Genomic DNA, 51,700 nt, shown 5'->3' on the forward strand with positions numbered 1-51,700 from the left:
CAATATGATATGATAAGGGAGCTTAGGACCAACTGCGGCGACTGCCTCATAAGTGTGCTCCTTTATGGTGAGGATCACTCGCACCTGGGAGAAGTTTTCTGTAGATCCATGAATGCAGAGTAACTAACTCTGGGCCTGATTCAGACCATCGCAAGTGGGTCGATGGTGGCCTAGTGCGCACTCGCGGCATGCGCGAGCCTCGGAGAGAGCGCAAAAAGCACTCGCTCCGTGGTTCACTACAAAAGGGGCGGCTGTCGATGTTGATCGACAGCTCACCCCGTTTTGTAGGCGTGGCCGGGGGGTGGCTTCACAAACGGAGGCATTCCCAAGCGAATGCCTGCCGTTTGTGGGCAGCCCCACTGACATCACCAGTGATGTCAGTGAGAGAGCTTCCGGCTCTATTAGAGCCAGAAGCTCTCTGGGGCTTGCGGCCACAAGACCCTACTGCAAGGGTCTCGTTGCAAGCCCGATGGTCAAGACCATCGCGACCATCATCCTGGCCGCTCGCAATAGCTGTGGGTGGTCACACAGCTATGTGAGTGGCCAGGAGGCCGCAACTAAAAAAACCAGTGCCCACCATGATTCATTGCGAGCGCCTCTGAATCAGGCCCTCTGGCACCTATTCCACTGGCTTGGGCAGGACAGCCTTTGAGATCAGGGTTAGCTCACTCCCTGAGTCTATAATAGTTGGGAGTTCTCGGCCATTCAGTAACAGTTTCCCAAATTAACAGGGATCTGGAATCCAGGGGTATCATCATACAAATAGCAGGGTACATAGTGCCCATACAAGCAACCACACACTGCATAGACTCTGGGACAGTCCCGCCTTACATGACCTGACACTCAGCACTCATAGCAAACCACCCTGGCATCTTGAGCAGTGTTTTTATAGGCGTCGGTGTCACAGGCCAATGGGGTGCCATCTTAATGGATTGCCCATTCCCTGGTTTCTTTTCTGGCATATTTATCATATTTTCTGCAGCTTTATATCACTCCAACACTGTAATTCCTTTAAATTTTGAGGATAAGCATGTATGGCCCAACGCTGCATATTCCACCCAGGGCTGTCTTAACAGCAGTGTGGGCCCCTACCCACCCATTCATGGGAAAAATATGTAGTGCCCCTTATACAGTAACCCCAGTAGTGGTCCTCCCTGTGCAGTGCCCTTGTGCCCCCAGTAGTAGTCCCCCCTATGCAGTGCCCCTTATATAGTGCCCCCAGTAGTAGTCCCTCCCCCATGCAGTGCCCCTAATAGTGGTACCCCTTATGCTATGCCCTTTAAATAGTGGCCCCGGTTGTAGTCTCCCCCTATGCAGTACCTCCCAGTATTGTCTTTTATATAGAGCCCCCAATAGTGGTCCCCCCATGCAGTGCCCCTAGTAGTAGTCCTCTCCCCTTTTAGTGCCCCTAGTAGTAGTCCTCCCTTGTAGTGCCACTAGTAGTAGTCCCCACCTTGTAATGCCCCCAGGGGAGATCCCCCACCTATATAGTGCCCCCAGTAGTGGTCCCCCGATGCAGTGCCCCTAGTAGTTGTCCTCCCCCTTGTAGTGCCCCAGTAGTAGTCCCCTCCTTGTAATGCCCCTAGTAGTAGTCCCCCCCCTTGTAGTGCCCCCAGTAGTGGTCCACCCCCATGTGGTGACCCCCCCGCCCCCCAGTAGACACACACTATAATAAAAATAAAACACTTACCTGAAGGAGCTTTCCCAGAAGGAGTGAGACCTGACTTGGCTAGAATGGCACTTTTGACTAAGTCCTAATTCTCCGCATCAGCAGAGGACAAATCAGCATAGGCTTTCTGAGCCTCACTAGAGATATGGGGGCAAATCTATCAGCCCAAGTATCTGCTGGCCATTTTGAGGGCTGTGCCACCCTCTCAAATATCAGTAAATACGCCTCTGGGTCATCGGAGGCAGACATTTTCTTTAAATCCCCTATAGTAGCTGTTGTGCCCATTGATTGGGTCACTAATTATAACATTTGTTCCTTTGTCTTTTGGTGAGAGGCCAACAAATTTACTGTAGTGCGAAAAACTTCCTCCATTTTTACAGTGCCTCCCTGCCAAAAAAGTTTCAGATAAATCCCCCCTGGCCATAAAACAAACACACTCAAAGATGACGTTTAATGTGTGTAGTTCCATGATACAGTAATGCCCCTTATAACACATTGTGCCACACCGTAATGCCCTTACACATTTGGCCACAAAATAATGGCACGCATTACAGTGATACTCAGTAAAGCCCTTATAACAAATTATGCCACACAAGTGACCCTTATGTAGTTGTGCCCCTTATGCAATGCCCCCCTGTAGCAGTGTCCCTTATGCAATGCCCCCCTGTAGCATTGCCCTTTATGCAGTTCCCCCTGTAGCAGTGTCCCTTATGCAATGCCCATTATGCAGGCCCCCTGTAATAGTGCCCATTATGCAGAACCCCCTGTAGCAGTGCTCATAATTCAGGCTCCCTGTAGCAGTGCCCATTATGTTATGGCCCCTGTAGCAGTGCCCATTATGCAGGCCCCCCCTGTAGCAGTGTCCCTTATGCAATGCCCATTATGCAGGCCCCCTGTAATAGTGCTCATTATTCAGGCTCCCTGTAGAAGTGCCCATTATGCAGGCTCCCCTGTAGAAGTGCCCATTATGCAGGCCCCCCTGTAGAAGTGCCCATATGCCGTGTCCCCTGTAGCTGAGCCCATATGCCATGCCCCTTGTAGTTGAGCCCCCACCCACACCCGGGCCGTGTACCTCAGTCAGGGGATTCATGCTGCTCCTCTTCGGCTGAGTGCTTCTTCTCCTCACTGTGTGCCTGACTGCCTGTGATGCGGCGGCAGAGCTGGCCTAACAGACATTAGAGGTCCAGTAGGACATCTAGCATTTGTCTCCTCCTAGGCAGCGGACAGTTTTTGGAGAGATGTTTTCAGCATATTTCATGAGGACGGCAAGTCTGCATGGAATCTGCAACCCACAAGCGTCCGCGCCCCCAAGCCACCGCGAGGTCTGTAGTTACGCCACTGGCCAGTTGTACCCGTTTGCAGTTATGTTTCCCACCGAAGTCAGTAATCCTTAGGGACTTAAAACTATTAGCACTGTGCACACTCGACTTGTCACAATTTCTATTAATATTATATGTTTTAGTGCTCAAGGGTGGTACTGTCTATGACAATTTATCTGCAGCAAAGAAAGAGTGCTTGGCCCCTGTAAACATTACTCATTTCATTGATTATATCCAGTTTAGGGACTTAGCCTGCCTGCAACCTATGCTCTAACAAAAGCGAGGAGATCCTTCACAAACCACACACTACCACTTTTGGAGAGATGTACTCCATCAGTCTTGTACAGCGACACCACCCTGGCATCTAAATGATTGTGACAAATCACAGAGCCTGTCCTCTGGTATATTTTCAATTCCTTATTGGGATATTATTATGTGACTGTATTTCTCTCAATGAGCTTTTCAGATATAGGAAAGAAGCCTCCTATACTGTAGCTTTTATCTATTCTATAAGTGCCCCTTGTAGTTGTTTCCACCCTGTTACTATATGTGTATCAGTGTCTACACGTTGTCATGAATACAAGACAATGAATGGTGTGTTAAACATTAAGTGAAAAATATGGGTATATAAGTGACTGGGGCTAAGACTGCTAACTATACTACTCGCAAGCAGCCATCATAAACAGAGATGAAAATTAAGCAGTGATATTAACCAGATGAGGGGAATAATATAAAAATAGTACCAGGATCCATTAATTGTGCATAGGATTCGGAAACTGAATTTAATAGAGGTGGCTATTATATAAACCACCAGAACCCATTGGTTAAACCCTGTAGACATTGATACAAATATAGTCACAGGGTGGACACATTGTTAACAGAGGCAAATTTTTCCTATATCTGAAAAGCTCATTGAGAGGAGTACAGTCACATAATAATATCCCAATAAGGAATTGTAAATATACCAGAGGATATCTGTGGATACCGTTCAACTATCACTCAAATACACATAAATAAATCACTTGTTATGACCAACAACAGAGGAAAATAATTTTTTATCACATTTTCAGTATATCTATACACACATTTCTCTAGATCCTAATTTTACCTAAATATTTGGCCTTACGTTTTTGGACAATATATTTTTTAAAAAATAACAAAGAAGTGATTTTATTGCTTTTCCAGAGAAGTACAGAGTATAAATTGATTGACCTTGTAGTGTACCACAGTAAAAGATTGTCCTTTTTTCTCTTGTGTTTGTTAAATAAATAATTACAAGATTGTTAGGTAGCACCTCCACCAATTGATTTTGAAAAAAGATATATCTTAAATATTTGAACACACTGAGTGAAGAGCAGGTATTATACTGCTTATTCTCTGGTTTTGAGATTTATACATAGACAATTTATCAGTTCGGGACCACACCAGTATTTGTTTTGTTGAAATCACAGAGCCTCCGAAAGTCATAAATGAATCTGCCAACTTTCCTGTTCACTTGGCATCTCAACTGTTGCATAGTCTTCATAGACCTAACCCGCTATCATCTCCTACAAACAATGTCTGACCACACCAGCCAGACACACGGTAGACAAGCATGTAGCTCAGCTTACATATAAGTTAATGGCAGCAACCAGATTCCAACAACTTTCTTTGCCAATGTCGTTGATACCAAGGTGGATTTCCACCATGCCTGGGTAACCACACAAAGCCTCAGTTCTAAGTCATTTAGCTCCCAACTGTGTCCACAACATATCCCTTTCTGAACAACAAACCATACTTAAATTGCTAGAAGTCACAATCTCTCTTATTTGAAGAGCAGAATGTGTATGTCACAATTTATTAACAGCCGCCACTGGGAGTGTCAATCAGAAAAGTGGGGGCTACGCGGGCTTTGCACAGATAAGAGAGCAGCTCTCCCTAAACAGCTTGTTCACTCATTGGGGAGCAGATGGAAGTGCACCAGGATACTCTTTTGGGTGAAATCCCCCACCCCATCACAAGTGCTAAGAACTTTCTTGTAAGTTGTTTTAGGGAATCTGAATTATTTCTTTTATTTTTAGAAACTATTTGCATATATAATCTGTGTGTCATTTTATTAATATTTTTGTAACTAAGCCTTGAAACTATATTTTGGATTAAACACATTTAATCTAGCATATTCTCCGTGATACTTATTGAATTTGTGAGCCCCATTCTACATACCTGTGTGTAAAGGTGATATATTAATAATCTGGCCGGAGATCACAGAACTCCAGAGACAAGTCTGCGTGGTGGCAGAAGAATAGTGTATTTTGGCAAGTGACCGAGGTGTGCCGGTGTCACAACCAGCTGATCCAGATTGTTGGATCTGAGTCAGCTTGGGATCATGACATCGGAGCTTGATTAATTCTGTCCCCATTCTAGTGGATGGGGACAGCAGGCAATTTCAGGAGAGAAAGGTCAGCAGGAGATATCTGTGACATCTCCTGCATTACCTTTTTGATGAATGGCCCAAAAACTTAGGGTCTCATTCAGACCCGCTCGCAAGCGGGTTGATGTTGAGGCCCTGCGCACGCAAAATTCTCTCGGTCTAGGGCTCACTACAAAAGGGGTGGCTGTCAATGGTGATCGACAGCTCGCCCTGTTTTGTAGGCGGGGTGGCTGGCCAAACGGAGGCGTTCCCGAAGGAACACCTGCCGTTTGGGGGGCGGCCCCACAGACATTACTCGTGATGTCAGTGGGGAGCTTCTGGCTCTATTAGAGCCGAAAGATCACTGGGGCTTGAAGCAAAAGAGACCCTACCACAAGGGTCTCGTCGCAAGCCTCAATGGTCTTGACCATCAACCTGGCCGCTCGCTAAAGCTGTGGGTGGCCACCCACAGCTTAGCGAACGGCCAGGAGGCCGGATCTTTACAGAGAAGTGGCCGTCCTCATTCAGAGCAAGCAGCTCTGATTGAGGTCCTTAATTTCTACACTAGTCAGGTTATCCAGCACGTTTCAGTGACCTGACAAACTCGTTCAACCTACTTCTAACTCAGCAAGTACTTTGCAAAAATTTCATTTCCATACAGTACACTCTTTAGCATGACAAGATAAATACTCCTGTCAAGAGTTGTCACAGTGGCGGCAACATTTTCCAAATGTTAACAATTGATGATTTTCTTACAGCCTTATCAGTCTTGCCACTTATACCTGCCAGTTCCTATAGGGAATTATTCCTTAAAGTATACAATAGAAGGTACAGTATATTAGCCTGCATCTGGGATTTTTTTGATGGTTTCATCCTCCTCATAGATGTCCTCGATGCCAGGAGGATAATGCAGACCTTTATCACTATATGTGGGATTGTCCAGTGGTTATAGCCTTTGGTTTCTTGTCCGACACACTGCTCTCAAGCACCTAGTTACTTACCCTTTAACACAGCATGGGCGATTTTGGCATATTACCATGGGGCCAGAGGATTTCTAGTGGCTGACAAAAACACCTGCTTGCCCTGACTGGTGCTGCTAAAAAGACCACACTGCAAGTTTGGCTTCAACCAGGTACAGTATGCCTCCATTTTCATTATTCAAAGAAAAAGCATTTCATTTATTCTGTATGGACTGGTTGGAATCTTCACTGTCCCAGGAGTCCAGAGTGAGTAGATTGTTTGAGATAGCTATTCTCCCATTACAAACACCACATCTATCTCAATGCTTCTCACTTCAGGCTATGAACTATGGATTGTAGACAATAATCCTTCTGTAGTGGGGGGTATGTATTTAGTCCACACAGCTATTTACTTATGTTCTTTTTAACATATATTAGTTATTCTCTAATTTGTGACATTAATCTGTATTCTTATTCAAGAATTAGACATTGTTGCTAGTTTGATTTCTTGTGTATTTCGATTCAGTTTAGATACTTTTTTTCTGAAAATACTATGATGAAAGCCCTACATATGTATTCATAGAATGTCAAGAATTAAAATTGTGTACTTTAAGTGTGTAAAAAAAACAAAAACATTTGGACAACCTAAAAAATAAAGATATGGGGTATTAAGTGATAGTGATCAATGGCACAGGGTCTGTGCTGAGGACACAAGAGGGATTGGTGCGGAGTCTTCAGTAGTAGCAGATCTGAGAAGTTATGTAAATTATGCAGGTATCTTTTCAAATGATATACCAGCTACTGATTCGCTACATATATCTGAAGACGCAGCATCGGATCAACAACAGGAACATCACATGGACAATCGGGAATCTAAGCAACCTTAAGGTTGCTAGAATGTCAGCAGCAACCAAGTTGCTGAGGCCAGTGAATCTACGTCAGAAGATGCAATCACTGACTTAACCGTGGCCCAAAAACTGCGCAGACACTCCATCTTCTTAAACATATCTTCCCCCCATTTCAAACTGCAAGTAATACCAAAACCATTGCAGCACATGCATACAAAAGAAAACATTGGTCATGTGCGACCAAATCGAAAGAGCATCCACCTCCAACTAAGCCCCAGTCTTAAACTATCATACACTGAGCAATAATTGTTTCAAGAGTTATGAACAATTATTATTCAGTGTATGCACATGGACAATAGTTCAACATTGAAAATAGAAAACTTGTTTGTTGCAAATATGTCCAGTCATTCTGCCAATATAATTTATTGCATTTAACATTGTGCCTATACATCTTTCAGTATATGAAGGCACTGCTAAATCTTTAAAAACAATAATCCTGCCATACACTTTGGTCAGAACACGTGCTTACTTGTTTAGAGTATGGCCAACTTAAAGGGAGACATCCACTACAAGATCTGAAAACGACTGCACGATTACGACATTGTAATCGTGCAGTCGTTTGTCAGTCTGTGATGTGCCTTCACTAAACGAACAGTCAATCACATGCAAACTAGAGATGAACGGTTCATTTACAATGCAACATAAAATCATACATTTAGAACAAATAGAACTACAAAGATGTGGACACAATTAAGGGTTACATACTAAATAATGCTTAGTAATAGTACAGCAGACTGTTGCACTCTTCCACATAATAAGCAAGGATGAAAATCATACAGACGTCCATCAAATAAAAGCATATATTTAGTGATTTTGTAGATAATCCTCAATAAACTAGTTTTTGGAGGATTTCTGCATTAATAATCTCATGAAAAAAAAAAGCAGCCCCCATAGGTTCGCTAGAGACTGCAAAATTGCCATATCACAGCCTGGCCCCCCTAAAACTAATGCCAGCCTTAGCCATTGTAACCTATACTGTATATACATCAGCACATATATTTTCTCTCTTATAATTACCGTCTGTGCATGTGTTTTCCAATGACTGTGCATGCACAGTTAGCAAGTCAGGTCAGAAGAACACGGAAGTAAAGAGCAAGGGCTAGTCATCGCCAAACTTTCATGGATTTGATTGCATTGATCAGGGGAACAGAAGACACCCCGAGCATAACAGTTGTCAATTTAGCCTCAGCGGAGACTGGGGGTAGAATCCTTTGCTGAACCCACAAAGGGCAATCAGATAAATTATCTGGATCAATCACGACATAATGCCTGTTGGTGAGCCCCATTTGGAATTCGGAAGGACTTCTACAGCTTTTCTGCCCTTAGAGTAAAACACAACTTGCTATGCTTATGCTGAAACCATTTTTCTTAGCGTCACATGTGATTTGTCCTCTCTATGGTGGCACTTGGTTAGAAAATTTGAATAAACACATTTTGGATGCTAGATAAAAAGGCCAACATGCAGGTTATGAAAATGTGTGACAAATATGGCAGTTATGTTGAAGATTAAAAACTGTTCTGCTTTAAAACTTTAAACTTTTGCATCCACTACAAGATCTGGAAACGACTGCACGATTACGACATTGTAATCGTGCAGTCGTTTGTCAGTCGTGTAATGTGCCTGCACTGAACGAGCAGACGCTCAGTGCAGGGTCATCCATCATCTGGAAACATGCTGAGCCTGACGATATCGTCAGGTTGACCAGCATGTTTGCACGATGATAGATGTCTGAAAGATGTCTAAAAGACCAAAATGTTCAAACGATGATCAAACAATTTTATAGTTATCGTTCAACTTTATCGTCTAGTCCAGTGTTGGCTAACCTTGACACTCCAGCTGTTATGGAACTACATAACCCAGCATGCACTGCTACAGTTTTGCTATTAGGGCATGCTAAAACTGTGGCAGGGCATGCTGGGATATATAGTTCCACAACAGCGGGAGTGTCACTGGTCTAGTGGATACCCCCCTTAAGACTTGCAATAGTATACATTTTAAATAAGGTCGAAAACGGGAAGCACTCACTGGCACCTGTATGAAGAGTCTTAGTTATTTGCCGACACCATCTATTTTATAAAACACACTTTTTCCAGTATTTTAAGTAATAGAGATGTAACACCCCAATAAACTTTTTTTCACAATTGATAAAAAAAAACACTTTATGGTTGGTTCTGCCTTTGGTTTAACAAAATAAAAATGGACAGACCTGTTGGGATATTGTCTATACCGCAGGTTCTCAAACTCGGTCCTCAGGACCGCAAACAGTGCATGTTTTCCAGGTCTCCTCACAGAATCACAAGTGAAATAATTATCTCCACCTGTGGATCTTTTAAAAATGTGTCAGTGAGTAATTATTACACCTGTGCACCTGCTGGGTGACCTGCAAACTGTGTGGGGTCCTGAGGACAGAGTTTGAGAACTACTGGTCAATACTGAAGGGCACACTACCACAGAGTTTGCCAATCTCCACCATTACAGTCCAGGTTTTAAAGGATATAGTTTCTTGAGCCCAATGACTAAATCCAATAATTAAATTGCCTGAGGCACTAATTACGTAATCTGTGCTCAAGCATGGATACTCTTAAAACCTGGACTGTAATGGAGTTCGGGTAGGAGGAATAGTTTTATTCTGCTACCAGTTTTTTTTATCCTATATGTTTGGTATATCATTGTATTTATGAATGCTGTTTTTATAACTTTTAATTGCTTAAACATTAAAAAAAAAAAAATAAGATTTTATGAATAAAACATCATGAGTTCTGAAGGTGCTTCAGCATCCCCAACATGTGTGCTGCCCACTATAATGTCTATGCAAAGTATTTTTAAATCATATGATGGATGTAATGTGAGTACCCCCAATGATTTTAAAAAGTTGGCTCCCATGCTAGTGGTAATAAACCAGGTGACATTACAAAAACAGTGACAGATAGTTGTCAGTGTCTGGAGATCCCCTCCATGCTGTGGTGTCCAAGGAGGACGCTACTTGCTCCAGAGTTCTTGCTCACTTCATTAGAAGAATAAAATCCTTTGGTTATCTTAAGTGTAAAGAGCATCACTGGATGTCAGCAGTAGCAGTTTCAGGGAGATCCCTCAGTAATCAGGAGCAGTGAAGTGGGGGAAACCCCCCCCCCCAAAAAAAAAAAAAAAAAAACTTTAGAAATGGACAATGTAAAAGTCAGCATAACTTACTAACTCTTAATCACCAATATTTTCAAAATGTTTACAAAAATTCTGCTATTTAGCACCATAACTTAATCATGGTTGGTCATACAGTTTTGTAATTTCTGACAATTCATTTACAAGCGCCACAATGACCAGCCTAATGTGGGTTTTTATTATACAAGGCAAATCCCATATATTTGTTGTCCATCTGTAAAAATGGGAAGCTGCACTGTTCTTGCACTTGTTTGGAATTTGTTTAGGGGGAATATACTGCCATTTTTAAATTAATTCTTTTTATAGTTCAACAACAAATATATAAAATACCAGACTAGCTTAGGTCTGGCAGAGGATGGGTCTAAGACCTTTGTGGTGTGGGAATTGCCGTGCACTGCAAGGAAACGTCATGAGAATGTGCCTTCACTGCATGTTCTGCACAATTAGGGGCCTGTACGCTAACCCAATTACATTAAGGCAGTTACAAATGTAGATGTTATGGAATTCTAGAACCACCAGATGCCCATGCATCAGCTGCACCCTCACCTACAACAGCAGAGTAAAAACCATGAAATTCCTTTCGGAGTGCCCCTGGAATACAAGTTAAACACAGCAGGTAGGTCACGTGCTGCCTTTACAGCACCTGTGGATAAAGATAAGTCATACTTAGAGTCTGGATAAAATACTCAGGTTTCCTTGAATTTCCTTCACCATTTCAAGTCCAGCTTTATATAACACACGGCAAGATGGATTCATGTTTACGTTGAATTTTGACTGTACCATCTGCATGTCGTATCAGGATGTTCTTCCAGTGAATTGTCCACAAGCCTGTGCACAATACAGGCAGAGTGTATTGATCTTAGAGGAGTGGGACTCTGGATGTGTGTAGCAACCATAAAGAGGGCAACAGCAAAGATGCTCTTTTGCATACCAATGTTGTAATATAGTGGAGTTACTGTCACCTTAGACCAGTATGGCTATTATACTGTGACCTCACTTAAGGCATTTCACCCACAAGTTTTGTGCACCATTCTTGGAACTCGACTGTTGAACAGCTGGCTTCCTAGTATCTTCGATACATAACCCTTACACCAATCATTCCAGTCTCATTTATAATCTTATTTCTTCCCTATTCTGGCATTTGGTGAAAACTACTAAAGTTATCTTGTACAGTTGCAAGGGTGCACAAATGTCCTGTTATTCACAGGAATAAGTGTACAAAGCAGAGACATGTGCATGGGGTGGGAAGTTATTTTAACCAATTGTGTGTGGGTATTTATATATTAGAGGCCATCTAACCTGCGTCCATATTTAAAGATTTGAGGACAAGATTTGTGCCAAGAGGCACAGAGTTACAACAATTTAGAAGCCAGTTACATACAGATTGTAAGCTTCAAACATTAGAGCTAAACTTCTAAAGACACCTTTAGATGTGGAAACAAAGACCACTCAAGCAGCAAATATAATTTCTCTCTTTATTTAGAGGTTTATGCTTTCAAACTACATTTTACAAGCTGGTGAACACTGGTAACTTATTCTCCCACAGCACTAACACCACACATTCCCAAGACAGTATAAATATGGTTGAGCTAACATTAATACAGATCACTTTTTTTTTTATCAATTACACAATAAAACAAAAAATAGTCAAGTATCCAAATATTAAGTTACACAGCTCAAAATGCATACAAAATGACATTAAAGTTTGCCCTTGCAAAAGAATCTCAGGAAGGGAATTAAATTAAACCACAAAGCAATTATTGGAGAACTGTTCAAATGTACAGTAAGGACCTTTCAGAAACGTTAAGAATCCAGCTACATTAAAGCATTTACATTTTAAAAACCATCTATGGAAGAAAATGGCATATTCTACACTTCCTGCACAAGACAAAAGGCAACATTTTACTAGAAATAAAATTACACTATAAGGTCCTCCATATCACTGTGCACCACAAGGTGCTGACATAAGTTCAAACAGTAAGGCTTTGTCTGGAGACTTTTACAATGTGGTGTGCTTCTATAGAACATAAAGGTTGAGAATATGTTAAAAAGATTTATGGCATGAAGCCTACTCAACATCTGCATTATTGGCAATGTATGAAAAGAAAAAACTAAAAAACAAATCCCTTACACACCAAACGTGTGTGCAGGACCTGATTTTTACAGCCATTGTGGGAGAAGATGTAAACATACAGTGAGCAGCCAGCATATATTCAGCCAACATTCATCTGTTAACCTTTTTTTTATTTTTTATTTTTAAGTCAGTTTCTAGAGCTGACAGGAATTGCACTGTAAAATAAACTGTGCTGTGTATTTTGGCATTGTGTACTCTTCACTAATACAGGTCTTCAGAAAACAGATGACATTTCTTTAGTGTGTGGATTAGACTGAATCAGGGGCAAGGAGGCACAAAAACAAATACGCATATAATTCAAGCTCAATTACATGATTATTAATCTACGTGACAGCAGTTTCAAAGCTGCCAGGGCAGTGACCTACACAAGTTCCAAAGCATCACTTAACCCCTCAACATTAACTAGGTGCTGAAATTGGATCCTGTTTAGGTCTACATCTCATTCTGAGGTTTTACTGTATGCAACAGTTGTTCCGATGACCATTGGAATCTTTAAAACGTAATCGCATCTTAGGACGATACTTCTCCAGGTAGAGAAGCTGCTTGCTATTAAAAGCTCCACGACGTTTCCTGTTAAGAATACATACTATTAAACAGGCACATAATAGTTACACCGCACAATGTCTCAAATATTCATATGCCATATAAAGCCATGCTTAAAATAGCAGTATTTAGGACAAACAAAACAGGACAGCATTTTTTTGTTATTCATTACAGAACACCATCTAGTATTAAAAGCATTATAACCAGTGCGTGGGGGAGTTGGGTTACCCATCTCTTTACATATGTTCTTTAAAACAAAGATGTTTGTACATGGGGATGGGGATGTAGTATCAAGGGGCGAGTCAAATGCAGCACGATTTGAATAGTGCGGGAAGGAGTTCCTGGAGCTATTCAATTGACCACATTCTAAATTCCCGACTAGAGGATTAGTGCTCGCAGTCTGAGGTGCAAGCAGAAATCAGACTAAACTGACCATTTTGCAATTATTCTGGCTTAGCATCACGGGCGGCACTAAGTCAGAGAGAGCTGGTTACTGCGACTATACATCCGGCTTAAGGCACAGTAACCAGCATCTCCCGCTTCTGCTCTAGGGGAGGTTTCTGTCCTCCCTGAGCTCGCCTTAGGACACCTGCACGATTGGCACTGCACGATGGGCCAATTGAATAGCTCCAGGAACACCTTCCTGGCACTATTCAAATCACCACTGAATTGAATTGCCCCCAAGGAATGTATTTGGTGGCATACTTACTGTCTTATAAACTGAACTGCATCTTCATATTTCATTCCACATTCAATAAGAGCAAGGGCAACTAGTACTGGAGCTCTGTATGGGAAGAAACATGAACAAACAACTAAAGTAGTAAGCATAAAAACCTATTTTAATTTTGCTTAGAAATTCTGCAAAAACAGACCACCATTAACTGTTAGGATACTCATGTGCCATGTAATGAATAAAGAATCTTCAATTTTGCCACTAAAGAATCAGAATAGTCACAGGTTGGGTACGGGATGCAGACACTCAGGATCTAAGTCAGAATCCCAACGCCAGCAACCCAACAGGGTTAGAATACAGACACATGCCGGTAATTACCCCAATTTTACCATTGCTCCTACTCTCTGCATCCTAAACCTAACCACCCCCTGCCTAAAGCTGACCTCCCGGGCAGCCCAACCCCAATACTTCACATTGGGATGCTGGCACTGTGATTCAGAGTGCTGGCATCCCGACATCCTGGATACTAACTGCATCAAGTCAAAATCTGAGGCTGTGAAATGCTTAGCTAATACCATCAATAATATAGTTTCCAAGTAGGGTACACAAAGCTTTGAGCACCAGAGTACACTCATAGTAAGATATGGGCTAGGAGATTTCAAAGTGGCATTTACAAACACAATGAAGATGCTACCCTCTTCTCATGTTTTAGGCAGTTATACCACTTTCAGACCAAAGCTAGGGCATCAACCCTACTTTTTCCGGGATTACTGAACACGGGTTGGACATGGGTCACAGCCCCAAAACACCTCTAACACTGCACCTTGTTCACTGGTTATTTTAGAACCCTTTCACACAGAACCAGTGTCAGGCCCGCCAAATATGCGAGTCATTAGAAGTGGATGTTACAGGCTCTCAAAGATGAGAAACTCAAGTTGCACCATTTCAGACTAAAGGCAACCTGGGTTGAGTCCCCTGCAATTTGGAGCCGGCAATATCATGGGTCAGAAGCTTAGCCTGAAAGGGGTTATTAGTGAAATATCGATCTCCGTAATCTGTTCGAGCGTGATAATGGAACAATCTATAAAGATAAAGTTGACTAATGGTTTTATCAGTGTTGGTATCTTTACTAAAGACAGTTTAATTGTCAGAAGACAATTACATCACAGGAATAGTAGGTTTAATTTTGAAAAGTTATTTGAAAAAACAAAAATAAAAATAAGAAAGTATACCTCACTTTGTAATTTATGAAAAACATACCACTACGACTTACCTCCCAAGCCCAGCAACACAATGAACTGCAATACAGCAGCCAGGTTCTTCACGGAACTTAGATTTCAGAAGGTTTAACCAATCATCTACAATCTGGCTAGAAGGTGGAGCACCATCATCAAAAGGCCAGTCCTTTACAGGGGAAAAAAAAAAAAAAAAAAAAAAAAAAAAAGTGTTCAATATAGTTACACTATAACTTGACTATTGAGCAAGGTGTGCAGAAGCATATATTGAATTGCAATAATTTCTTACCAAAACCTGAATGCCTTCTTTCTCAACTAGAGCAGTGTCATAAGTAGCTTCACATACTCTCACAACTGTGGTTACGCCATACTTTTTAAGCTCCTGTAGAAAACACACACATTGACAAAGTAAAATTGTCAAAACGAAATCTTGCCAAGGTATTAAACTTTAGAAGCCACTTTCAAAACAAGTCTCATGCAAAATCAAACCTTTGTAAATATAGTACATTGTGTGAATCTGTCATAACCCACAACTTCCATGGCAACTAACAGTATATGGACTTTTGAGCAATTTAGACAACCTGTTACATTCTATAGGACTGCATAAACATTCTGTAATCCAAATAGTGTTAAATAATTTATGTAACCAGTGTTCTAGGGACCCCCTGCTCATGGGCAAACTGAATTAGGTTTTACATTTAGGGGCCACTCAGTGAGCTGAAGGCCATATCAAACATTTCTCAAGCATTTTCACTGGAGTTTGACAATCACAACAGTGTGAAGAAGCCTTTAGAGTGCCTAACCACTGGAACTAGGAAAAAGACAGCAATCAAGTGTCAGGCCTATATGAAGGATGCAAATAAATAGAGCAGTGCCTAAAAATGGGATTTTGGTACCTACCGGTAAATCCTTTTCTCTGATTCCACAGGGGACACTGGAGGTGCTTACGCTGGGGTATAGAGGCGTGGATAACTCGAGCCGGCACTTTAAATAATTTAGAAGTGTGAAGCTCCTCCCCCTCTATGCCCCATCAGCCCTCAGTTTAGAAAATGAAGACCGAGAAGAGATTGAGAACAAGCGGAGTAAAAAGGGAGAGAAAACACAATAATCAAAACATACAACATATGGAACAAACCGAACAGGCAGGCCAAGAGCGCAGAGGTAGGCGTCCAGTGTCCCCTGTGGAATCAGAGAAAAGGATTTACCGGTAGGTACCAAAATCTCATTTTCTCTTTCATCCACTAGGGGACACTGGAGGTGCTTACGCTGGGGACGTCCCAAAGTTTTCCCCACGGGCGGGAGCGCTCTGCGGGGCCTGCAGAACATGACGGCCAAAACAGGATGCCGAAACCGCGAACGTATCAAATTTGTAAAAAACTTGACAAACGTGTGCACAGAACACCAAGTGGCTGCACGGCACAATTGTGACGTGGAGGCTCCCCTACCAGCCGCCCAGGACGCACCCACAGAACGTGTGGAATGAGCCGAAATGGACGAAGGAGGCCGGCGTCCGGCACCAACATAAGCCTGATGAATAGTCAGTCGGATCCAACGTGCCAAAGTCTGCTTAGACGCTGGCCAACCCCTCCGAACCGCATCATAGAGGACAAAAAGTGACTCAGACTTACGGAGGGAAGCAGTCCTGTCAACATAGATGCGGAGAGCTCTAACCAAATCCAAGGTAGAAGAACCACCAGAGTCCTCCACCAAAGATGGTACCACAATAGGCTGATTAATATGAAAAGCCGACACTACCTTGGGAAGAAAGGCGGCTACCGTCCGGAGTTCCACCCTATCAGCATGAAACACAAGGTAAGGTGGCTTATAGGACAGAGCACCCAATTCCGAAACTCTACGAGCCGAAGCTAGAGCCAAGAGAAGGACAGTCTTCCAAGATAAGTACTTAATATCAACCTCTTCCAAAAGGTTCAAACCTGGACGACTGAAGAAACAAAAGCACTAAGATCAAGTCCCAGGGAGCAATAGGAGGCTGCACCCGCAAGACCCCCTGAAGATATGTCTGCACCTCAGGAATGAGGGCCAATTTCCGTTGAAAGAAAATGGAAAGGGCAGAAACCTGCACTTTTAAAGTTCCAAGCCGAAGGCCAGAATCCAGACCAGTGTGAAGAAAAAGCAGAAACCGGGACAACCGAAGAGTCCTAGATGGAAGATCCCGACAGGAACACCACGAGATATAAGAATGCCAGATGCGATGATAATGCGCAGCCGAAACTGGTTTCCTGGCGCGTAGAATGGTGGGAATGACAGAGTCTGGGATTCCTCTGCGTCTTAAGATATCGGTTTCAAGAGCCACCCCGTTAAACGCAGTTGCGCTAGGTTGGGGTGTACTAAAGGACCTTGCTGTAGCAGATCCGGGCGCAGAGGAAGGGGCCACGGATCGTCTGACAATAGGGACCGAAGGTCCGCGAACCAACTCCTCCGAGGCCAGTTCGGAGCCACGAGAATGACAGAGGCTGACTCGTGTTTTATCCTTTTTAGCAGTCGAGGAAGAAGTGGAATCGGAGGAAAGAGGTAAACCAAGTCGTAGTTCCATGGAACTGTCAGAGCGTCTACTGCCACTGCCTGCGGATCTAGAGTTCTTGACACGTATACCGGGAGCTGACGATTCAATAGTGACGCCATGAGGTCCACCTGAGGACATCCCCATCGACGTATCAGCGCGTTGAACACGTCTGGATGAAGCATCCATTCCCCGGAGTGGATATCCTGTTGGCTTAGGTAATCTGCTTCCCAGTTGTCCACACCCGGGATGAATACCGCAGACAGGATTACTGACTGGCTCTCGGCCCACCTGAGAATCTGAGTTACTTCTGGCATAGCCATGCGACTCAGAGTCCCTTCTTGGCGGTTGATGTACGCGACGGCCGTCGCGTTGTCGGACTGAACTCTTACCGGACGAGATCTTAGAAACTCTTGCTTCTATCAGAGCATTGTAGATCGCTCCGAGTTCCAACACATTTATGGGCCACTTTTGTTCTAGAGGAGACCATCGACCCTGTAAATGATAATCAAGGACTACAGCACCCCATCCTCGAAGGCTGGCATCCGTTGTTAGGATGATCCAGTCCCACACTCCGAATCTCCGGCCCGCAAGAAGATTGGTGGATTGTGTCCACCAGAGAAGGGCCACTCTGGTAGCTGGGCTCAGACGGATCTGGCGATGTAGGAGCAGATGAGACCCTGACCCCTGTGTTAGTAGGTCCAGCTGAAACACCCTGGAGTGGAACTGCCCGAACTGTATTGCCTCAAAGGCCGCTACCATCTTCCCCAGGAGACACAGACAAAGAAGGAGGGACACCCTCTTTGGTCTGAGGACCAGCTGAACTACAAACCGGATATCCTGGAAGGAAGATCCTTTCTGATGCCGTATCTAAGATCATGCCCAGAAACAGGAGCTTCTGGGACGGATTGAGATTTGATTTCTTGAAGTTTATTATCCAACAGTGTTGGATTAGAGTCTGATATGTCAGTAAGGCATGACTTGTAAGAAGAGATACCGACTGCGCCTTGAGTAATAGGTCGTCCAAATAAGGGATTATGTTCACTCCCGATGACCGAAGGAGAGCAATCATGACTGACATGAGTTTGGTGAAGATGCGGGGAGCCGAGGATAACCCGAACGGCAATGCCTGAAACTGATAATGATCCTTCAATATGGCGAAACGCAGAAAGGCTTGGTGTGGTTCCCAAATGGGTACGTGGAGATAAGCATCCTTGATATCCATGGATAATAGGAACTCTCCTGGTTCCAAGCTCACAATAACAGACTGCAGAGACTCCATTTTGAACAGATACATCTTCAGATACAGGTTCAATGACTTGAGGTTCAAGATGGGCCTGACCGATCCATCCGGTTTAGGTACTACAAACAGGTTTGAGTAAAACCCCATACCTCGTTGATGTTCTGGAACTAGCACAGATGATACTACTAGAGACTGGATAGCCTCCTGTAGAACCCAGGTCTTGTCTGCAGGTATGGGCAGACTTGTAGTGAAGAACCGAGGTGGAGGGGGGACCTCACTCTATTCGGTACCCCAGGGAAATTAGTCTGCGGATCCACGGCTCTGGAGAGGTCTGGTTCCAAACTTGTTGAAATCTTTGCAGGTGGCCTCCCACTGTAGGTGGTCCCAGGTGGGACAGAAGACCGTCATGCCACCTGTTTTTCAGCTGGCTTAGGCTCCTGTCTACGTGCAACCGAGTGTGGGCGACCTCGACCTCTGCCGCCTTTTGCTTGGGAGGGAGCACCTCTGGCTCTACCACGAAAGGAATGTGGCGCACGAAAGGAAGGTCCAGTATAAGATCGTCTGGGAGCCGGTGCAGTAGACGGGAGGAAGGAAGACTTACCCCCCGTGGCCTGGGATATCCATTTGTCTAATTCCGGGCCAAACAGCATGTCGCCATTGAACGGTAAACCCTCCACCGCACGCTTGGATTCTGCGTCCGCATGCCAGGCGCGCAACCAGAGGGCTCTGCAGCCGGAAATAGCAGAAGCAGATATGCGAGCGCTAATCTGACTGATATCTTGACGCTTCTCCCAAGAAAACTGCAGACTCGCGGATGTGTTCAGCTAGTAAGCGTAACTCTGCTCTAGAAGTACCAGAGTCCAAACCTGTAATCAACTGGTCAGCCCAGCAAACCACCGCTTTGTTAACCCAAGCAGTAACAAGGGTGGGCCTAAGTTGAGCACCCGCTGCGGTATAAATAGATCTTAGCGTTGTCTCCAATTTACGATCCGAAGGATCTTTTAGTACTGTAGCTCCCGGTACTGGGAGTGCTGTTTTTTTAGAAAGACGGGAGACGGACGCATCTACTGGAGGGGGTGTTTCCCACTTCTCCATCATGGATAATGGAAAAGGGTAGCTAGAAGGAAACCGGGGCGGAATTTGGAACCGTTTATCCGGTTGCTTCCAGGCCACTGAGAGCTGCTGTTGAAGATGCAGTGAGAACGGAAAAATCGCCAAACTCTTTGGTTGTTCATGAAATAATTCACACTCCTGGGATGCAGGAATAATATACTCAGGTAAGTTAAGGATTTTTCTGACCGCCAAAATTAAGGATTCCAGCCCGGGAGAGGTGGACTAACTCTAGAGGGGTATCATCCTGTAATGCTTCCACCAATTCCCCTTCCTCAGTATCCTCCGTAGCGAGAAATTCCTCGTCAGACTCTTCTGACTGGAGAATAGCCGATAAAGGACGCTTTTGTGTCGGTCCTTGTAAGGAAGTGGAGGGAGCGGACACAGCTGTACCAATTACCTGTACCAGGGTGTCTATAGAGACTTGGTTAGCCCAGCAACCCAGGGAGGCTGAGACTTGCGTGCCTCAGCTAACTCAGACGTTAAGTCCGTCATTACTCCTACCATGTCAGCGGCCCATGTAGGCGCAGGTGAGGCAGTATTAGCCACAGGTGGATCAATTGCTATACAAGCATCACATAACGTGGACCCAGCCGCATGCGGCTTGGATAGTTTGTTGTTACACCTAGAACAAACAAAAACATCTTTTGAGACGCTTTTGTTCTGTTTGACATTGATACACACAGTCACCACACACAGAGAGAGAGTATATACAGAAGAAGAAAAAAAAAAAAAAAAAAAAAAACACAGAAGGCTGGCTTGGGACACAGAGGAGGAGCACACCCCACTCCCTTCCCACAGATCAGATTCCCTGCACCCCCAGTGTATTATGCACAGCCTCTGCTTAACTTGTAGCTGCTGTAGCCAGGAATGGGGAGCTAAAGAATCCAGCCTTCAGTTCTGTTGCACTTCTGTATAAAGGAGAGATGCAGGCAGTTAAGAGTTAATAAACGGCAGCCACGCTGTTATCTCCAGCCGCTTGCCGAATATAGAGAGCCCACGTTAATTAGGCCCCGCCCCCTTCATGCCCTAAGGGCTCCAATATGGCTGCTATGTCCATCCCCCCTCCCCTCCGCGCTACCAGCGTGTATCAGCGGGGAGAGGCGAGAAGCAGGGAGCAGCTTGTAGCGCTGTGTAGTTCTAACAGCGCAAGGCAGCGCTGACATCGGGACCTTTTAGCGATGTCTAGCAGCGCTATGCACACGGCGCAGCCTGCTGTGTCAGCGTGGGCAGGAGCCGGGGGATGCGCAGCTTGTTACTCACTGCGTGTCCCCGAAGGCTTCTCTCGGCAGGTCAGCAGAGTCTTCTCTTCTTGTGTGAAGACCTGCTGTGGCGGTAAGGAGCTGTCAGGAGCTCTTGTAATGAGCCCTGTGCACTCCTTCCTGGTGTTTGCTAAAACACCAGGGCGCCAGGTACCCGGACCCCACCTTTTAGATAAGTGGCGAAGGGTACCTATTAGGTGTGTAAAAGATGTCTTAAAACAAAATTAAATAAAATAAATGTATTTCCTGGAGCACAGCATAATGTGACCAGCTCCTAGAGGCACATTTTCTAAACTGAGGGCAGATGGGGCATAGAGGGGGAGGAGCTTCACACTTCTAAATTATTTAAAGTGCCGACTCCAGTTATCCACGCCTCTATACCCCAGCGTAAGCACCTCCAATGTCCCCTAGTGGATGAAAGAGAAACACTGCATTTCCAGAAACACTTAAGTTGACGCGGGGTTACCGGGACCAGTGATAAAGCAAACCAGTTTACATGATCCTGTACAACAGGCTAAAGGGCTAAGGAGCCTAAAGGCCCCCATACATCAGCAATTGATTACAGCAATCGTGCAATTTGCATTCGGTTGTGTATAAAAAGCTTTCCCTTTTTCAATCGATTGCAGAATTGCCACAATCGATTGTGTATAAAAAAATCTTTCCCTTATTCAATCGATTGCAAAATGCACGATTCCTGATGTATGGGGGGGGGCCTTTACACCTTCACTAGGTTTAGATCAGCTTTCTGAAGGCTGCAAAGCATAATTTACAAAAAAATATTCTACTCAATTAGTGTCAAGTAACTAGTGGGTGTAGTGCAGGAAAAATCATCAAGCAGTTATCACTACATACATTTTGGCACATGTCAGTAACAAGGTCTCAAATTAGGAAACCCTACTACAATAGGTATAGAGATTACTCTTGAGATATTCAGGAACATTTTAATTGGTAACATTAAAGATACTCCAGCTTAACTAAAACACTATTTGATTTTTAAACAGTTGTCAAGTCCATTCAAACAAATGGAAAGCCACTCAAGCTTATTTAAAATGTCAAGTAAAAGAAAGTGAACCAGGACAGTCTAGAACAAAAGGGCTTTTGCACTTACCTCTATGAATTTATTTAAGGTTGCGTTGGTGGGATTATGGGTGATAAGAAATCTCATGTTTTTGTAGGTTATCTCCACTGGAGCGGGGCGGTTCATTCGGGCCATTTTTGAATGGGGAAAATAAACAAAATGCGCAATAGGGGGGGTGGGGTGGTGGAGGAATTAGCAAATTAAAAAAGTTAATTGGAAGGAATGTGTTTATAAACAGAAGTCGGCTTCACTCTACTCCACAAATTTCTCAGTGCTTGTTTGGATGGAAGCAATGAATGCAAAATGAGCCTCTTTAAGGTAGGAAATCTTCAATCCAGTAATACTGAGGCTAAACACATGCAGTGCACTGAGGTTTACCCCATTCAGATCTCAGCGCCTTACACAAAGTGTGCTGCTAAATTTAATCCAACACTTCTTGTCCAGGTTGACTGCTCTTAGGGGGGTTTCTTGGTGGAGTAGTAATGAATTTCTTCTACAGTTCACTTGTCTGCATACAGGTCATGCTGTGCCTGGCAATAGTCTCCACTGCCCTTCAGAAACTCCATAAATGTGTGACCAAGAACACCACAGAACTGCTGTTGTAGAAAAAGCAAATAGGAACATATTAAAACACTGTAAACATCCAGATTATAATTAAATTATTGATCAATTAAAACATTTATAGGATACAAGCCCAGAGAAGTGGCTGAAACAAACAGCAAAAACCTTACAGTTGAGAACACGTATGCTTTATTTTTGGAGGCACAATAAACATTAAAAACCAGCAAACTAGGTAGGACAGACTAGAGGCGAGGGTTGGAATAATCACTGCATCTTAACAGGCAGTGCAGGAGAGCCACGTTGATGGGAGTCAATTTCAGCATTCAATTGGGAAAATTCAATTGTTTTTGCATTCTTAACCTGTTTAAAGTGACAGGGCGATATTCAATTGTCGTGCCAATCATGAGCGAGTAACTGTGTGCCTAAAAGCCAGACTTTTCACACACTTCTGCTCACCACCTCAGAAGTGTGCGAGCAGAAATAATGGGCACCTGCACACAACTAGCTCAAATGAGATGCTCAGTTGGGCTCCCAATCTACTGAATTCCCACCCATTGAGCCTGTATACAACAAAGGGTGAGAATACAGTCACTGAAATGGACTATGAGACTAGAGAATGAGCACTGAAGGTAAGAATAGCGCTTGGGAGGAACATGAGAGCTTACATACTGACAGGATGAATAGTTGGATGGTAAACAAGGGAGAAGGGAAAAGAAGAGTGGAAATTTAGGAAGGATGGTAGACTTTGGTGAAAAGGTGAGTTCTGAGTGAACATTTGAAGAGACTTGCAGAAAATCCAACATGTGCCTGTAATCAATTTGAAGTGAAATGTCGGAATCGGCGATAATTAATCGCTGATTATGTAAATTTCGCCTATTTCAATTACATTGACTGCTTGCCTTTACGTAAAGTAAATGTAATAAAAAAAAAAAAAAAAGGGGAGGTGGGAGGACGGGGAATATTCGCCAGCCTTTAAGCAGGTGAAAAAAAAAAAGTGCAGAATTGTGGTTTAGGGGTGCAGGCTTTAAGAAAAAAAAAAAAGCCTGCACCCCTAGGAATGTCATTTAAAAATAAACTGTCAAAAAAAAAAAAAAAATCAGGACCCCCAAAAAATGTTTTTTGGGGTAAAAAACAAACAAACAAAAAAACTAACACTTCTAAGATAGACAAATTAAATCCACAGGGGTTCTCTTGTATGCGGCAGGTGATTTCTTCATTGCGCAGAGTAGCGGCAGGTGTATTTTTGCAGGATTTTTAAAAATAACTTTAGGGACTTAAAAATATGCTTACCCCCATTTTCATGTAGCCCAAACATGATAAAATAAATATTCCTAACAAAAAAAACAAACAACTAAGTGCTATTTCTTCACCCCTTCAAAGCTGCAAATATGCACCTGCTGCGGCTATTACAAACCCCGACTCCCATCAGCAGGCAAAAATGGGGGTACCCATAGTGATCCCCCATGTCTGGACATCTTTAGGGGTGGTACCAGGTACATTTCCCAAAAACTCCCGTTTTTTCGTAGATGGTGCAATAAGTCAATTGAAAAAAAAATGGGGAAAAATTTTCACTTCCCTTTAGCAGGTGAAGAAAGTGCAGATTGTGGTTTAGGCTTAAAAAAAAAAAAAAAAAAAAAAAAAGCCTGCTCCCTTGGGAATGGCCCCTTAAAACGAAATGTGCAAAAAAATTTTTTTCGCAGATCCAAGTTTCACCTGTTCCCGATTTCGCCTACTTTGGAATTGAATACGGGGAATGGCGGCCACACGCGCGCAACACTTTTCCGCCTGGAAAACAGGCGAAAAGTCTGGACTTTTTGCCTCAAACTGAATATGGGCCTTAGTTAGGGAGAGTTACAGAAGGTAGACAGGATGGGAGATTTTTGGGAGGCAGAAATGAGAGTGGGTAATCCAGGTGGAGTGGAGAAGGAAGCATGGACAAAAAAGGTTGTAAATGTAGGAGGAAACAGTCATTAAGTGCTGGGTAAGGTGCTTGAACTGGATTTTGAGGAGGAATGTGAAGCTGATCACAACAATGTAATATATTTGTAGGAGAAGGAATATTATTTTTCCTGGTGCATATGTAAATCAAAATATAACTAATTAAATATTAAAATTTAAATAGACTTTACAGTGAATTAAAAAGGAAGCATATGATCTGTGTACAATAAAACTTTAATCTAAAAATGATTGTCGCTGCTACTGAGTTATAGTGTCTACTTTTGGCATGGCTTATTACTGCTGAATATATAATGACAACGTAATCTGTTATGGGATATCTGTCATAAGATTATATTTATCAAATTTGTATTTACCTAGCCAGATGTAACTCCTGACTCAAAAGAGGGTGACTGAGCATCAGCTATGGCTAGATATCAAATGTAAATCACAAGTTTTGCAAAATAATCATACCACCTGTTTGGTAGTTTGTCTACACCACAGTTTTGTAGCAGGATTCTATTAAGTGTGCATGTCCATGTGCAATTGTCAGCCTCATCTGGTATTTTTTTTTGGGGGGGGGGGGTCTGATGACTAACTTAACCATTAGCTAATACGGTAACACAGCAAACACAATAGCATTTTAATACATGCTCCCCCACCACCAGTTGCTCGTTAGAGCTCCATGCGATAGTGTTGTCACCATCCACTTAAGACACTTTGGGAGGAATTCTAGTGTTTTTCTGGGAGTCTTAAGTAATGGTCAACTATCACAGCAATTCAATGGTTTGTCTGAAAAACGCCCATTAGCTGAGGCACATTTTTTCTCGTAGCCTCCTGAGTTGCGAGAAAAAAAAAAAAAAAGTGTGTGCAAAGTCTGTCGTTTGGGCACCCAAACCAGGAGTTTAGTCAGGTTTAGCAGTTTTGAGCGAGCTAAACACTAATGGTAGTCTGAGAAACTTTGGACATCAGAGCAATTCAACTGTAACAATTGAATTCCCCCGTGGGCAGTCAGACTGGCTCACAGTGAGCATTTCCATCCATCCCATATGTGTTCAATAAGTTGAGGTCAGGTCTCCGTGCAGACAAATTAAGTTCTTCCACACCTTCAGGTGGGTATTTACTAGGCGATTAAAATGAGCGATTGAACGATAACGACATCATTCAATCGCTCAAATTGTGCTTGTTCGGGGATGAGGAAGGGTCCCTGCACTAAACTACATTTTGTTCAGTGTAGGCACTACAGGGGATGAGGACCAACTGTACGATTACAATGGTGTAATCGTACTGTCGTTCCTCTATCACCTAGTGGATACGAACCTTAACTGTGCAAACAATTTTTGCTTGATCTTGCATTGTGCTCAGAAGCATAACCATTCTCAAACATGAAGAGGACCTTCAAACTGTGCCACAAGGTTGAAAGCACAAAATTCTCTAGAACAGGTAGGAACAAGCAGCTATCCACATGTTGACACTACAAGTCACAGTATACCTTGCAGCTATTAAAGCATGATCAGGTTTTTAGTACAACACCTGAAGAGCCTCTGCTTATCTTGGCTTGCTCTAGAATGTCATTGGGTGCTGTAGAACATTTACAAATCATTGGAAAAAAAGTGTCCTCAAACCATTATTCATTCCTTCGATAAAGCTTTACAGCTGCTAATACACATTCGACAGGAAGGGCTCTCCTGCCATACCCAGATTCAGCTATTAAACTGCCAGATGAAGCTGTTTTTCACTCTAGAGAAAGCACTTCCAATGAATGTTCGCTTTACACCACTGCAGTCACCACTTAATTGTGCAGGGTGATCTGAGCTATGGAAACCCAAACCATGACGTTCCTTAGGAACAGTTCTTGGACTGATGTTGCTTCCAGAATGTTTGGAACTCCGTAGCAAGTGTGAGTTAGTGTGGCTTACAGCTTTGCTGCTAAGTTGTTGTTGCTCCTGGGCATTTACACATAATTACCACCACCAAGTGTACAAATAGCGTTCCAGCTAGGCTGTTTTAGCGGGGCACCTGCCCCATTTCAAAAGGGCAGAAAGCTCCCCGCCATTTTGATGGTTCCCCGTTAAAACATGGCAGGTGCCGTCCACAGAGTCCCACAGGTGGGAAAATATTGCGGTGCAGTGATCACTGCCAGTGAATAGATGCCAGGCGCATGCACATAGCATCTATTCACAGAGACAGGAGAGCTCGGGGTGCGTCTTAAGTCCCCTTTCTCATAACGCCCCATTTACAGGCGTGCTCCTTTCTAGATCCGGCGCTGGACCTCACGTGAACACTACGCAAAGTGCCGTAAAAAGATTTAATTATATTGAAAATATGCAATTCAATTAAGTACAGAGAGTACAAGTAATTAACAGTGAAATTACAAAGTTAGCGACATAAAAAAAAAAAAAAGTATCACTCATTGGGCGGAATTCAATTATTTCTAGCCGCTATCGCACCTGATGGAGCTATTCTATTCTTGCTCCTGTCGGGCGCGATCAGCAGCCAGCGCTACATTTCAGCTCGCACCCCCTGGGGGATGAGAGCTGAAATGTGCGAAAAGTGACATGTTTGGGCGCCCAAACATCACTTTTCGCGATCGCGCCCAGCACTTTGGTCGGGTTTAGCTGCTTTACGCGGCTAAACCTGACCTTTATGGGCGCGATCATCGTGGACAATTGACGGGAGATGCGGGCCGCGAATACAATTGAATTCCGCCCATTGGGCTCGATTCTATTCTGCGCAAAGTGAATAGCTCCGGGAATCAGCTCCCGGTGCTATTCAATACACCACGCAGCTAACCCCGACTAAGGATTTCTTCTTACTCCCCTCCGGGGATGAGAGCAGAAACCCGATAAAAGTCTCGAAGCGGTTTTCTGCCCATCGCGCCTGGAAAACAGCATCGCGCCGGGAAGTTAGATCGGGGAATGCCCGTTCTCGTGCCTTAAACAGTGTTTAGTCGCGAGAAAAGGCATTCTCTGACTAAACAGCACACAATTGAATAGCTCCGGGAGCTATCTCCTGGCGCTATTTACCTCACGGGCAATTGAATCGAGCCCAATGATCCAGCTCACTGGTGTGGGTGGACAGAAGAGACCATGAATTAAATGTACTGAATACAGAAATAGCGCAGGGAAAGAATTAGATGGCGGGCCACGCTAATGAGTGCTTGCAGACTAAAACCCCTTTCACACTGCCAGCAACAGCCCTGGTTATTGCACGTGAATGTGCAGCAACCCGGCTTACTGTGCCGTGTGAAAGGGCCAATTAAAATAAATGGTATTGAGCAGGGTTTAACACTAGTTCAAACTGGCTCACGAATCAGTGTGAACAGGTAACTCAGGTTGATGCGATCATGATCTCATGTCCAAGTGCCAGCTCAGCACGTGATGGTGGAGAAGTCATCGACCTGGCAATGAGCCGGGTCAGGCCGCCAGTCGGAAAGGGGTCTTAGCTGGGTCGCATGGGATTAACAAAATCCCGGACGCGACGCGGCATTGGGATGTGAAGAGGTATAAATGGGTGAGATCTAATTGTTTTTTGTTTAGGGAGCCCGGCGCTCAACTGTATCTGAGGTAGTAAAGATAAATGTGAAAAAAAAGTCGTATGTTTGGGCACTCAACTGCTGTTTAAGCAGTTCACCCGATAGCTTTACGCAGCTAAACCTGGTGCATTTGGGCGCTAGCACTCAAGCCTGCCGGAACAAGTGAATAGCTGTTGGGTGCCCATTGTTTTTGGATGCGCAAAAAACAATTGAACTTCCCTGAGTAAGCCATGTTATAACAGAGGTAAAATGGAAAAAAAAAATTACATGAAGGCCTAAAGTTGAAATCCAAGAATGTGAGGAGAGTCGTAGGTAGGTTAACATTTGACATAATGCAGGCTGGTAATGCATAATGCAGGCTGTTAGGGTAGTGGAATGAGTTCCAGAGTGAAGTAGCATAGCAAAAGTTTTGAATGCAGGGCTAAGTAATCAGTGCTGAGGCAAAACTCTCAGGAAGAGCAGAGATCAAAAGGGAGGATAGATTATGAACAGATTATTGATGTACGCAAGAGTGAAAGAAATTTGAATGTGAGGGGTGATTCGATTGTCTTTTGGGCACTCAACAGAGCAATTCAATTGTTGATCTGTTTCGGCACCCAGAGCACGGGTTAAAAAAAAAAAAAAAAAAAAAAAAAAAAAACACAACTTAAGTCTGAAATGTTATTCCTTTCCACCGAAATACAATCCAAAAAAACACTTTAATATCTGACAATTAACTTTGGTCTTACATTTCAGTCATAAGGAAGTGAGGTAGGGAAATAGTTATAAATGTGCTGAAAATAATGGTTTTTATCCCAGCTTTCTAATACATTTCTGAGCTGAGATATTCCATTTACCATGAACGCCTGCAACAGTAAAAATGTCATACACCATGAAACAAAAAAGACTGCCATCTTCATATGAAGGTAAATAAAAATAAAGTAATCGTGGTTTCGGACTACTAATTTGCAGGGTCATCACAAACAAATAAAAAAAAAAAATTCAAGCTACCAATTAATTTAATTCTGGACCATTTAATATGGATACAGTGATCACACTGAGCGGAAAAAAAATGTGGATCCCAGGGACCCCTCACTTTAAAAAGTTGGGGTCCTACACCACTGTTTGAGTCACATCACATATTATGGGGGGTGAGGGCAGGTGGTAGTTACCAGTTGGGGTAAAGCTGAGTGTAAAGGCAGGGAGAAGTTGGGGTTAGAGGGGAGTATGGCCAGGCAGAGCTGGGGGTAGGGAGGGGTAAGTGCAGTCAGTAGTTGTGACAGTGCTGGGGGCAAGGAGGAAGCTAGGAGCAGGTAGTGCAAGGGGTAGGAAGGGGGCAATGGTAGATAGCAGCTGGGGCAAGGAAGGGGTTAGGGGAGGCAGTACTAAGGGTAGGGAGGGGGTAAGGGTAGATAGCTGGGGCAGTACTGGGGGGCAAAGAGGATGTTAGGGGCAGGCAGTGCAGGGGTTAAGGTGGGGGAGTGCACACAGTTAACAGTCTGGGTAAATTGGAAATACACACAGTCAGGGCTAGTGAAGGAATACACACACAGGGAAGGGGCCACACAGCCAGCCGGCCACACCAGGGAGCACACAGCCAGCCAATAATACCAAGGACAGCCAGGGAGCACACATTCTTGTGAAGCTAAATATTTGCAGTTAGCATCTGAAAACTGAAGTTTTCAGGTTCTTAGCTTACAAATTTCACTTTATAAATCAAGGTAAATCAAGTGCTCAGTAATGGAATTTTAAAATAAAATCAAGGTCAGGCAAAAAAAAAAAATGTATTACCAAAACAGCAACCAGCACAACACACCGAAAAATGTAGATCAGTGGCACAAAAATACCAGTTACCTGCAATACACTGTATAGCCAACTCTTTGTGAATTAGGTCATCTGACCTAGACCTTGATACAAACAAAGGTAAAGTACAAAGTCTGCTAAATCTGACAATGCATCAAATTGCAGTAACGCAATTCAGACCTAGTTAAAGGGGTGAGGTACAGAATCCATTTGTTTTTATCACAGCTTTGGCTAATGGACATCCAACAACGCAAATCAATTGTTGTTCCAATCGAGTGAGTGCTGAGGGCACACATTTCTACTTGTGCCATCCTTCGATGGCAAGCAGAAATGTGCAAAAAGTCAGAATTTTAGGGTGAGATATGAATGGTAATTAATGGGTCCCCCCCACAAAAAAAAAAAAAAAACCTTTCACCCCCCCCAAAGAGTCAACAAGGTACATAAACTATAATATCTTCCATCTAAATATGTGGTTAAAGCCCCCAAACATCCATTTGGGTACCCAAATCACAGCCAGTGGGCCCCCCCCCCCAAAAAAAACAAAACACACTTTAGACATTTCTTATCACACCTCAGCAGGCTGCGTGAAGAAATGTGTTTCCTTACAGCTTTAGCCACCCATAAGGAGCAACAATTGATTTGCTCCGTTAAGCGCCTATTCAAATAGACACCCAGCAGGGGGCACACCTATAACAACTGAATCACAGAATTCATCGTTTGCACCGTCTAATGGGCATCTATCTGAGCAAGGCTCAGGGCAAGCAATGAGGCACTGCTAAAAGGGCAGGGTGCATTTTGCCCTTTTAAAAATCAGACAGGGTGCAGCGCCTTACTAAAACAGCCTAGCAGGAACACTAGACACCCATGAAACTCCCAGTGCAAACAATTGAATAACCCCACAAAAGTTAAGTGGTTATGCCATACAAGAAAATAGACATTTGTAAGCACCATTGAGTTCTCAATTCTATAACAGTAAGGCAGCAACAATGATTTGAAGTTAAATAATGCAAATACAAAGGGCAAAGAGAACACTGCTCCAGAGCAGGTAGGTCTTTAAATTGGCCACACACAAATAAAGGCAATTGCTGTCTGATTCAAATTTACAAGAAAAAAAAAAAAAAAAAACCTGTTGAAGCCTCATTATTGTGAGCTTATTTCACTGTTGAACAAATTACACACCATTAACTTTCCACCCTAACAAGAACCTGGCTCTGTTGATTAAACAATGACTAATGGGCCCCATCCATCTGCGATGGACTGCCGCAATACTGTAACCCGGCGTCGCAGGATCGCAGAAATCCAACATGTTGGATTTTGCCAATTGCGATCAAAAAATGTTAGTAATCAAATCGCCGACATTTAACACGGCAAATGTCTGCGATCCGGCGACGGGTCACAGAACATCGATGGTGGGCGATCGGAAGTTTCCGATGGGCGATCGGAAATTTCCGTTCACATCCCTGCATCGCGACAATCCGTCGCAGATGTATGGGCACCTTAACTGTAAGCCAGTGTTCAGATTTTTCTAAAATCTAGGAGCCAGAACGTAAGTGTAGGAGCCAGATCACCGTCCCCCCCAAAAAATTACAGGAGTGAGGGAGGAACACAGCTCTGATGATTAAGTTTAGGCATTGGGGGGGGCATGCTTAGGTACCACAGCATGTAAGAAGGGTTAGGGAGGGGGCTAGGATACCAAAGGATATGTGTCAGCATATTAACCCTGTCATGGTGCCATCATCAGGATTCTGACCACCAGCATTCCACACCCAACCCAGTCAAGTATTGTAGCAGATCTTTTGGAAGCATACATTAATTCAAAATATTTTTGAACACTAATTGCTACTGTAAGGGAATACATGCATTTTACCATAATATATGCAAAAAACAATATTTCAAATCACAAACAATGGGGAAATGGATCAAGCCTTCTAAAGAGTTAAAAAGTTGACAATTGCAACCAATCACTTCATAGAATGCACTTTAGAAATGCTAGCTACAGTAGGACGATTTGGTTGCTAAGGGCAACTTTTCCACTCTCCAAAAAGGCTTCATACATCCTACCCTCCCAATATTTGACGCAAATCTAAACCCTGAACTTCGCTGATCACATCAAAAGCATACAAATAAGAAATATTCTGGAGAACTGACATATGCAGGGGTCTCTGTCCACACACTATATAACATGTAGGGATAGACAAAACGCGAGGATAGATTTAGTTTAGGCACAATGCATACGCAGATATCAATTAGAACATGTAAGACGTTATGACTAAGAAAAATGGCATCGGAGAAAGAAGATGGCAGAGCTGTGCACGGCGAGGCAGCGCTGACTAGAGGAGAGGCAGTCGCCCACAGCACAAAGACAGCTAGGGAAACACGATGCATCCCGGAATGGAGTGAACGAGACGCTTACACAGCGATGTGTCACCCGCCGGCTGCACTGAGACACTAACGAGGCCCACTATATCCTATGCCACAGGGAGAGAGCGTGACGTTACGGGCGGCCAGAGACGGATACTTACAGGGCTATGCTTACTCATTGAAGATTGTATCTTAATCATACAGTCGGTCCCTAGGAAGAAGCGGAGCAACAGCCAGGCGGCGGGCGGTGATGGAGCATACAGCAGACGGCTGTTTCCCGTTGCTAGGGCGTTGTGTGGTGGGCTCCTGTGACGGGCTGGATACTGCCCCAACCTCCTTTCTCTGGCTTCTCCTCCGTGACCAGTACACAGCATGGGACGTAACTCACGCACAGTGACGCCTTGCCGTTTGCGTCACACAGCCGCTATTATATACTGCATGTGACGTGTCATCCTATTTGGCCAATCACTGCGCAGCTCTCTGCCAGGAGAGGGGAGTTACGGCGGGAGACGTGCTTTGTTGACGTCAATCCGCTAAAAGCTGGTGCGAACCAGTTGAAGCATCAAAGAGCCCAGGTCGTGTATACTGGGGGAGGGGCGCTGCGGAGTTAGCGGAGAGCATAGATGTGGTCTGTATGTGTATTACTTTTAGTGCCAGGGCAGTCACAAGCTGAGCCGCTATCTATCTATATACACAACAGTCTGACTGTATCCTGCATTGTCTTGTTAGGGAGCAAAAATACACAAGGCAGGGCTGTGTGCTTGCTTTGACGTCTGGGTCCTCATTCAGAGATGGACACAGTGTTGATATTCGACGCAAGAGCCCATTTTTTTTTTGGTCTGCACATGCGTCTGATGGTTACCGAAAGCTGTGGAATCAATTCGGACACCGTGAGAGGCAATTTAGTGGGCTTTTCTGGGTGCTAACACAGATGCATGAGCAGATTAGTGAGATCTGTCCATGTATCTGTGTAAGACAAAATTATTAAAAAGTGTAAAAATAATAATAAAAAGATGTGTCCCGCCAATCAACCCCCCCCCCCCCCACTTAGCTAAAGCACAACCTGACCTGGGCTTTGAGAGCAGGTCCTTGTTGTGAACATACAGGGGACCAAAGACGTAGGGGTCTCCTGTATTTAGCACAACCAGCACTGGGCTCAGCTGATCCGGTACTGGTTTTGTAAATGCAGGGGACAAAAAGAGTAGGGGTCCCTTGTATTTTCCATAACCGGCACCGGACTGTTTTAGTGGGGGAGTAATGCCACAGCCAGGGGAACCCTTTCACTGGGTCCTTTGGCCAAAGCATTACCCATGACCGCTAGTCAGCCCAGGCCGGGGTTCCCTGGGGAAGTGAGGCCCCCCCAATAAAGGGATCCCGCACTCCAGGCCTGGGCTGATAGGCTATCCCTACACCCCTGGGCTGTGGGTGCCGGGTTGATTATGTAATTTAGTGCAAATGAAAGAAGTAAAAATATTGTCTTTTGCAGGTGAACTAGTATCAGCATGCAGGGCATTACAGGCTCGCTGGTACCTGTAGTTCACCTGCAAAATAAATATTTTGAAAAAGACAGTACACACACACCATGATAGTACAATTTTATTAACACATACATGCACACTCACTATCTCACATACTCACCTAGTGATCCCTGTATCCATTCACGTCCACTTGTCAAAGTAGAAACCCACGGATGCCTGTAAAAAAAATATATTCATACTGACCTCTTCCTTGCGTGGATCATGTCCTCTTCTATCCATGTAGGTATCCACGATCTTCGGAAAATGAAAAAACGAGTTGACCCGCACCCACAAACATTAGTACTGTCCTCTAAGGACATCTCAGTGCTGAGCTTTCATTGGCTGAGAAAGGCGAGCCTTCCACCTCTCATCGAATGAGCAGTTCTCACTATTGACTTCAATGGTGAGAACCGCTAAGGTAACCTTTAGAAACCTTAGCGGTTCTCACCATTGACTTGAATGGTAGGAACTGCTCATTGCCTGAGAGGCGGACGGCTCGTCTCTCTCAGCCAAAGGAAGCTCAGCACTGGGATTTCTATAGTGGAATCCTGCGGTGGAGCCGTCATTTGGGTAGATGTCCACTGGTCTACATATTTTCAGTTTGTTGTTTTGCCATGCCCTATGGATACCTACTTTGGAACGAAGAGGACGTGATCCACGCATAGGAGGAGGTGAGTATAGAATTTTTTGTTACAGGTACCTATGGATTCCTACTGGAGAACAGGACATGATTGGCTTCCACCTCTCATCGAATGAGCAGTTCTCACTATTGACTTCAATGGTGAGAACCGCTAAGGTAACCTTTAGAAACCTTAGCGGTTCTCACCATTGACTTGAATGGTAGGAACTGCTCATTGCCTGAGAGGCGGACGGCTCGTCTCTCTCAGCCAAAGGAAGCTCAGCACTGGGATTTCTATAGTGGAATCCTGCGGTGGAGCCGTCATTTGGGTAGTACTGTCCTTAGGACAGTACTAATGTCCACTGGTCTACATATTTTCAGTTTGTTGTTTTGCCATGTCCTATGGATACCTACTTTGGAACGAAGAGGACGTGATCCACGCATAGGAGGAGGTGAGTATAGAATTTTTTGTTACAGGTACCTATGGATTCCTACTGGAGAAGAGGACATGATTGGCTTCAGGTAGACATAGGTGAGTATATGAGATAGTGAGTGTACATGTGTGTGTGTGCATGTATGTTTTATTAAACTTTTACTTTCACAGTGTGTGAGTTCTGTGTTTTTTTTAAGTATTTATTTTGCAGTGGAACTTCAGGTACTAGCGGGCCCGTAATGCCCGCATGCTGGTATTTGTGGCTCTCCAAGTACCAGCATGTGGGGGAGGCTTTCTGGAACCTGTAGTTCCACTGCAAAAGATAATATTTTAAAATGTTTCAATCACACTAAACTATCAACCTGGAACCCAGGTATTTCCAGAACCAGGACTGACTCAGAGCCCAGTGCTGGTTGCGCTAAATACAGGGGACCCCTACGTCGTTAGCCACAGAATTGAGTTATCAGTGATGGCTAGATTGAGATGTGAAACTCAAATTGAAAAAGGTGTTCTATTTGAGATTTCTATTTGGCGTCTTTTGTGTCCGATTTGCACTATATTTCTCCCGTTACATATGAATCCTTAATAAATTTCAAGGTCCTATTGATGTCTATGGCAAAAGGCTGCCGAGTTGGACCGATGGTGTATGTGTCCGAAAACATGTTACCATCCGAGTTTCAGCTGTTCTCGGACGATTTTTCCGTTTCATATAGAGCAAAGTTTGTAGAGTTTAGCCTTTAGTAAATTCTGAATATTCAGTTCACGGACGATTTTGCCACACTCGATCTTAGTAAATTTACCTCTTAGACTACTTAATACTAAGGAAAATGGTATCTAAGACCAGTCTCCCAGCATTACTATAGGTCTGGAGCCAGTTAGGTGCATTTTTTAACCATCCTAGACCATTCCTTTATCAGGGGAGTAAAATGGTTAGCAAGAAAAATCACTTTGACAGATGGCTTGCAAGGAACACGTTTATATTATTTAAGTTCAAGGCCAGGTTACCCATTAATCAGTCTAGAGGATACAGCAGATTCTGACACATTTAGGGACATATTTAGTATTGAAGGCCCCTGAATTCACACATTCACATAAAGAGGGCCAGAGGAGGTGGAGAGATCTGAATGGGTCCCTATTCCCACTCTGGAACTCCTTTCAATAGGAAGGTGTGTGGCTTCTGGAACTAGCGCCATCTTAAGATGGTGTCAGTTTCTGCATGCAGTCCAAAAACTTTCAGTTTTCAGAGTTTGTTGAAAACGCAGCTGCTACATCTAATGATGGATCCACCCCTTATTTAAAATGTGTGGAAACTATTGTAGTTTTTCTGCATGTATAATGGGCCCATTGAGCTTAATGAGTAGGCCTCAGTGTGAAAAAATATGGTCCCTACTCCAGTGTGGCATACGTGTAAGCTGAGAGAAGACGCTTCACCTATAACATTACAGTCACTCTGATATCTCGATAAATACTTGCTAACTAAGAAGGATGACCGTTTCAGGGAAAGGGGAGGGGAAAAAGGCTGCACAGGAGCTAGATTCAATATGACCTTGAGGATGAAATTCTACCCAGTAGTTATACTCACAATTTAATATATGACCATTGGGCCTGATTCAGAGCTGAACGCTCTGACCAGAGCGCTCGCTCTGAATCAGGGCCCTCCTACCTTTTTTTGGAGCGTCCTCATGGACGCTCGCATAGCTGTGGGTTACCACCCACAGCTATAGCGAGCGTCCATGATGATGGTCTTGACCATCGCGACCATCGGGCTTGCGACGGAGAGCATGCGGTAGGGTCTCGCTGCCGCAAGCCCTGGAGTGATTTTGGCTCTATCAGAACCAAAATCACTCCCACTGACATCACTAGTGATGTCAGTGGGGCCGGCTTCAGACGGTAGGCGTTCCCATGGGAACGCCTCCATCTGGCAGGCACGCCCACCAAAGGGGGCGTGCTGTCAATCGACAGCACGCCCCCTTTGGTGCGAGACCCGGAGCGACAGCTTGGCTGTCGCAGTCCGGGTCTCGCGCATGCGCATGACGGAGCTCCCTCCGTCGTGCGCATGCGCAGTGGGGAACATCGACCCGCTTGCGAGCGTACTGCCGCTCGCGAGCAGGTCTGAATGGCCCCCATTGTTCCTATGTATACACAGTAGGGAGGGAGGAGTACACCTAACAGTAAAAGTAGGAGTAAATATAAAAAGAAAAAAAATAGTACTCTGGAATAGGGGCATAATCCTAATAGTTCAACAAGATTTTGGTTAAAAATTTACTTTTATTAAGAAGCAGTTAAAACTCAATGAGCATTTTAATGACGTAGGACACAATAATGTATGCATACGCAATAAAAGTAATTTACATGATGAACGCAATTTTAACCCTTGGTGTATGCCTAAGAAAAAACTAGCAAAACAAAGTGAACAAAAGGAATTGTAGGTGTAAATACCAAATCTAAGGTGTGCATTTATGTGAAGTGTGAATTAGAAAAGGTGGACACCTCTCAACATTAGAAGGTGATAAGTGTCTGGCAAAAATATGGAAGGAAAGGGGATAGATAGTGAAAAACAAAAATAGTGTTTAAAATTATGGCACCATTAACCAATCAGAGGATAACATTGTGCTTTTGTGCATGTTGTATGGTTATGTGGTTTCTTGGACAGGTCCACTAATTGATTGCATATAGAGAGTTTCTATATCTGTGTGTAAAGGCCCCGATATACGTGCTGATCCGTCGGATGTATGTGCTATATAGTGCCGTGTATGGGCACAATATCAACTCTGATATCGTGCTGCGCGCTCCAGCGGGGTCGTACATCGCTTCCCCAGATCTTCCTGCATAACCATCTGATCTGGGATGCAATGTACGATCCCATTCAGATGAAGGAGGGGGAAGCCGGCATATCGTGCGGTCTGCGGGGACCGTACGATTGCCGGCGGTGACAGCACGATCCATCAGCAGTCGCCCTACATGATGCATCGCACCGTGTATGGGGACCTTTACACTATATACTGCATCCACGCTATGATATAAATGTGACACACAGTTTCCTTGATAGTGACTACCATAATTTTTTGCAATTTATTCATAGATTCTATGGGTATGATTGGTTAGTGGTGCCATAATTTTAAACAATTATTTTGTTTTTCACTATCCCCATCACTTCCATATTTTCTCTAGACACTTATCACCTCCTAATTTTCTCATTCACTCTTCACATACATGCACACCTTAGATTTGGTACTTACACCTACAACTCTTTTTGTTCACTTTGTTTTCTTATGCATACAGTACTGTACATGAGGGTTACATTTGCATTTCACATGTAAATTACTTTTATTGCACATTTATATGTTATTGTGTCCTACGTCATTAGAGTGCTAGTTGCATTTTAACTGCTTCATAACCACTTAACTGGCTAATATTTTTTCCAAAAACATCGTCAACATTTTTGGGCCTCTTTTATTATCAAATTATGTAAATAATAGTTATTTAAACCCGATTCAGTATAATTTTATTAACGAATATGCAGAATTGTTAATAAAATTATACTGAATAAGGGTTAAATAGCAACTATTTACATAATTTGATAATCTAAAAAAAAGAATCAAACGTTTAAACTTTTTTTTCACTTTATAAAACCATGACTGCTGGGCTCAATGTGCGGTATTAGGGGCCAGGGTGCAGTATAAGGGGATCAGGTTACATTATGGAGGGTCGGGGGTAGACAGTGTTGCAGCTTTCCCAGCGCCGGTCTCACTGAACATGCGGGGAGCAAAGTAGATGCCCAGGACAAGGATGCTGTTGCTGTCACTCGGGGAGGCGGTGGCTTTATGCTGTCAACTCCATGCCAGGACCTGGGGAGGCACACTCACTGGAGAGACTGCATTCATTCGGGCAGCTCATAACTGGCTTTCTCGGGCATGGGCAGTGAGGGGAGGAGATGGAGCCTGGGCAGGAGGAGCCAAAGACCCATAGAGAGAGCATCACCATCAGGCTGCTGGCTGGGAGGTGGAGAGGTCGGGGGGAGGTGCAGCCACTCCACTCTCAGCAGCACCTGTAGCCAAGGGAGAGCAGGGAAACCATAGCTTCCCTTATCCTGGGCTGCTGGAAGAATGCCCCCTTCTGTACATAGCCCGGCCGGCAGGAGGAGGCTGGAGGTAGCCGGCTGGGTGTGCTGAGCCCGGCAGCTGCTGGAAAAACAGCCTTCAGGATCTGCCAGCAGGTTCCTCTGACTCAGTCACATCAGATGCTACCGTGTCAGGGAAAGCCAAGCCTGGTGTGATCGCATCTCATGCAACCACGCCAGGAAAGTGGTTAATAAAAGTTAATTTTTAACCCAATTCTGGTCAAACTATTAGGCGTGTGCCCCTATTCCAGAGTACTTTTTAGTGTTTTCATATTCACTCTTACTAAGGAGGATATCAGAAGCAAGCTTCTAGAGTCCCAGTCACACACTTGTCAACCTCTGTAGGACATGGTCAGAATCTCACCACCTCTTCTTTCTCATTATATATGTGTCTTTCCAGAGTTGCTTACAGATATATTTTATTGTATATGAAATTATCCCTTTGTTACTGTTATCGGTGATCCGACACCCAAGAATCCCTGTGGAAGAGCGGTACAGACATGGTGGAGAGGGAAGTTTATTAATTGCCCCGGACAACTAGCTGAAAGCTGGTAGAAGAAGTCTTGTCGATGGTAGAAGACACAAGTGGATGCATTTGTGCCAGATAGCTGTAGCGGTTGGCCAACCGGTGAAGATGAAGTTGGTGCCAAAGACTTGAGTGGCTGGGTAGAGCAGCTGAGGCCGATTGAACAGCTTGAGCCGATGTGGTTAGAGCCCGATGTGGCCAGAGGCCGATGTTGCAGCTTGAAGCTGATGTTGTGGCTGGAGCCTGATTTTGTGGCCTGAGGCTGATGTTGCAGATTGAAGCCGATGTTGTGGCTAGAGTCCGATGTTGTGGGAGATCGGCTGCTGTGGTGGCTAAGAAGCTAGGAGTGCAGACTGTAGGAGAATGGCTGCTGGAGTGGCTAAGAAGCCGGGTATGCAGGTTGTGGGGGAACGGCTGCTGGAGTGGCTGAGAAGCTGGGAAACAGTCCACGTTGATATCGCTGGGAGAAAATAGCTGACCATGCAGCTGAGCTGAGCGCTGTGAAATAATGCTATAGCCAGCAAGGTAGCTAGAATCCAGTGTGTAGAAATAGAGGAAGGACTCATCAGGTGACATGGGAGTAACTCAGCCCAGGTCTCAGACGTCACGATCTCCTGGGAACAGATCCAGTGGGGACAGGAGCAGGAGAGTCTTGAGCCATGTACAAGTCCTGGACTGGACTTGTAACAGTACCCTCCACACCCTTGGCACTGGGTTGTAGAACCCCTAAAGCCCGGTTTAAATGGAAAGTCCCGGAAGAATGCCTTCTTCAGCCTGGGAGCATGTAAGGCGTGTTCTGCCACCCATTCAGGTCCATAACCCTTCCAGTGCACCAGAAACTGAAGGTGACCCCTAGGAACTCTCGAATCCAGGATTCTTTCAACAATAAATTCTTGTTGGCCTCAAACCTCCACTGGTCTGGGTGTGGATACCCGAGGACGCCCGAACTTAGCAGAGGTGAAAACAGCTTTGAGAAGAGAGCAGTGGAAGGAGTTGTTTATCTTGAGAGAAGCTGGTAACTGAAGTCTGAAAGTACCGGGTTGACCTGTGAGATGATCCGAAAAGGACCAATGAACTTGGGACCGACAGACCTAGTGGGTTGACGAAGTCTGATGTCCCTGGTAGAAAGCCAGACCAGATCTCCTCCCTGAAAGGTACATGGCCTTCTATGTTTGTCCGCGATCCTCTTGACCCAGGCAGTGGCTTCAATCAAATTGGCATGGACCTTACCCCAAATGTGCCGTAATCTAGAGATCACATGAGGATCCATGGATGAAGAGAGGCTGATGTCAAACGAATTAGCCCTAGGGTGTTGGCCCATGACACAGAAGAATGGTGACACCGCGGAAGCAAAATGGCAGGAGTTGTACGCAAATTCCGCTAAAGGCAAATGTGACACCCAGTCTTTCTGGTACTTGGAGATGTGGCACTGTAGATATTGCTCTAGGATCTGATTGGCTCTTTCTGTTTGCCCATTGGATTGTGGATGATATCCAGACGACAGGCTAAGATGTATCCCCAGGGCAGAACAGAAATGTGTCCAGAATATCGCAACGAATTGTGACTCCCGGTCGGAAACCACATCGACTGGTAACCCGTGCAGTCGGAAGACATGCTGAATGAACAAGTTCGCAAGTTCTTTAGCTGATGGAAGCTTTGGCAGTGGGATACAATGGACCATCTTGCTGAACCTGTCCACCACTGTCCAAATCACAGAACAACCTGCCGAAATGGGAAGATCCACAATAAATTCCATGGAAATGTGGGACCATGGCCTTTTGGTAACAGATAGTTGTAGCAGGAAGCCCGGAGGAGTGGTGCGAGAAGTCTTATTACGGGCACAAGTCTCACGAGCGAGGACAGATTCATAAGTATCCGCGGGAAGGGAAGGTCACCACACGGACCGGGACAACAATTCCATGGTCTTGATGATACCGGGGTGTCCAAAGGCTCATCGGGCATGAAAGTCCAGAAGAACCTGTTGCCTGAATCTTTAAGGCACAAAGAGCAGATGTGGAGGTTTGTCAGCAGGTGCTTCCATTTGATGAGCACGGATGATCTTCGCTAAACCTCGGGTAAGTGCCAAGTGAAGACAGAAGTTGGGAACAATAGGTTCAAGATGAGCTTCATCCTACTGTACGGGAAAGAAGCTCCTGGAGAGGGCATCCACTTTAACATTCCTGGACCCAGGTCTAAAGGAAATTATATAGTTAAAGTGCGTGAAGAATAGTGCCCAGCGAGCTTGTCTGGCATTAAGTCTCTTGGCTGCTCTTGTGATCAGTGAAGACGGAGATCTGGTGCTTGGCCCCCTCCAGCCAATGTCTCCAGTCTTCAAAGGCCCACTTGATGGCCAATAGTTCACGGTTCCCCACGCCGTAGTTTCTCTCAGCCGAGGAAAATTTTCGTGAGAATGAGGCACACGGATGGACCTTGTCGTCACTGGGATCCTTCTGGGACAACACTGCTCCTGCTCTGATCTCAGAAGCATTTACATCAACCAAGAAAGGAAGGTCCGGATCTGACGAAGGACCGGAGCACTGAATAAAGCATTCTTAAGGACAACAAAAGAGTGTGCAGCCGTGTCCGACCAGTGAACGGTGTCTGCACCTTTCTTAGTGAGCTCGACAATGGGAGCCACAATGGTGGAGAAGGACCCAATGAACCTCCTGTAATAGTTGGTAAAGCCGAGGAAACGCTGAATAGCCTTTAAAGTGGTTGGCTGGACCCAGTCTAGGATGGCCTTAACCTTCTTTGGTTCCATAGCAAACCCATGGGGGAAAATAACATACCCTAGAAACATGACCTGTCGCACATGAAATTCACACTTCTTGGCCTTGGCAAACAGATGGTTCTCTCTAAGTCTCTGGAGAACCTGTTTGATGTGGTTCTGATGTTCACTCATGGAGCATTGGCCAAGCCGAACGGCATTATTAGTTTGAGTACTGAACGCTGTTTTCCATTCATCTCCGGCCTTGATCCTGACGAGGATATAAGCTCCCAGGAGATCGATCTTTGAAAAGATGGAGGCCTGTCGGAGCTGGTCAAAGAGTACAGAGATGAGGTAATGGGTAAAATTTTTTTATCGTGATCTTATTTAAGTCCCGGTAGTCAATGTAGTGTCTAAGAGATCCATCCTTCTGCACAAAAAAAACCCCTGCCCTACTGGGGACTTGGACGGATGGATGAAGCCATTGGCCAGAGCCTCTTTGATGTAGTCTTCCATAGCCTGGGTCTCTGGTATGTAGAGAGAACACAAACGACCCTTGGGAAGTCTTGCTCCGGAAACAAGCTGGATGGAGCAATCGTAGGATCGGTGTGGACGCAGGGAGCTGGCTTTCTGTTTGGAGAAGACATCCCAAAACTCTTGATAGAGAGGTGGCAAAGGATTGGTCGTATTAGAAGATTTGGGGCCTGATTCAGACCCGCTCGTGAGTGCACAGCGCTCGCAAGCGGGTTGATGGTCGGCCAGTGCGCACGCTCGGCATGCGCAATGCGCGTGCGCGAGCCCCGGAGCGAGTGAGAACCACCGGCTCCGGGGCTCGCTACAAAACGGAGTGGCTGTCGATGTTGATCAACAGCTCACCCCGTTTTGTAGGCGGGGAGGGGGGGTGGCTGGACAAATGGAGGCAATACCGATGGAACCCCCTGCCGTTTTGTGGGCGGCCCTACTGACAATTCGTGATGTCAGTAGTGAACTTCCTGCTCTATTAGGAAGTTCACTCGGGCTTGCGGGAACCAAGACCCTACCACAATGGTCTCATCGAAAGCCCGATGGTCGCGATAATCGCAACCATCTCCAGGCCGCTTGCAAAAGCTTTGGGTACTCACCCACAGCTATGCGAGCAGCCTGAAGGCGGATTTTTTTTAAAATACACCCTGATTCAGAGAGAGCGCCTCTGAATCAGGCCCTCGGATCGTAAAGTTCTGATGGGTACGGACAAACAGCGAGACTGACAACCAGACCCCACTGGGCGATATCCCCTGTGCTCCAATCAACCTGAGGGTTATGAGTCTTCAACCACGGTAGTCCGAGGACCACGGGAGTCAATGGGCATTGCAGAAGCATGAAAGAAATTGTTTCCGTATGTAATGAACCCACAGAAAGTCGGATGGGTGGTCCTGGACTGGACTTGTAGCACCCTTTAAATATATCACATCAAAAGTCAGGTACCTGAACACAGACAGCAGATACCTGTTTCCAGACTAGGTCTGCATTATAAAAGTCTTTTGGAAAGGTACATTGACAAGTCAGTTTTTTGCTGCCTTTTGTTACCTTTGTTTAATACTGGCAGTTAACATATTGTAGTATCATTTGACCACTGTAACATTATTCTAGTACAGTGTGCTCATGTGTTAGTCACTGTTTCTTTGTACAGTATTTTAACATTCATAAACATAAAATAATGCCAGAAAGTACATTCATTTAATCATTCTAGAGTCCATTATTGTAAATGTAACTATAAATATTGTACAGAGGGCCTGATTCAGAGCCGGACACTCTGACCAGGGCCCTCCTACCTAAACTTGGAGCGGCCTCCTGGCCGCTCGCATAGCTGTGGATGACCACCAACAACATATGCGAGCGGCCAAAAAGATGGTCGCGATGGTCAAGACCATCGCGACCATCGGGCTTGCGATGAGACCCTGTGGTAGGGTCTCGGTGACCGCAAGCCCTGGAGTGATTTTGGCTCTATCAGAGCCAAAATCACTCCCACTGACATCACTAGTGATGTCAGTGGGGCCGGACCCAGACGGTAGGCGTTCCCATGGGAACACCTCCGTCTGGCAGCCACGCCCCCGGCACGCCCACCAAAGGGGGTGTGCTGTCACTCAACATCGACAGCACGCCCCTTTGGTGCGAGACCCGGAGCGACGGCTTCCCCATCGCTAGCCGGGTCTCACGCATGCGCACGACGGAGCAGTCTCCGTCATGCGCATGCGCACTAGGGCACCATCGACCCGCTTGCGAGCGCTCAGCGCTCGCAAGCGGGTCTGAATCAGGCCCAGAGTTTTCTTCACATTGTGGGTTATGAATTTAGTTTCAGATGGTGACCTAATCTATTACGTTGTTGGAATGGAAATTGAAATGAACTCAGCAAAGGCAAGGTAAGACATTACTTCCATTTATACTCCCAATGATTTGATTTTTCTCTCTAACAGTTTCTTTAATGTGCATTCATTATTGAAAGAAGTGTCAACATTTATTAATTTTGTTATAATGTTATGATAAATCATTTAATCATTTAATAATGCACTGGTTACATACTCTTGAATAGAAATTGTACCTAGAATGCAAGTCATATTAATATGCTGATTTGCAGCGTTCTTCAGTGGCCACCTGCACACCCTCAGTTTTCTGTATTCCAACAGAATTGACAATCATGATAACTTCTGTAACACAAGTAACAGACATTCTGGCTCTAGGTTGCTGCACTGCTGCCAGCAATAGATACAGTAGGCTGACGTGATTTTGTCACGGCTACAGACACTTGAGACTCCTGGGAAGAGTCAAGCTTACTAGGTAGTATGAACCGAGGTGATTTTAGGAATTACCTTTTCATGAAATATCACTAGCACGAAATAAAAGTAAATAGAATTTATTTAAGATCAAAAACTGTATGTCAAAGTTCCACATTAAATCTCAATAACACAAAGTTCATGACATGCACTAAAAGGTGCAAGGGTATGCCCCTGTGAGAGACAAAGTTCGAAGTACACACTGAACTGGTGTGGGGGTGAAACCCCGAGTCCGACATATACCCCGAGTCCGAGTCCATTCTATCCTGAGGCTAGGGCCTCAGGATAGAATGGAGGTCAATAACAGGGTTGAGCCCTGTATTGCGACGGAGGTCTGGAACAGGGTTGAGCCCTGAGATGTAACAAGATCCAGAACGAGGTTAAGCCCTGAGACGTGATGAGGGTCCGGAACATGGTTGAGCCCTGAGATGTGATAATGGGTCCGGAGCATGGTTGAGCCCTGAGACGTGATGAGAGTCCGGAGCGGGGTTGAGTCCTGCGATGTGATGAAGGTCCAGAGCAGGGTTGAGCCCTGCAACGTAATGAAGGTCCGGAGCGGGGTTGAGCCCTGCGACGTAATAAAGGTCCGGAGCAGGGTTGAGCCCTGCGGCGTAATGAAGATCTGGAGCAGGGTTGAGCCATGTGATGTGATGGGGTTCCGATGAGGATAGACTGTAACGGTGCAGTTGACAACTGTAGAAGAAGTAACCCCAGTGTCAGTATGAGTCATTTATAACAAGTATACCAAATAGTGTAGCGTAGAATTCCTCCAGGAGGAGGATCAGGAGAGATGGAAGTTGAAGAAAAGGCTAGAGGGTTTATTATAGGGTACCTTTGATCCTCATTTTGTTCTTTCTCTTCGAATATAAAGCGAGAAAGTACGTCTGCCTTTTTATTCAATGAACCTGGATGATACCTGAGGATAAAATCAAAACGGGAGAAAAAGAGTGCCCAACCAGCCTGTCGTGGGTTCAACCAATGAGCTGTCTTCAAATACAACAAATTCTAATGATCTGTAAAAATGGTAATTAGATGCTTTGCACCTTCTAGCAATTATCTCCATTCCTCTAACGCTAATTTAATAGCTAACAATTCTTGGTCCCCGATGGAATAGTTACTCTCAGCACTGGAAAACTTTTGTGAAATGAAACCACAAGACACTCTTCTCCCATCTGCGGCCACTTGGGACAAAATGGCACCTTCTCCATAAGTGGACGCATCCACTTCCAATATAAATGGTTTCTCAACATCAGGTTGAACTAAAATAGGAGCCACAGAAAATGCATCTTTGAGAGTCTGGAAGGCATTCAATGCCTCTGGGGACCACACTTTGGGGTTAGACCCTTTTCTTGTCATAACAGAAAGTGGGGCCACAATCGTTGAAAATGCTTTGATAAACTTTCTATAATAATTGGCAAAGCCTAAAAATCTCTGAATAGACTTTAATGAAGTGAGCAAAACCCAATCTTGTATAGCCTTCAGCTTCTCGGGGTCCATCTGAAGTTCAGAACCAGAGATAATATACACCAAAAAGGGTATAACCAGGACCTCAAAAACACACTTAGAGATCTTACCATAAAGCTCATTAGCTCGAAGACGACTTAGTACCTCTTTGACATGAATACGATGATCAGAAAGATTCCTGGAAAAATTTAAAATGTCATCAAGATAAACAATAACAAACTGATAAAGTATATCTCGGAAAATTTCGTTCACAAACTCCTGGAACACTGCGGAAGCATTACATAAGCCAAAAGGCATAACGAGGTTCTCATAATGACCATCTCGCGTATTAAACGCAGTTTTCCACTCATCTCCTTCTTTAATTCTGATTAAATTATAAGCTCCCCTTAAGTTAAACAATCGAGACCCCTTGACTCTGTCGAACAGCTCTGTAATAAGAGGCAAAGGATATTTATTTTTTACCGTGATCTCATTTAGACCTCAAAAGTCAATACATGGACGAAGTCCGCCATCTTTTTTCTTTATAAAAAGAATCCCGCTCCAGCAGGAGACGAGGAAGGCCTGATGAACCCCTTCCGCAGGTTGTCTTGCACATACTCTGACATGGCTTGAGTTTCAGGGACAGAGAGAGGGTATACTCGACCTTTGGGTGGCACTTTACCGGGAACAAGTTCAATAGGACAATCTTAAGGACGATGCGGTGGAAGTACGTCTGCCGCCTGTTCAGAAAAGACATCAGCAAACTCATGATAAGGCTGTGGGAGAGAAGGTGGAACATCTACTTTTACTTCAGCCAATCGTACAACAGGAATCAAACAATTTAGTTTGCATTTAGGACTCCAAGAAAGGATTTGAGAACAAGTCCAATCAATATGAGGGTTATGAAGAGTTAACCATGGTAAACCAAGAACTATATCATACATAGAAGTAGGTAATACCAACAACTCTAAACTTTCTTCATGCAAAGCTCCAGCCCTCAGCTTCATAGACTTTGTTTGATGTGTAACATATCCATTAGAAATTCTAGTCCCATTCACTGCAGAGAGGGAAAGAGAACGGGATAATCTGACAACAGGAATCTGCAACTCTTGAACCTATGAAGACGAAATAAAGTTGCCAGCTGCTCCAGAATCTACCAAGGCAAAAAACACTTGACTTGAAGAACCAAAATCAGAAATACAAACAAAGATTAAACAATCCTTTTTGGGAAAATTCTTTGAGAGAACCCCTAGTTTGACTTCCCCTCCATCAACTAGGGACGACCATTTCCCAGCCTCATTGGACATTTAGACAAAATATGTTCAGAGGACACACAATACAAACACAAATTAGAACACCTCCTACGTTGCTTCTCCACTTCAGATAACTTAGATTTATTAATTTGCATAGGTTCATCAGTTGTACCATGAGAGGAATGAGACTGGGGAAGAGAAATCTTAGTATGCTCAGTACGACTCCTCTGAACCCCTCGTTCTCGCATCCGTAAATCAATTTTAATAGTCAATTAAATCAACTCATCCAAATTCTCAGGAAGATCCCGAGTCACTAACTCATCTTTATGTTTCTCAAAAAGACCATTCCAATAGGCTGCTCTTAATGCTTCATTAATCCACTTAAGTTTGAAAACGAACCACATACTAACCAACTGGAGATGTTCTCTGTTTCAATCGCAAAATGTCCACAGACGCGGCCACTGATCTTCCAGGTTCATCAAATATCCTCTTAAAAGTAGAAACAAAAGCTTGGTAATTAGACATTAAAGCATCATTTCTCTCCCATAAAGGAGAGGCCCATTCGAGAGCAGTACCAGACAATAATGACATTATATAAGCCACTTTAATACAAGAGGTGGAAAAACTTTGCGGTAATAACTCAAAATGAATCTCACATTGGTTGAGAAATCCTCTGCAGGTGTTTGGATTACTGTCATAAGAGGTTGGAGTCGGTAGACTTAAATGAGAAGCAGAAACCACTGAAGCATTCATAGCAGGTATCTTATATTTATCCAAACGTGTAGAAAGATCCTGTAAACATTGCAAAACTTGAACTTGTGTATTTTTCTGTACTTCCAGACGTGCGGTCAAACCCTGGAGCACCTGTACCCCAGTATCCTGTTCCAGATCCGGGTCCATTTTTAGGTCTGTGCAAACTGTCATGGCTACAGACACTTGAGACTCCTGGGAAGAGTCAGGCTTACTAGGAACTGAGGTGGTTTTAGGAATGACCTTTTCATGAAATATCACTAGCATGAAATAAAAGTAAATATAATTTATTTAAGAACAAAAACTGTATGGCAAAGTTCCACATTAAATCTCAATAACACAAAGTTCATGACATGCACAGGGGTATGCCCCTGTGAGAAACAAAGTTCAAAGTACACACTGAACTGGTGTGGTTTGAAACCGCGAGTCCGACATGAGGCTAGGGCCTCAGGATAGAATGGAGGTCAATAACAGGGTTGAGCCCTGTATCGCGACGGAAGTCCGGAACAGGGTTGAGCCCTGAGTTGTAACAAGATCCGGAACGAGGTTAAGCCCTGAGACGTAATGAAGATCCGGAACAGGATCGAGCCCTGAGACGTGATGAGGGTCCGGAACTGGGTTGAGCCCTGAGACATGATGAGGGTCCGGAACAGGGTTGAACCCTGATGAGAGTCCGGAACGATGTTGAGCTCTGGGGCATAATGAAGGTCCGGAGCAGGGTTGAGCCCTGCGACAGGATGAAGGTCCGGAGCAGGGTTGAGCCCTGCAGCAGGGATGAAGGTCCGGAGCAGGGTTGAGCCCTGCGACAGGATGAAGGTCCGGAGCAGGGTTGAGCCCTGCGTCAGGATGAAGGTCCGGAGCAGGGTTGAGCCCTGCGTCAGGATGAAGGTCCGGAGCAGGGTTGAGTCCTGTGATGTGATGGGGTTCCGATGTGGATAGACTGTAATGGTGCAGTTGACAACTGTAGAAGAAGTAACCCCAGTGTCCGTATGAGTCAATTATAACATGTAAACCAAATAGTGTAGCGTAGAATGGAATAGCAGTAATAGAGCAGGATAACAACGGAAAGACAATGGCAATGCTGAGCTCTGTAGTGCAGCTGATAACCTGTATCAGAATTTGAACCAGAACACAAGCAGGAATGTAGCGAGGTCCACAGCATACACCAGGCACAGCGGGGATCTGGGAGGAGTCCAAGTAAGACCTGAAGGTAACGTTGCACAGACAATGAGGCATGGTTAGTAACATGAATCGGGCCCATTGTCCCATTTGGGCAGTTTATACTAGAGGTCTGTGATCAATAGGAAGTTCAGAACATGTGACTCAAATAGAATCAGGTTTGGAATAATAAGCAATCAAGGAATCCAACAACCTGACAACATCTAAGAAACAGATGATCACTTTAACTCTCTGCACACTGCATGTGATGAACGCCAGTAACCAGGATAGATCCTCCAATGACCACAATGGAACTTCGGCAAGTGTAGTTTATCTTTATGTACTGAAATAGTCAAAGTCCTGACAGTTTTGACTACTAAATAGACTTTTTCAGAGCCATATGATGCAATTTATTTACTCCTTCCTTAAATTGAATCATCCACCCACTATTTGGTCAAGGGTTAATCCTAAAACAAGATAATGACTTAAAACATATTTCCAGGCTATGTCATAATTATCTTTGAAGAAAGAACAAGACAGTAAGCTTCAAATGATGTAATGACCACTTTTTAGACATAAATTCCATCAAGCTGATTTGGAATGAACAGGACAGAAGGCAACCTACGATAATAACACATTTGTGGGAACTTCTGCAACAATTTTGACAAGAACTTCCCCAAAAGTATTTGATTTCCTTTGCAGAAAGAATAGTAAAAAAAGGGGAGAAATAATGCGCAATGGACTCTGACTAGATGTGCGGGGTAGGCTGAACTTATAAAAGGGTGTCTGACCTTCTAGAGTTAGGAAGTAATGAGGTTCGTATAGCAAATACGATTAAATGTGCTCTGTACCCCTATTGGAGATGATATATTTTACCAAATGTCAGTGTGTGTAATCCTGACAAAATGTAGGTGTATATAATGATAGGCACGTAGGTATAAAACAAAAATAGTATTTACTGTAGATATGCAATGATACAGATGAATATAGATATCTAGCAAATCTGTGGTAAGAGGTCTAAAATAGCTGCCCAAATGGGACAATGTTCAAAGCAAAAACAAAAACACAGCAAAATCCAAATAAAAACCAAAACCAAATCAAAAATAAGTTCAAATATAATGATAATAACAGTAGGGAGTGAGGCCTGGAAACCCTTGAGCTCATATGTAAGGGTAATGTTAAAATGGCATGAGTCAAACGCTGATAGATGCTGTAGGGATGTGTGTGCCGTCGTGATCGATCGGGAGATCTTCCCGGGGTGAGCAGTGCGGACTTGTCTGGAGTGCACTGGGAGGTGTAGCTCCAGGCCAGTGTCTGTCTCTGATGGATGACGTCGGAGATCGCCCAGGCTACCAAGCAAACTCCGGCGCACCCTGCCGGACTGACCGCTGGGTGACGGGGGGATAAAAAGTTATGGCCCAATAGAACCAGATGCCATTTTCCCCTGATTTAGGGGAACTCACCTCCTCTGGACTCAACAGGATCCGCTCTTAGCCCTTGCCGGCTCGATGCTGTACCTCTCTTTGTCCTGTGATGATATTCTTCTGTGTCCTCGGGCGTGTGCTGCGGCTCGTCAGATGTCGCTGATGTAGATAATCCAGTTCCTGACTCGGTGACTGTGTAGAATGGCCAACGTGTTTCAACCCACGTGGGGTCTTCTTCTAGGCTACTGTTATTATCATTATATTTTAACTTATTTTTGATTTGGTTTTTGTTTGGATTTGGATTTGGATTTTGCTGTGTTTTTGTTTTTGCTTTGAACATTGGCCCTGATTCAGAGACACTTGCAAAAAGCGAGTACTCACTCTGAATCAGGGCGGGCACTGTTTTTTTTAGTTGCGGCCTCTTGTCCGCTCGCATAGCTGTGGGTTACCACCCACAGCTTATGCGAGTGGCCAGGTGATGGTCGCGTTGGTCAAGACCATCACAACCATCGGGCTTGCGACGAGACCCTTGCGGTAGGGTCTCTTTGCCGCAAGCCACAGTGAAC

The 51,700-nt window shown here is 44.4% G+C and overlaps 2 protein-coding genes across 2 annotated transcripts; both read right to left on the reverse strand.

The window, feature by feature from the left end:
- Nucleotides 1-11,862: 11,862 nt before the first annotated feature.
- On the reverse strand, nt 11,863-22,335 carry PTP4A1 (protein tyrosine phosphatase 4A1). Its single transcript, XM_088455929.1, has 5 exons — nt 22,231-22,335; nt 15,276-15,368; nt 15,025-15,155; nt 13,788-13,862; nt 11,863-13,105 (listed from the first exon to the last, which is right to left on the reverse strand). The coding sequence occupies exons 1-5, from the start codon at nt 22,333-22,335 to the stop codon at nt 12,988-12,990; spliced, it is 522 nt and encodes a 173-aa protein (XP_088312055.1). The 3' UTR covers nt 11,863-12,987.
- A 354-nt stretch (nt 22,336-22,689) lies between these two features.
- LOC148478109 (uncharacterized) lies at nt 22,690-32,795 on the reverse strand. Its single transcript, XM_088455930.1, has 2 exons — nt 32,536-32,795; nt 22,690-22,796 (listed from the first exon to the last, which is right to left on the reverse strand). The coding sequence occupies exons 1-2, from the start codon at nt 32,746-32,748 to the stop codon at nt 22,701-22,703; spliced, it is 309 nt and encodes a 102-aa protein (XP_088312056.1). The 5' UTR covers nt 32,749-32,795; the 3' UTR covers nt 22,690-22,700.
- Between the last annotated feature and the right edge of the window lie 18,905 nt (nt 32,796-51,700).

This window comes from Taudactylus pleione, unplaced genomic scaffold (genome assembly GCF_031769625.1).
Source record: "Taudactylus pleione unplaced genomic scaffold, aTauple2 ptg000678l, whole genome shotgun sequence".
NCBI lineage: Eukaryota > Metazoa > Chordata > Amphibia > Anura > Myobatrachidae > Taudactylus > Taudactylus pleione.

What these genes read in the sequence shown, in the direction of transcription:
- PTP4A1 (XM_088455929.1), bottom strand. Translation starts at nt 22,335, where the DNA reads ATGGCCCGAATGAACCGCCCCGCTCCAGTGGAGATAACCTACAAAAAC. An exon ending in CCTTAAATAAATTCATAGAG is followed by an intron (nt 15,369 to 22,230) that starts GTAAGTGCAAAA and finishes TGTTTTCTACAG; the next exon opens with GAGCTTAAAAAGTATGGCGT. An exon ending in GCAGTTCAGTTTATAAGACA is followed by an intron (nt 13,106 to 13,787) that starts GTAAGTATGCCA and finishes TATTCTTAACAG; the next exon opens with GAAACGTCGTGGAGCTTTTA.
- LOC148478109 (XM_088455930.1), bottom strand. Translation starts at nt 32,748, where the DNA reads ATGCTGTGTACTGGTCACGGAGGAGAAGCCAGAGAAAGGAGGTTGGGG. An exon ending in CAATGAGTAAGCATAGCCCT is followed by an intron (nt 22,797 to 32,535) that starts GTAAGTATCCGT and finishes TTTCTACAACAG; the next exon opens with CAGTTCTGTGGTGTTCTTGG.